General features: G+C 50.6%; 8 protein-coding genes across 9 annotated transcripts; 1 reads left to right on the top strand and 7 right to left on the bottom strand.

The window, feature by feature from the left end:
* Positions 1-2596: 2596 nt before the first annotated feature.
* LOC100902615 (alpha-tocopherol transfer protein-like) lies at positions 2597-5511 on the bottom strand. Its single transcript, XM_003737034.2, has 4 exons — positions 5337-5511; positions 4108-4289; positions 3450-3857; positions 2597-3361 (listed from the first exon to the last, which is right to left on the bottom strand). The coding sequence occupies exons 2-4, from the start codon at positions 4273-4275 to the stop codon at positions 3053-3055; spliced, it is 885 nt and encodes a 294-aa protein (XP_003737082.1). The 5' UTR covers positions 4276-4289; positions 5337-5511; the 3' UTR covers positions 2597-3052.
* A 5960-nt stretch (positions 5512-11471) lies between these two features.
* Positions 11472-12664, bottom strand: LOC100908105 (clavesin-2-like). The gene is made up of 3 exons (XM_003737069.1): positions 12497-12664; positions 11968-12375; positions 11472-11777 (listed from the first exon to the last, which is right to left on the bottom strand). Exons 1-3 carry the CDS (start codon positions 12662-12664, stop codon positions 11472-11474), a joined length of 882 nt encoding a protein of 293 aa, XP_003737117.1.
* A 2064-nt stretch (positions 12665-14728) lies between these two features.
* Positions 14729-16592, bottom strand: LOC100907966 (clavesin-1). Its single transcript, XM_003737068.1, has 3 exons — positions 16422-16592; positions 15891-16298; positions 14729-15808 (listed from the first exon to the last, which is right to left on the bottom strand). The coding sequence occupies exons 1-3, from the start codon at positions 16590-16592 to the stop codon at positions 15503-15505; spliced, it is 885 nt and encodes a 294-aa protein (XP_003737116.1). The 3' UTR covers positions 14729-15502.
* A 5667-nt stretch (positions 16593-22259) lies between these two features.
* On the bottom strand, positions 22260-23923 carry LOC100902474 (alpha-tocopherol transfer protein-like). Its single transcript, XM_003737033.2, has 5 exons — positions 23779-23923; positions 23443-23665; positions 23123-23352; positions 22842-23019; positions 22260-22730 (listed from the first exon to the last, which is right to left on the bottom strand). The coding sequence occupies exons 2-5, from the start codon at positions 23662-23664 to the stop codon at positions 22413-22415; spliced, it is 948 nt and encodes a 315-aa protein (XP_003737081.1). The 5' UTR covers position 23665; positions 23779-23923; the 3' UTR covers positions 22260-22412.
* A 635-nt stretch (positions 23924-24558) lies between these two features.
* On the bottom strand, positions 24559-26453 carry Eaf6 (chromatin modification-related protein EAF6/MEAF6). The gene is made up of 4 exons (XM_018641542.1): positions 26354-26453; positions 25805-26008; positions 25435-25666; positions 24559-24897 (listed from the first exon to the last, which is right to left on the bottom strand). Exons 1-4 carry the CDS (start codon positions 26429-26431, stop codon positions 24845-24847), a joined length of 567 nt encoding a protein of 188 aa, XP_018497058.1. The 5' UTR covers positions 26432-26453; the 3' UTR covers positions 24559-24844.
* A 2629-nt stretch (positions 26454-29082) lies between these two features.
* Positions 29083-30525, top strand: LOC100902331 (bromodomain-containing protein 4A). 2 transcript variants are annotated; one of them, XM_003737032.2, is made up of 3 exons: positions 29083-29226; positions 29446-29787; positions 29887-30525. In XM_003737032.2, exons 1-3 carry the CDS (start codon positions 29115-29117, stop codon positions 30396-30398), a joined length of 966 nt encoding a protein of 321 aa, XP_003737080.1. In that variant the 5' UTR covers positions 29083-29114; the 3' UTR covers positions 30399-30525. The 2 variants fall into 2 exon arrangements, with proteins under 2 accessions (XP_003737080.1, XP_018497050.1); XM_018641534.1 differs by having other exon boundaries at positions 29086-29787.
* An 18857-nt stretch (positions 30526-49382) lies between these two features.
* LOC100902189 (elongation of very long chain fatty acids protein AAEL008004) lies at positions 49383-50837 on the bottom strand. Its single transcript, XM_003737031.2, has one exon. It carries the CDS (start codon positions 50676-50678, stop codon positions 49839-49841), a length of 840 nt encoding a protein of 279 aa, XP_003737079.1. The 5' UTR covers positions 50679-50837; the 3' UTR covers positions 49383-49838.
* Positions 50838-57052: 6215 nt separating this feature from the next.
* Positions 57053-58748, bottom strand: LOC100907687 (elongation of very long chain fatty acids protein AAEL008004). The gene has a single exon (XM_003737066.2). The coding sequence runs from the start codon at positions 58600-58602 to the stop codon at positions 57760-57762; it is 843 nt and encodes a 280-aa protein (XP_003737114.1). The 5' UTR covers positions 58603-58748; the 3' UTR covers positions 57053-57759.
* Positions 58749-66480: the final 7732 nt, after the last annotated feature.

Here is a 66480-nt window from a genome sequence, read left to right as displayed (position 1 = left end):
ACACCGATCCGGAAGATCGATCCCTGTCGGAAGCCTTCCAATTCCATCGTGGAGCCGGTCGAATCGTATTGAGCGCAGACGGGTTCCTGCGAGCGCTCGCTGAGAACGCAGGAGTGGTGATCCGTGAAAAATGCTCAAAAAATCACGCAGTGGAGTCAATCCGACGCAATGGAAACGTGTCGGCTCATTTTCACTCTCTCGGCAATCTCAATCTGGTCCTCACGTTTCCGTGATGACTGATGACTGATGAAAATCTCCCGACGGTATAACATGCTCGAAAAACAACACCGGAAGTTTCTTCCTTGTTATGTAACGCGCATGCGGCGGTCCTCTGTGTGAGATACACAGCATCACATTACGCAAACTGGGGCGCGATTGGTCTCCATACGTTCCAAGAGACTCCCATGGCCAAGCGACGGCGATGCAACATCCAAAAAAGCTTCCTTCGCGATCGCGGACAGCCACTTCCCCGGTTCCCCGCCAGAATAAGGAGTCTGCTAACGTGACCCCACTACACGAGATATCGAGCGTTGCTTAATCCTTGAGAAATAGTGTTGGGTCCCATCCGAATTATCTACGGAAGCTCTTATCTCCCTTCAAATAAGTCGAGGCTGTGACGACACGAGCTTTCAAACGCGCGCGAAAAAAATTCTGGCGGACCAGTTCCTACCACCACTCAATACGAGGATTGCATAACGACGTGTCCGACGCGTCGTTCCGTCGGAAATACGGTCCTCCCGCTTTAATATTCTAATTCATGCTGATTTCAAACATCGCCACACGAGCTATCATTGTACGGATCTGCGATTGAATGATCCACGTGGCTTCAACGAGCTGTTTTCGGCTCCCGAAAGGCTTCCCGAAGACTTCGTCATTTTGATTTTTCTCGCGTAGGACCGAACGCTCACCCGCATTGAGGCTGAGAACAGAAGTTTTGAGTGATGAGCATGCCCGGGCATTCATAGTGATAATCCGACACAGTGTCAGAAATTCGGGCACACTGATTGAGGTTTTCGGGAATTCTACGACGTAGAATCCACGTCGCTGGTGCTTTCATATGTACCTCTGAGTGAGAGAGTGGTAGAGTTCGAGCCGATGGAAGCTATCGTCTCGACACGTCAAGGTGGGAGCGTCTTCTCGTACAAGTCGTGCGCCCCCGCTGGCTGCGGAGCTCGCTAAGCATATAGCCGGGATCCGTACCGACCTCCCACGACCTTCCCATGCTCAGCTGGGCGTGCTCCGTTCCGGCGGCGTGGACTTGAACGATGCAAACTTTTTCCTCAGGCGCGAGGGATTAAGGTAAAGCAGAGTTTCCGTTCGGAAAAGCGTCACCGAAGCGTTCCGCCTAGCAGCCGTACGTTCCAGAAGTTTGCAGAAATGTTACGAGACTCGATGCCTGGACAACGGTTTCCAAAACCAAAGGTGGGAGTCGCGGCATTGACCTCGAAACCATCGCGTCGGGTCTCCCAGAAATCCCTCCGGAAAATCCGGGGATCATCCCCCAGAAGATCAAAGTCACGCGACCGTTGCTGATTCCTGAGGGACTCCGATCCGAATAAAACCATGATCGCGATATCTGCGATGACACAGTGATAGAATGTAATAAGAGCGAACGCTCTCCGATAACTGCGACTTCTAATCCACACCGATCGCATCGGTGCCCTGGAAATGAATCCATCGATTTGGTATCTCGAATTGTATAATCGATTCTCGAGTGGGTAACGATTACGTCTGGGGAATTCCAGACTTCGTTCCGGCTGTGAACATACTCTGGGGGGAATCGCGGATGTCTGATCGATCAGCGCGGATCTCGGAACCATTGTCGAGCTCATCGATTAAGCGGAATGACGGCAGATTATCCGCTACAGAAAGTCATTCGTCTCGCAGCCTGCTCGTCTCGTTGAGTTGTCTGAGATATCCCTTCGAGAATCGTTCACCGGTCGGAGCTCCGAGCGGAACGAGGAGCGAAAGTGATGGATATATACACAGTGTCGGAAGATACTTTTGCTTCGCTCCTCCATCATCCGGATTAATGTTGTGATCACCCCATAGTCCCTGAACGTCGTCGCGGCATTACATTTCAATGTATGCAAGTCGTTCGCCCAGTCGTTCCGGCGAAGACAATAATAGCTCCAGCGGGTCAAGTTTAGGCCAGCACGGGGTTAGAATTTGCAATTATCATCCCCCGGTCGAGCACTTTACCGCAAGGGCTGATCAGGTATCGGAAAATCGTGGGAGCTAATTAGCATACAGTTGATTCTTCGCTCGGCGTTTCCGATGCCGAAATACATTTTTGAATATTTCAAGGCCCGCGATGCACACGACATAATCTCACGCGATGAAAGAGCGGGGCTTCAGACTTGAAGAACGAATGGAGAGAACGAGAGCGGCGCAGATTATATTCATTATTATCCCCTGCTTTATTCTTCGCTGCGAGGACAACACAATGAGTGGATGAAAGCTCTTCAGGAGTGAGCTCTCTTGTTCAAACGTTCAACAAAATTAAATTCCGAGAGAAGCGTTCAGCGGAGCGAATGAGCAGATTTGTTCCGGAGCTATGACCTCGCGCGGAAAGTAAGGAACAGTTTCCTACTTAGCTATCGATGCATTCAAGAAGTTGAAAAACATGTGTCGAGACGTCTTGAGCATCAACTTTCATTTTTCATCCATTTCGTTTCACTGGCGTCCAGCGATCCATCTACTTCAGATCTCAAATGAGTTTATACACTTATGAAGAACTATTCTAGAGATGACACATCCATCGTACAAGTTGCGTTCTCAGCTTTCATGCACACGTACACACACACACTTCTCCATGAGATGAAGCGATCATGGGTGATTCATACGCTTTGCCGTATTACTTGGAGGTAATTCCATGTCCATCAGAAAATTACCCTTTCATGACTCAGACGACGTTCAGGGCTTTCAAAGAATGAATCAGCGTCTGAGTTTCACATTCGCGAACCAGTATCACAGCTTCCTAACGAACGCTGCACTCCTCGGAATCTCCGAAGTCTCGCTTCCGGAGAGCTCCCCATCGGGGGAAAGTGCTCTAGAAGTCCAAGAAACCATAATAGCTGTCCTCTACCATCTCGGCGTGGTGTTCGACGATCAGCTTCTCGAACCATGCGAACTCGACTCCTTGTGGAGACCCTTCCAAACTGTGTGGGAGAATTTCCGGGGAAATGGAAGCGTGCAACTCGCTGTATTTGGAGCCGTGCAGATGAATGCGCTTCCGGATCTTCGTCGATAGGAAAGGCCACAACAGGTTGTAAATATGCTTGACCATGCCGTAGTACTCGTTCATCACGTGCACTCCTTTGATTCGAGCCGGGAAACAGCCCTGGGCAATGATGAGTGCCTGGAAATTCGGTGATTTGCAATCAGAATATCATGGATCGATTCGAGTTTCTCGTCCCGTGCAGACTCAATGCGGAGTTCGTATTTACCTTCAAATTGTAGAAGCGACGCAGAAGCGTGGTGAAGAAAGCCATCGAGACGCCGTCGATGTCGATAATGAGTCTCACCCCGAGAGTCTGGAAAGCCACGCTCCGCACAACGACGCGTGATAGATAGTAGATGATGTTGATAACATGGGAGATGTCTTCGTCTTCGAATCTGAACTTGTTCAGAGAGACGATGATGACGACCGAGCCGTCGACGGGATTACGAGCCGAAGGAACCAAGACGATTCCCTTGCGAATGATGTGCAGGTAGTCGCGAGGACCCTTGCCCCGCGGAATGAGCATTTCTGGATTGGGCGAACGTATGCAGTGATAATTCACTAGAGCGTCGAAAGCTTTCTTGACGTTAAATTTCCTCGTTCGCAGGAACGCTAGCAGAAAGCCATCATCCGCCTGGAAATCGATTTCGTCTGATCATTCCTTGCACTCGTTGACCCTATTTCAAGGTATACATATGTAGATTGCTAAGCGAATGTGGAATCGAGTTCGAAAGAATCCCCGCAGCCGGGCTCGCGCTGCAAATTGAATTGACGATGAATCGAGCGCGAAGTACTTCTCGGCTCTCGGAAGAGGAAATCCGTGAAGTCATCGACGAGGAAAATATTTTCGATTACAGAACGAATTGAGTGAAATCAGAGATTACCCGGGGTTGGAATTTCGGATGCTTCTCTTGATAGGACTCGAGTCTTTGACGCATATCGGACAGCTTCATCTCCCATTTTGCAGGATCGTCATCGAGCTCTTCCGCGGCCATCTTCCTCCACGGAAAATCGTCGTCCTTGAGTATTCTTGCGATTTTTGCGGCGGTCATCGCGGTGGATTAGGCTGCGAGAATAAGGAGAATATTTGTGGGTTGGACTATGGAGGGCTATGCGAGGGTTCGCTGAGTGCTTTCTCTCGGGCGCACTCCGCACTTTCTCCTACTACTCGCGTTTTCAGATTGCGGAATACGCCACGGGGATGGAACCTCCCCGGAGAAATGTAGGGCAATGATAGCTGAGTTTCCGGTGAACAGTTTTGTCATCTGAATAATCTCCCGCGCAGCTTAGAGATTCCCGGCGTATTTTCATCTCCTGGCTCGCTATTCGAGAGCATACTCCAAAGCTCAGGGCCTTCTATTTCGAATTCGAAAATTGGTGTCAGTATTTGTAGTCGTCCGCTCGCCGTCTGCGCCACAACTCTCCAACAACCGACGACGTGTAAAGTTTCAACTTGAGCTGGCTCGGATCCGGAAAGGAAGTCGATTAAGGTAAACGGGTCAGTTTGAACTTGAGATTCAGCTCCCGTGAGCCTCGGAGCATCGATGTCTGCTGTTCCGAACGGTGATCCGGATATGATATTGAATGCGGCCACAAATACATCCGACCCGGTATTGCATTGCCCAAACAGAGACAGAAAATGTGCTAGCAGTCCGGGCCTACTTTAAATAGATTCTATTCCATCACCGCCGACTAAATCATGACTAGCGAGGCACAGCTGTCGAAACTCTGTTACGCGCTTGACCCTTGGACTTTCGACACGAAGAGGCTTATAATCAGCGACTTGTCAACGTCACTGTTCCTCAATGTGATCCATGTACATACGGTCCGCATAGAAACTAGACCGAGAGTCTCGGCGAATCAAATGTCCCACGGAGCATGAGCCAGTACTATCTTAATCATCCAAAAACCTATTCGATATCAATCTCACCGCAGCTTGAGATAGGTCTGTCGCGAGGCGGGGATAGCGAATGCGAGCGAAGATTCGGACTCGGCGCGGGGGCCCCAACTCATACCAAAATCACGAATCCGGGAGCGCTTATGAACATGTTCTCAGAAACGCGGATGTTAGACGAGGACTTTCAGTCTACTTGAACGACAGGAACTTACTCACGGAATCGTGGGGAACCACACGAACTGAATCAGAACACAATTCGACTCCGACTGCGTTGACAGGAGCGGACGGAGCGGTGGATCTCACGAGGAAGTCACGAACGATCTCAGTTGGAAGTGGGAGCTCGACCAGAGTTTTAAAGCACGCCTCATAGGGTTGGGTCCCAAAGTGAGCCAACGGGCAAGCGAGCTGATGCCGCTCTCACGAGAGAGTTGGAAAGCGCGCGAGCGGGCATTAGAGAGGAAAGTAGTTGTCAGTGATCACCAATACGTACCGCGAAGACTAACGCTCACGGTATCGTCACCACCGCCGCCGTCAAATCAGTAGCAGCAGCCGCAGCAGCAGCGAGCACCTCAGCTTTGGGCAACGGAAACGTATCGCCAGATCCGACCGGAGGCTTGGTGAACGGTGTTTCTTCTCTGTTGTTCTCTCCTCTGACGCCGGTGAGCGTTGCTCGGGATGCTCGCTCGGACTTCTGGTGCAGCGATTTGTAACCGTACGTCGGGTCCGTCACCGCCAAGCCGCCTTTGGCAGCCGCTCGGGTTTTCAAGGGCAAACACAGACAAAACGCAACGTTTTCGTCAGCAACGTCGTCTCAGTCTTCTGACGGAGCTCGACTCGTCATGGGGTGTCATGAAACGGGAGTGTGAGGTCGTCATTTCGGCGTATGCATCGAAAAAATTCCTCGTTTACCGAAGTAGAATGTTTATCTTTAGCAAATCATGAACGCAAGAGATATCCCGTCAATTGGCGGATTTGCTGCGGAGGCGGTTTTTGACAACGAACTCTGATGATGGTATCATCGGAAACTACCCGACGATCCCTTCCTGGTGAGTCGAAACTCTGAATGATGTCAGGGGTTCAAGCCGAGAACCCCAGAAGACCGAGTGTGGGAGGATTCACTTGAGCGGAGCTTATTTCTGTCCCGCATCGAATCAATCAATAGAAAAAGAGCCCCGCCGCCAGTATATCAACATCCGACCTTTCTGTGCAGAATTAACGGTGATATAAACGCGCTGGAAGATACCGGTTCACCTTATCGGCTAATTCTGGCGGTGAACATTCTTTTTTCACACCGACGTTTTCCCATAGCCTAAGGGTCTTTGAGGGCCGAAAGGGCTCATTTCAAAGCCCGGGGTGTCCTCGCCGATTCCTCGGGTATTTCCATCTTGTGAGCGTGTGGAAACCCTTACTGTGAATAATGTCCAGTTTATGGGGAACCCAGCGAAACGTCCACATTCTGAGCTGAGATCCTTGGGGAAGACACCCATGCTGCAGAGCGGGATGTGAATTGTGACTTTTGAGAAAGTTCCATCGAGCTCCACTGTTCTCAAAGGTTGCCCCCCCTGGTGATAGAATACGCCGTTTGCACCTTCATAAGTGCTTAAATCCTAGAATTCCTTCGGAGGTGATGTCAAAAAACAGCTGGATACATTTATCTTCCCAAAACGTCTCGCAAAAGTCCAAAAAGTTAGACTACCCGTCTCGATAAGCCAACGAGTCTGCTCCACGCAGTTCTTCTTGTGAGTTAGAAGCGGTGTCGGGTGCAGATGCACAGAATTCCCCCCCGAGGGGGATTCGACGTATCACGAACACATTCGGCGCACTTTTCCCGGACTCCATCTAAATGACGACCATTCTCATGTCCCGACATCGACTCAACTTCTCGGCCCCCGATCTCCTCTTCCCGAATCCGCTATCGGTTTCGAGGTTGCACTTGACTGATACCGCTCGATTACGTGTTGGATCTCTCGTCCCGTCGCTTCCGTGAATACTTGTCATTTGATACAGCGAGCAAGTTATTGTTTGGGACACGTAGCGAGTACGGGCACTGAAAGATCGATTCTCTCGTCTCTCAATAATTTACGGTCGCAGCAATAGTATTTGTACATCGCTCGCATCATCACCAGTTTCCCCCGATTCCTCTTCCAGCTCCGTTCCACAGTAACATGCCGGTTTAAGCATCGAATTGACAAACTTCACGCGCTTGAAGACTGATCTCGAAAGACTGAGACCTCAGGGAGCTGTCGGTTCACGGAGGCAGCTCCGACCCCATATCTAGTCAGTGAAAGCGTGAAGATCAATCCGAGGAAGAATTCTTCGATCGACTCATGGAAGTCAGAAAGTCCTCTTAAACAGAGCGAGATTTAATCCCGCGGATTCCCGATGATACGGTGTCGATCATGGTGATCGAGCTCGAAAAGGATTGCATTCCTGAAGACCAACGGCAATGTCTGCCCGGAAACGATAGTTGATTAGGGAAGTCTCCTACGTAAGACAATCTCCCACGCGAATGGTATCGAGGTAAAGAGTAGACGTTGAATACCCGGACCGAGTGGTATCGGTGTCTTCTTGGTCATGGCTCCGAGATCCTCGCATTATCATCATCCAGATAGATCGTAGTTTTTTCTTGCAAATCTCCGATTCTAACAAATCGGATGACTCGATGTCACTAAAAGCAGATTCGCAGGGGCACGGCCGCGTATTGATGAGAATCGAGTGGTATAATTTCTCCGGGCGAGTAGCGAGGGGGGACTGATTCTCGAGGGCCGAGATTCAAATGATGGCTTCCGGAGGGTAAGAGCTCTGACGAAATCTGGCAATCTCCGGTGGAGATTGTGCGGGCGGGCATCGCACACGCTCAGCCGCGAATTCTGCGGAATGTTGGCATAACGAGGCGCTGCCGCCGATGGAAATAGTGTAAGAGAGACGGATTTCGAGGTATTCGGGATGATGAAATGCGAAATGGGAAGCAATCTATAGCCAGACGGATTGAGCAATTCTCCATCACTCGAAAGTCTCGACCGCTATCAGGGTCTGAAACTGACAATGACCCGTAATCTCCACGTTTGGGTGAAAGATGGACGCCAGAACCCTTCTGGCTCTTCCGGCGTGAGTTCTCCTTGACACCCGGGATCTGAATGCGTGTAGAACAAGGGATCAAGCAGGACGCATCCCCAGAAGATTTCATTCCGCTCTGGCCGCTCATTGTTAGTTGCATTGCTTGACCTGCGTGGACCGAATTTCACTCCCCCTCGGACAACTCACAGCGCCAACCGATCTACTGAGGCAATTCAATGGGGTGAAAGGGATGGTATGGATGTTCAGTAAGCGACACTCACGACTCACGAGGGCTGCGCGGATCTCCACGCCTAGAAACTCGGACGCAGGAAAGAGCATACTTCAGTCCGGATCACATGAGCTTCCCGGACCGTGACCTGCCCAAGAGAATCCGACAGGCAGGATCTCTGCCGGCAGAGTGGAATGATCGAGGAAAGGGTTGGGCTTCTCTGGCAAATCAGGTATTTTCCCTCCCGTGGAAGAGGCGAGTGAGCTGCGATCATATTCTTCTATCTCGAGCGGTCCTGACTGTCATCATGTGGGGGAGTCGGAATCTTCCTACTTACACAAGGAGACCCATCGGGGGAGGCTCGCCACGGGCTCTGGTTCCCGAAAAACGTCCCAATGACCTCAGTGATCCCGATGGAGTGAGATGGGACGTGTCCCATGATGGAATGTGCTGTAGGCAATCGTCGTTTCGGCATGACCTCTGATACTCCGACGGAAAAAAACGTGGTCGATCAGGAATCAAGCATCGAGACTGGCTTCGAGGTGCGTATAACGAGTCCCCATGCCGCACGCCTCAACTATTTTGACCGCATATCTACTCCCATCCCAAAGCATATTTCCAGCGTGTTCGGTGCACGGTCCGCGCTGTGCTGATGGAATTGATAGGGATCTCGGTCGTCTACTTATTGAAGTGACCTCTGATTCTTTCTTACGAAGCGTTCCCTATTGCTATTATAGATTGAGATGATGAACATCAGCGAGGCTTCATTTTCTCAACGCAACGAACCGTACCCGATGCCTCCATAGCCGTAATGGCGACCGGCTGACGCACTCCGACACCGACCATCGGCAGTAGGAAGTTTGCGTCAGATTCTTGCATCTGCTGGGAGCTAATCGAACTCTCATCGGATACCCAAATATTTTCTCGCACATGATACGCGGGTGATTTCTGTGATCCGGATGGATCGACCCCAGATGATTCTGATGATCCTGATCGCTCTTGACCCGGTTCGGCAGAAATCTCGAGATCAGCGTTACGCATAATTCAAAGAGATAAGGAGGCTTCTGCCGATAACGGCCATTGAACGTGCATCACGCAGCCTGCACCCCCATAATTCAGGGAGAGATACTGGTCAGGACCCGGAGCGGACGCTGAGAGATGTCGCATGTCCCAAAACGCTATCTTCCCATGAATAGGGTGATCTCCTGATTCGATGGTGGTTGCCCGGCTCCTACGTGAGCTCATTCAAGAGACTCTTCTCGAGTTCGGTAGCTATTCGTGCTCCCAAACACCTTGAAAGGAGATGCTCTCCGAGGGAGTACACAGTACACGATAACGAGTCGGTCTGAATCCACTTGCTCTCGGAATCATCAAGGCAGATGTGATGGCGGATGTGATGGCCGTCCGTGATGTCATGTTTTGAGCTACACATGAATACTGCTCGTCACTGCTGCTGACGCATGAGGACCTACGATATTGACCTTATTATTCTCAACCTCGGAAACGTCCTTTGTTAGTACGAGCGTTGATTGCAGAGGCCTTTGACTGCCGCCTTCAAGCTTTGTGACGTTTCGCGAAAAATCTCGGTGTCGAGTTTCGGTGGGAAGCGCGGAAGAAAACAACAACAAGAAACGACAACGCTTATCGTTTCGAACGACAGATTACATTTTATTCATAGAAAGATATGCTCGTAGCTTAAGCAAAGGCGTAGAGCATGGTGAAGGCCCTCCGTCGACATGGCTCGGCCCTTGAAATTCGTGGAGAGCGCGACATTGACCTTGTGCACGAGACGACCGACGATCGTAATCATTCGAAACAATTCGCTCGAAAATAGGTCAATCATGACGTTTCGGCAGGTTCGAGGACAGTACAGGGCCTTCGCTTGGCGATCTCGCGAGATTTGCCTTGAACCAGCATGGCGGTCTGATTAAGAGCAAGCTTGAGTGCGGCTCGAGGTCGAACCTCGTTCCCAAATAATGTCGACTCAACGGCTCAATGCCAGCGCGTAGCTGCTCGCATCTCAAGGGGAAGTTCCTCCAATCAATCCAGTACAGGTACGGATCTCTCCCATCGATCGACGAATAATAATCGGTCTGTGTCATTGAAAAATCTTCCTCGACTTTAGATCGATGAGACATCTTGGTGGCTGGTGTGCAAACAGATTCGTCTTTCCTCCATTCCACAGATTCATCTCATTTAGGCAACTCCGTGGAGAGCCGGATCGGGAAAGTCCCCTGGGGAATTCCTGCGAATTCCCGATCCCAATGGATCGGCGATCATATCCCCCGGATTAGAACGGAACATTCTTGCCGTGCAGACTCATGGCGCGCGCACACGTGACAAAAATTCCGCTCACACTCCGGAGGAGCCCATACCGTAAATATTCTGATGATAGAGGGGTAGTCACTACTACAGGGGCAGTCTTCAATAGGTGGACCCTTCTAGGGAAGGAATCCAGGTACCCGAGTCGCGAAGATCGCAAATCTCACCTCACGGGTGCTTTGTGTAAACTCCTGGCCTGCCCGCGGTGAATATTTTACCGATTCAATATAGTCTATCAATATGAGTGACAGAACTCAATTCACTCGTTGCAGGACGGAAGGAATAGACGGACAGTCTTTGATAAACGGCCATGTTCAGGGTGGTCAAAAAATAGACGGGACTGGTCTCCAATTGAAATATTTACGGTATTTCACATTCTCGAAGCCTCGTGCATCGGAAGAGCTGTTTTGGCTACCGGTAGGCAAGTGAATCCATGCGCCTAATCGGCTCTACGGAGATCAAGGAATGAGATTCCTCGTCTCTTGAGATTGAACCTGGTGGACACGAGAACGTGAGATGCTCAATCTCTCCAGACAAACAGCGTGTGACGGACAGCAACGGACGATCGTCCATTGATCCCCCGAGGTCTCCCAACATGTAGGTACTTCTAATGAACATTTGTAGGTACATATTCGAGCGGACCTTCGCCTGCCACCCACGACTCGGCTCGCCGCGATGAGTAGATACGCCGGCATCGAGAGCAACTTGATTCCCTCTTCCGTCGGAAATTCTCGACCTCACAATCAGCTCTCGACGAAACCGTAGTGGCTCTTCTTGACGACCCCATCGTGGATTTTTTCTACGGCTTCCTTCATCCACGAGCCTTCCCACTTCCCTGCAGAGCCGCCTAGAATATCAGGGAGGATACTTGGTGACACAAAGTCGTGTAATTCAGCGAGTCTTCCATGGAAATGCATGACGTCACGTTGCTCCCTTGGGAGAAACGCTAGTTGCAAGATGCGAGCCATCCCGAGTATCCACTTAGGTGTTTCCAGAGCGTGAAAACCTTTGACGTGCCAAGGACAAGAGGTCTGAGCTAATTGAGACGCCTGGGAAAGAATTCCTGGTTAGGCCCCACGGATCAAGACATTCCAGCAAAAGGAAAATGAATGATTCTTGTAGAGTGTCTTGGTGCGAGCAGATCCGGAGTGATTCTTTGAGTTCTAAGAATCTTCGACCTCATCTCCTGGTCCTCACCGGACCCCATCTCATCCTACTCCGGCGAGGGTTGGAAATTACCTTGTGGTAGTACATCTTGGCCATTACCGACTTAACGGCGGCGAAGCTCACTCCAGTGAAGTCAATTATGATCCTGATACCATGTGTTTGGACGGACGGGTCGACTACGACTTCCATGATAATGAGGAAGATGGCGTTGAATACATCGATCATGGAATTTTCTCCAATATTGAAATTTCGGAAGCTATAGATGAAGACGAGGGAACCATCCAATGGATTCCTCTGCTTCAGGAGAGAAACGATTGGCTTGTCATAATACTTCGAGTAGAATTTCGGTCCTCTGCCGACAACGAAGAGCTTTCCAGGATTGCACAAACGAACTCTGTAGAAGTTCTTGTATGATTTGAACGCCAGTCGCTCATCGAATTTGCGAGTGCGAAGGAAGGCCATGAGGAAGCTATCATCCAGCTGGGGGAGGAAAAAATATTGAGCGCCTGGGAGAACGCGGAGGAAAGAAGATCGCTGGATGTACAGATTGATGTCCTCAAACAGTCTCTGATTGATAATCCGAGAATGAGCGGTCACGAACCTGAGGTCGCAGTTTTGGCTGCGTGGCCGACCACGCTTTGATCTTGTCTTTTAGAGCAGATAGTTTCTGCTCGTAGGTCTCCGGATCGTCATTCAGCTGTTCGCGAGCTTTCTCTTCCCAAGGCCATTCTCCATCGTTCTGCATACTTTCCAGAAACAGGTTCGCCATCGCTAGAATCCCATTCGTGTCAAAGATATTCCACGGACTCTGAGCAACACCCTATGCGGTCCCTCGGAGGAGGCGATTGAGTTTCTAGCTCGCACCGGAAGAATTCTTCATCGCCCTGTATCCTGCTCCGAGACCGGAACAGGAGAGTGAACGTTTTCGATCGATTGAGTCTATTGAATCTGGATTCGAAAACCTCACTGGCCAAAAAAGAATCTGGCGACTGGATCACCTTGGCGTAGAGGGTACAGACTCACCACGGAAAGTATTTGCGCACGGAGCAGCTCCCGATGAACCGACTTTCCTGTCGCTCCGAACGATCGCTCGGTCGATGGCGATGACTTTGGCTCCTCCGAGTCTTTCGGAAGGCCATGGAAAGGCCTTGGTTTCCCTCTCGCGGAATCAAATATTGACTGCCGACAAAAGCGGCAGCTGACTTTCCCTCTCCCCGTGTTGGTGTAAATGGAGGTGAATTTAGGGTTTCCATGAACTAATGGGCTAGCGAGTGAACGTGTCCGTTCAGCGTTTCCACGGCGCGTCCATCTCGTTGTTTGAGGGAAAGATTGAATCTGGCGCTCGTCAGAGAGCTGCCAACACGCTGAACACAGCGTACTCCACCGTTACACAAGCCGGTTCAGGGGCATCCGCTCGGAGCAAACGGAATTCATCATTTAGTTCGGTAGCTTGGAGGCAAACATTGGATGGAATTCCTGGTTCAGTTGAGCCACTCCATGCTTCCGAGGCAATCTCCGTCTGGGTGCCGATTTGCCTCCTAGTCCCCGACGAATTGCGCCCGAGGTAGGCTCTTTTTTGAAGCTCAATCTCTCGGAAAGTATGATATATGCCATGCATCAAACTCTCTTTGTCTTCTGCCGAGCTTAGTGCGTGGCATGACCCGTCTGAGTGTTTTTGTTACTTTACTTGTCACCAAACACGCTCCGCGGCGCATTGTACCGCGAATGTCCGATTTGTTGATGACTCACCAAGGTCATTCTACTAAGAGAGCGTGTTCTTCCCGTCACGTGCGAAATGTGGGGTTTTAGGATCAGTGCTTGGGAATATATAGAGCCTCCGATGTCGTTCCAAATATCAAGATCCTCGTCTACTTTACCCTCGATATCTTCTCGGGATTCACTGGGCTCATGTACGAGATGATCTCGTGGCAAGCGTCCAGGTAGAAGCTTGTCACACATGTAGAAGCTTGACTGGCCGCGATGGAGCTCAGGGAACCTCGTCGGGGAAGAGGTTGAGTGCTCCGGAATCGCGGGGATCGATGCGCGAGGGCGACACTCTAGGTGTACGGCATCAGAGCGACAAGCATCTCATGGAAATTCCTCTCGACCGTCCGCGAGAATCTCCAGCATTCTGACTCCCTGAGAATAAAATTCTACCGAGAATATTGGCGGATCATGGATGTCTCGCTTTCAAACGATCCCTCTGATTTCTTCATCATCATTCCTTCTAACGGCAATCATCGGTGAGGGCTCCTCGGACGCCTTATTTCTTCTGATTGGAGGACGCTCTCTAATGAAGCATCTTCCTGTAGTTTACGATCATCGCTTTGAAGCTCAAAAATATCGACGAGCAAGCTGACTAATCAGTATAAGATCCGCCACGGACCTGATCTCTTCCGCAAAAGCTGACCCTTCAGGTTTTCGAAAACAGGTTTCTAGGTGAAGGCGCAAGCGGAATCAAATTCGCTACCCTACTGGAGGAGGAGCGAGCAAGCCCTACAATCTGAGAGGCAGCCGGGACAGCGTGACATGCCTCGCCGAATCTCTACAAGCGGGAAAATTCGGGATCGGATCAATGAAGTGATGTCATTACTCTAACTGATATGATCCGTCTCTTCGAATATCGTGTCGTCCTCAGCAAAGCATACGATCACTCAATTTTCGAGAACCTCGGACAAGCATGTATCGAAGGTTCGGTTAGGTTAGGTTATGCCTCCGGAGAGTGTTCTTTGTTTCGATTCTTTTCTCCCCCGGCTCGCTTAGGTAATTCAATATTCAGTTCGGGGTCGAAATGGATATAGGAGAGGAAGTCCACAAGGAAAACTCCGAATTCAGAACTCGATGAGATACTCATCAACAATGTTTTATGAGAATAGTCCTACATCGTCGAGTAATTTCGTTCCTAATCGTAATCTTTGCTTCGCCAGTAAGGACAGCTCCGAGAAAATGCGGGGCAGACACGCGCATCACATACAGCGGACAAGACGACTAATTAAGGGATTGGCGACTCCAAACAATAAATAATTTCTTCCTTGTTATAAAGTGCAACTCGCAAAGCGAATTGAGCAAGGAACGCGAATTTGATCGCGCTCGAGACCGACTGGGAATCCCTCCACAGGAGGCATGAAGCTGACGACGATGACCGGCCCCGCGCTCAGAGCGGAGAGCTTTGGTTGACCGCTCTCGCACATTCGAAAGCTGGTTCCCCGGCTGAACGAACTCTCCGCTTCGGGCTTGACTTCTTCCCGGCTCCGCTGAGGAGCTTCGAGCATCACAATCGTTACCTTCTCATCGGTAGAGAACTTTCCACGCTGAGATGGAAGACAAGCTGTTCTCGAAATATGCGCCGCACTGGATGCGCCTCCCAAAATCAGGCCCGACTCACGGGGATGAACAGGAAAAAATCCGCCATTGACAGAAGGAGAACTTCCTAGCGTAATGGAAACTGTGCCTCCCGGTCTACGAATCATATTCCTGAAGCGTCACGATACAAGTCGTTGCGATCGCGGCTGAATCATTGCAGCGTTATCCGCGGATGCAGGCGGATTCGGAATGTTTCTTGTTTCATAGAATATTTCTCTTCAACTAGGCTTTCCCCGAGGTAATATCACAGACTTATGAATCCGAAATACGTTTGCTGGACTATCTTGTCGTTCAGCTGGTCCATGGCCTCTTTTAGGCGTAAGCCACTCCACGGACCAGTCTCGCCACCTAGTGTATCAGGTAGGATACTCGGCGAAACGAACGCGTGCAGCTGTTCACAGCTGTCATGGAAATGCACACGCTCGAGCATTTTCTTCGGCAGAAGTGGTCGGAACGCTTGAAACACCATCCTCGTTGCCCGTGCGGGCCCGTTGATCACGTGGAATCCTTTGAAGCGCATCGGGGATGAGCCCTGGGCCATGAGTATCGCCTGAGGATTAAGAAATGTAAATGCGTCGCATCTGCCGTCTCCGATCCGGGTGATCCAGCCGGCAGCTACAGACACTACAGACCTTGTTCAAGTAGAATCTGCTGAGCAGAGCTGCAACGATCCAATAATTCAGTCCTGTGAGATCGAACACGAAACGGAAGCCGTACGTCTGGATTGACGGATCGAGGATGAGCTCTGTGATGACTTGATACGATGCATTGAAGACATCTTCGTATTCATCTTTGCTCGCGTCGAAATTCCGAAAGCTCCAGATGAAAACTGTGGTCCCGTCGAGCGGATTCCGTCGATCCGCAATCGTCCCGATCGGATTCGTATAAACTCTGCTGTAGTGTTTAGGCCCTCTACCCACCGGGAAGATTTTCTGCGGGTTGCAGAGCCGAATTTTGTGGAACTTGCAGTAGCCATTAAAAGTTTTCTGCAGATCGAACTTGCGACTCCGGAGAAACGCCATCAGAAACTCATCGTCTGTCTGCGGAGACAAGGAACGAGCTCAGCGTGTGTCGGAGACTCCCGAGGAAGCAACCCGGAATCAAATCTCGGAAGCGAATAAATTGATAGAGACGTGATATTGGAACGGCGCCGGCGTACGAACTCGAGGTCTGAAATTCTTCATCTCGATGGAATATTCTTTGATTTTCTCCTTCAGATCGAGCAGCAGTCCATCGGTTGCGTCGGGATTTTCGTTGAGTTCCTGTCGAGCTTTTTCTTCCCAAGGCCACAGTTTGTGTTCTTCGCGGAGACCGTTCAGGATGTTCACGGTCATAGTCCTGCGGATTCCACGGAGATGTGAGACCGATTCACACTTCTGATCTCAATCCGGTAGCATACGTGTAACTCGGAACCTCGAAAGAAGCAACAACTTTCAAGAACTTCTCACCTCAAATGTTGGGCTCTTCCGGGATGCGAAATGGCAGAGGCCCGTCGGCGTCGTTACTACTCCAAACCGTCATCTGAACGGTTTGCGGCTCATCGCTACTGCCGACTAATCAAAAAGTGATTGTATATCGCTAGTTAAGAGCGGAGTACTTGAGCCACGGAGCTGGAAAGTGGAATTCTTATTGTAACCCGCGCGCTGGAATAACGAAAGGGAAGCGAGCTGGAATGACCTCGAGAACGCTCTCGCCCTCTTAGAATGACATAATAATTTACTGAGTGATATTGAAGTGAATATAAGAAGCGTGATTGTGAAGCTCGTCCTCTGAGCCTCTGAGTACAAATGTACGCAAAGGCGGTGGATTGCCATTGGAGGAGGGTCGAACTCTCACACAATCACGATCGAACACACTCATGGAGTGCGGTTGGATTGCGAACGAAATAGCGAGTAGCCCGGGCTGTGAATATAGAGCTTTCCCGCTGTCCAAATGTCACGGGAGTCCGCGGACGGTGAGTGCCGGGCGGCGTTAGTCTATCAAGGCGAATTCTCGACGAATTATCGATAAACTTAACACGAAGCATCAGCTGATTCGAGTCACTTGGAACTAACCTCCAGTACACAGATCGCTCCCCATATCTCGGAAGTAAGTAGTATCAATTAAGGACTTTTCCAGATCCTACATCAGAACAGCGTGATTAATTAGCTCAACGCTTGAGAGCAGACAGCAATATACGGCCCGACGACAATGTGCCATCACTGACGGGAGACTGCTTTGGAGCAAACTTTTGCCGAAACAGGGCGAGGGAGCTCTCTCCTGTTTGCGTCGTCGGAGTCAATGGATACCCGCAGAGCGCTGCGCAATGATCTTCAAGCTCGAGAGTTTCACGAGGCGACCTGAGGAGCACAATGCTCCCTTCGCGGTTCTGGAAAGCGAGCGAGTTGTTTTTGGAGGGGGAATATATTCATTCTGATAATAATCCGATATCGCGCGCTTTGTTCGGCGATCGATGGCTCTGAAATGATTTGCAATAAGCTCGTCCTGACGCTCTGCTGCGCCATATTCCGCCGAGAAATCCCTCCGAATCATCTCCTGGCTCAGACTCGAAGCCAGAATCGCATTAGCCAGAATTCTCATGAGCCAGGATCGTGAAGCCAGGATCGATCGGCGCCTTCCCATGCGCAATGGAGCACCTGTAAAACATGTATCGATCATCGCGATGAGGCCTATGGTTTTTGGAATTGGGATGATATCGCGCGCGCGTGTCAACTGTTGCACGAGTTATATTCTGGGGTCTCACTTACACGGACAGAAGAGACAGAACATCGCATAGAGAGCGGACGCTGCTAGCCGCAGCTGATAGGCAGGGCTGTGTGGTTTTCTGGGCTGTGGTATTATTATGTGAATAATATGAGCATGAGCTCGGTCATGTTTTCCAAGAGCAGAAGAGCAGAACAAAGAGTAGTCGGTGAATCAGGTTTTGCGAAGTCATTCCTGAATCTTGGTAGTCTTCCCGGACAGTTGTTGATCTCAGTTGCGATTGCGGCTTCCAGTCCCTTTCTCGATTTCCTTCGACTGCTCGCTGATCATGATTGTTGCAGTCTGGAACTCACGACCTCGAGCAAACGTGGAGTATCCAGCTGAGTAAAGAAAATGGCCGGGAGCTACCAAACAAGAGCCCTCTTCGTGAGTCCTCGTCCGAGGCGTCCGCGAGAAATTCCTCTCTCCCAAGGCTTAAAAGTCGCTCTAGAGCACCGACATCTTATCTCCTCAGAGCATATCTGGTACAAGAAGATCTCAGCGATTTTTATAAATGTCAGTGAGGACTGAATTAATTTCGAGTTATCTCCTTGATCGATGGAGCTCCCGTCATTGAGTGAGGGAGGTTTTTCTAACAGCTTACTTCCACCGGGGACCGTAATTAGAGTGATGCAGCAGAAACATTGTTTCCTCGGTCGCCCAAAAAAGTAATCCTCCCAAAGCCCATGGAGATACGTCCGTTGCCACGTCTTGCGTCCGGCCTACGAGGATGTCTGTTTGTGCGTTGGTATACGTGACGTATATTCGGTAATCCCAGCACTGCTCCTGCTCACTCGCGTCCAGTTCAACAAACGACACATGTCCGAGTGGGCTCCATGGCCAGCCCTCGATGGAGTCCTGAAGGCCGCGGTACAACACAGATTGGGAGCTCAGTTCGGGATCGCTTCTCGCTTCCGACTGAGACATAGGAGGCATTGGGTGATGAGGGATCGAGGATTGAGAATGGAACTCGGGAAGCTGATTGACGACTGTCGAACCGCTCCATGAAGTCTCATCGATTTCGGAATGAATGGAGGATGCCAGTTAGGGATTGATTCCCAGCCTGACCACGGGCGACCTCCAGAGACGGGAAACCCATGGCAGTTGCTCACAGCGAGGAATTTAAGCGAGTTCGAGCAGTCGCACCCGCTAGGGCCGCGTCTTGTGTGCGGTCTCTATACCGCGAGGAGCGTTAGGGTAAAAGCCGCTTATCGAGATTCCCCAATACGAGCGGCATCCTAGGGAGCGACATCTTGGCCTTCTTCGGTATTACACGAGACAAACGCGGCTCGTGGAGGCGGCTACTGGGGTTCGCTCCCGATGAGAGACACCCGTGGCGGAACATCCGCGAAATTACATCAGAGCGAGAAGTTATTCAAAAGAGAGAGAGACAGGTCTGGTTTCACTAAATCATTGATTGAAAGAATCCATGTATCAAAGGGCGATGGGGCAGTTTATCAGTCTAATAGTCTGGGGGATCGGGACGCGTCTGAGGATGGTGAGGGATGGCGAATCCCGGAATACATTAATCGTTTTTCGTTTTCTCGTAAATTAGAAATCGTGCGGAGCCGAGTTATGCGGGGGATGACGATTCAGTACAAAGGACGGCATTTGGCATGAGTCGACGTCGCGGAAGCATTCGGCCGGGAGCCAAAGCTTTGCGATTGAATGATATCAGTCTCCGATAATGGTCAAGCGGATCAATGAGACCACCGACTCCGTCGGGCCCCTATGGAGGGACCTGCGCACTTGTGGACCGCTTCCGCTTTCCCTGCTAACGTTGCATTTTCACAAGAAGTGGTAAGAATAGTCCCGAAGGGATCCTTGTGCTTCACTCGCTTGTCGCTTCTGTAGAGCTCATCCAAACGCCAGTGAGTCGAGGGATAGACGTCTGCCTCGCTAGCTCTTCGTTTGAGCGTTTCTGGAGGACCGCATGCCTCGTAGGGAACCGCAGGGAGGGGAAACTCTCAGGAGCGGGATAACGAGACTCGCTCACACCGACCAATAATAGATAATCACAACGCATGCTATACACGGCGTCGTTCCACCCATGGAGAGGAAAAGAGGACTTCATCGCGCACCCCGCTCTCGAGTCCATTTTATTTCGCTCATGGCGGACCTTAGGAGCCTCACCTTATTCTTCGGAGAACTCATTCCCAGTCATTTGTTTACCGGTTCTCGACATGGTCCGAAATTTCGAAAGAACGGGGTCTGAGCGAGCCGCATTGATTACCGCTGGCTGGGGTTTGCATCCATCAGAATCGAGTACGAAGCGGTAATTGCCCACAGCGGTTCCATTTTCTCGAAGAGACCGCGGCCTCTCTTGAGTTTGGTTGCCGCTTGTTTTTGTAATCATCGTCCCCGTTCTACCCTCTCGTCCCCGCGAGGGCGAATCGATTCAGGGGACGGACCATGATCAGAAAAGTTTCAGGGAGGGCCTTCCGTGATCGAGGTTCTGCAATTACTTCGATTTGATTTTGAGCCTCAAAGCGCGGTGGCCCGCAGGCCATCAGCGGATAGATTGGATTCACGGGAACTCGGCGCATTCCTGTCGCAGCGGAGACATTGCATATCAACGCCCATCAGACGCATATCAATTGACTTCATGCTCGGTGGCCTCTTTGAGAATGGTTCAATCGCGAGTCCGTCCAACGATTGAGCCATCCGACGGATTCTCATTCGGAGTCAATGAGTTCCTCGCCCAAGGCACTATCTGTTTACCGATCGATCGGATTTCTGGGAAGAGACCCGCCGTTTTCCTCCGGAGAGGGAGTTCACTGAGGAGCGGAGAGTCTGGCATATTGAGCTTGGATAAGCTCGGCTGGATTATTCCTCCATAGAAGCGGAATATTCTCCTTGTCGAGGGGATTTGGCGAAGCTTAGAGCTAGATGCTAGCTCCTCTTGAACGCGTCGACGCAACGCCGCAATCGAGAGAGAAGGAGCGTTTAGGTCTGAACTCCGGAAGCGTAAAGAACGCTTGGTACAAAGTATGAGTCTAGGGATATGACGAGTGCCCAGTATGGAAGAGAGAGAATCATCGCTCACAGCGGATATCTCTCGGAACGAGCCCTCCATTCGAGCGATAGGTCTGCCGCTTACGGTTTCGTCTCATCCCAGGGTGTTGTTCAAGAAGATCTTGATAGGCGGGACACCTCCGTGTGTTCGTCCGTTATATTTCATTGAGAGGATCTATCCAAGGATGGAGGAATCAGCTCCCGAGTCTGCGCGGAGTTTACCGGAGTGAATTGAGGTTACGAGCGACGCACCCTGGAATGAGTGGAGCTGATTCGTAATATGAAGCCTCTGCTGGAGACTTGATATGACGAATGCGTCTCCCTGACCTCCTGCGCGAATTCCAGCGCTCGATCACGAAGCATGGGATTCTTGTCCTTTCGGCTCATTCATAAGTGATTGTTGTGGAGAGAACCTGAGTGCGTTCAGGTAGAAAATGACAAGACGATTTTCACGTTGACAGTACAGGTTCAATGATTATACATTGATCGATCTATGACATAGCATCGAGTCTCCGCCCGTAGCGGAGGAGATCGTGGTCAGAGTGCCACCCTGTCCCCTTCTGTAGTACTGACGTCGTCCCTTCTTGATGAGCGGGTCTCATGAGACACCTATGTGCTCCTCAGCGCTTGATGTCTCCACGGCTAAGGCGGTATCGCCTCGAGGGAGTATTCTGCGTGGACCTTGGATTTATTGAATGAAATTCTGAAACTATGTGACGCCAGTGGGTTGACTCATGAAGAAGGAAAGCTGGGAATCAGGAGTAGTCTTGAAGCTCCGTATTTTCACATGGAGTCGCCCGAGAGACGTATCCGATGTTCCGATCCGATATTGATATATCTGACGATTCAGTGCATGCAGAGGAGGAAACAGCGGGATTAGGCGGGGGAAAAATTATCTTGAAGCAGAAAATCAGCGCCTTTCAACTCGAAAGGATTCGAACTTTTTATCGACGGCTTCCCGCGACTCCTCGCATGGATTTCTCGGGCGAATGAGATCCGCGTTCAAGGAAGGAATAACTAACGGCGTCAGTCGAGATTATTTTCGGTGAACCCCGACATGTCGGATCAGAACTCATGTCTCGTACTACAAGTTCCACCACGCGATAGCTCGGAGAGTGCTGGATCCTGGCTCGGACCATGGGGAGCGACGATATAATGCGTATCAGATAAGCTCGGAGCGAGTCCGATCACACTCCATGGATAATCGTGCACTTTACTGGGGCTCGAGATGATCAATTATATCATAACCGGAATCCGCTCCAAGATGGATCTTTATTCAGCCTATCCGATTCTCCTCGACGCAAAGTTCCGCGATGGATATTCCATATCGTTCCTCGAATATCGCATCACCGGCAGTCGAGAATTCGAAGACGGATCTCCGCGACATTCTGGTCGACTTATCGGTTGTCCTCCGCAACGTAACCAAAACGACTCTTCTCAACGATAATCTCGTGGTCTCGAAACAGAGCTTCCCGGTACCAATCGGCATTGAAGGGTCCGCCGCTGCCTCCGATTTCGTCAGGAAGAATCTCCGGAGAAACGTAACTGAACAGCTCCTCGAGATTCTTCCCGTGGAAATGAAATCGCTCCCTCATTTTCTTCGACAGCACCGGTCGTATAATTCTGTAGACGTATTGAGTCAGACTGTACGGATCGTTGATGTAATGCATTCCTTTGAAGCGAGCTGGAACTCCGTTTTGGGCTTTCATGATTGCCTGAAGAAAATCTCGTCGATTATTATTATTATTGGCAAGTGGAAGGAGGTGCCCAGCTTTTCGGCTGATCGAAACGCAGACTTCATCTCCGCTTCCCTCTCGTGGACTCACCTTCAGATAGTAGAATCGAGTAACCATCATGGTTACGTGAGCTATTCCCATCCCAGTGAGATCGAAAACGTATCGAACACCGAACGTCTGTACGGACGGATGCGAGAGAGCTTCCAAGACTCCGAAGATGGAAACGTTCAGCATGTCCGATATGTCACCCTCATCGGTGTTGTAGTTCCTGAAAGGGATTTGATTGCTCTCAATTTGGTTCACCCTGCATGGGAGCTGGTATATTCAAGAGATGGATCGTTCAATGGCTCTCAACAGTTTTCGACTTTCACCTAAATGACCAGAACACGACGACGCAGCCGTCGATGGGATTGCGTGGCTTCAACATAGACACCAGCGGTCCGTCAAAAACATGCGGGTAGTCCTTCGGTCCTTTGCCAACTGGAGTTATGATATCGGGCTTGCACAGTCGTATCTGGTGGAACCTCTCGAAACAGAGCAGAGCCTTGTCGAGGTCGAACTTGCGGGTGCGGAGGAACATCAACAGGAATTCATCGTCGGTCTTCATGGAAACGTTGGATTCAGTGTCTGAGCAGGACTACCATATGAGATGGACTCCGCCGACTTTCGACTTAGATTTTTCACCACAGACCTGAGGTTTGAAATTTCGTTTCCCTTTCTGGTACTCCTGGATCATGCCTCGGAATTTGATGATAGCCTCAGCTCTATTCTCCGGATCATCATTCAACTCATCTTGAGCAACGTTTTCCCACGGCCACTCGTCGATGTCGAGGTTCTCGAGTATAGAATTCCTTGGCGCTATATCCCCAAGGGAAGAGTCTCCTTTCGCTACTCCTTTCGCTTTCAACTGCATTCTGGAATGAGCGAGCTGGTCCGTTTCTCCCACCGGTGACACATCTACCATTGACTCGAAGATAAGGCGACCGAGACGTACGCTCTTTGTCGGCAGTACGAAAAGAAAACTGACCTTTCGAGTTTTCCTGATTCACACTTCGACGTCTATCGCTCACTAGCCTACTACTAGAGTCGCGTGCTCTTGAACTCTCGGGGGCTCTATTTGACAGCGTCGAAACCTGCTCTTCGAATGCGCGGCATCAGCTGCTCTTGTTGTTGTGTTCGGGATGAGAGGATTCGCTGCCTCGTAGGAGAGGGGGCAATCGTCTTATTGTTCGGTGCGCCGTTCGAGAGTGTGTCGAGATACTCAAGACCAAGTATTCAACTTGAGGCCAAAACGGATTATCAAGCGTGAATTGCGCAGTCATCTTCGATGCATCCTTTCGTTCATCTCCAATCAATGCAGATGCCCGGCTGCCTGCTGGCGTTGCGCAGGTGCTACATGGATAGAGCATGAGACCGAATGAGATGCGAGAGTTTGAAAGGTGATTGATTCCGAGCTCCACTCCGACGTCATGTTCAGAGTTCGGGTGGAGACTGTGGCCAGAGGGTGGCGGAAGGAGCAGCGGAGACACCTACTTGCCACGAGCATTCCACCTGCGGATATTCTGCATTTTGTCGATGCCGAATACAAACAGCCGATCAGAAGCTCGGGTACATTTGGAGATCTCGCCAACAAGGAAAGGGGCAGAACTCAGAAGCCAGAACACTACACGGAGAAAGACGTGGAATCTTGAGATTCTCTCGATGTCAGGCCAGTAAGCATCCTTCCCCACTGTCGGACCCTGAGCCCGAAGAGTTAAGGCTGCCCCAGAACCCAGAACTGCTTTCGGATAGAAGCACGCCGTTACAGATAATGACCATCGGGGTTTTATTTGGTGAGGGGATTCGTCGTCATACGATCAGCGGTTTCGAATGAACAGAGGTGTCTACAGGAATATACAGTTTCTTCGAACATTTCCTTCAATGAGCTTCAGGTGATATAATAATTAAAACACGAATCACCTCAAATAGCTCATTTCGGCGTTTTTTGAGACAAGACAGAACGGAACCAGGAACAGATGAAACCTGTCTGCCACTCGACCTGGGTAGGAATCGGGGTATCGACCTCTTGGGGATGAGCTCTATGTACAAGTTGCTCACGAGTATATCACATCACGGAATTGGGGATAGCTAGCCCTCCACTGAACGCCTGCTGAGGAAATAAATGCTTTAGGCTTCAGTTCAACGGAGACCAAACCAAGGATATCTATTGGATCGGTCCGCAGATTTCAGAACTACCGGTCGAAATCGTGGAAGAGTAAGAATTGGTACAAGTTAGTGCTGTGCCTATCCTCGGGCGCTGAGCGGAATTGATGGGAGGCTGGTTTTTCGAACAAAGTATTTTATTTCGGAGTTCGGAATAAAACCAGCACCTTAACAGGCAGAAATTCCTGCCACCTTGGTACATCTGTTCACTGAACAGAACGATGATGGAGTGAGAAGCGCCAAGAGAAAAAGAATACAGATTCACTTTTCTAAGCTTGACGCGGTGATCGATGAATGTTGCTGTGATTTCTCCCCGTTTAATACAGATTGATGGATGATAGAGATTGAGGTAGCGACATACACTTTTTACACAAGGGCCGGGTCATCTACTCCGGATATGTACAAATTCGATCAATCCACATCTCGATCAGAGTTTCCGTGAGATCACATCCTAGAAAACCTTAGCCGATCCTAAACCAACCTCTTGAGTTTTTTGTGGCTGCTTTTCTGCCTTTTGAAAGGGGTGGGGGTTGACTTTTGTGAGGGGGGGAATGACCGCCATTCACTCCACTGCAGTTGCTTGAGGTGGACGACGCAGAGCTGACAATGGGTCCAGGTACTAGAGCTCCGTTTTCTTCGCCTTCACTGTGAGCAGGTTCGTAGTCGTGATCGACTCCGTCTTCACCTCCGCCATCAACCATTCCGGATACGGCCTAGAAAGTTCTCAACAAACTCAAGAACTCGCTTCCACTCACTCGGGAGCTTCTCGAGATGATCCGGTGGTCGGAAGCCCCGGCTGGGCTTCCAGGACAGCATGGAATTCGAGCGTCTGTCGTTCATCGTGAACTTACCGCGCCAGAGGTGATGGAAGACTTAGAGAACAATCGCTCGGCATCTTTGAACTTTCGGTTTCGCTTTTCCGACTTTGAATTGGTGCTTCGCTGTTGACCCAGATATCTATCCCAACCCCGGATAATGTTCCCGTACAGTTGCGTGTCTTCCAGGTAACTTCCCTCAAATGCATAGATTTGACGTTCTAGATTCGCCAATGTCTCCTGTCAAGGTTCGCTCGATTAGCAAGAAGGGGGTCCATCCAGCACGCAGCGACTGATCGCCATCAGGATGAGCTTCGCATGGAGAGAGCCCTGCAGCTTATATCGGACATATACGTTCCATATATCGTGTTTCCCACCCCACATAGGAGATGAGCTCGTCTAAAAAATATCTGGATGCGCGCCTTTCTAGCGACCGCAGCGCCGCTCTCAAAATGGCCGCCTGCTCGCTAAAGAAGTAGGCTTAGCTATCGCAAGGAGAAGCACGGATTTGTGGAGGAAATAGGTAACCCTAGGCAGTTTCCTCGCTCCCAAATCGACTAAGTGCGACGCCTAGCAAACACTTACCGCGATTTCAGCTTTCCTCTTCACGAGTTCAGCTAATTCAGCCCGCGAATCGGGAAGTGAGCTGAGTCTGTTCGCCATGCTGGAGGCTCCGATGCCACTGGCCGCCGAAAGGCGACCCGGGAGCCCATGAGATCCCGCCGAGTCACTCTCTGGAAACACCCGTGGATCGTCCGACAAAACTAGCAGGGATCGTCTCGCTTTTTCGGTCACCCGAATCTGGGAAATGTACAGCGAAACGATCCCGCGAACTCGAAACTACGCATTACACTCCGAAGCGAAAAATCGAGGCGCCAAATTTGAAACTGTTCACTTTATTGTCTCTTCTGAAGTCGCGGAAAAATCTTTCAATCTAAAGGAATGATCACTCACATAGCTTGTGTGCGTCCGATAATTTCAATGAGATCTTGTCGCCTAGCTACCAGTCGATGCGGTGCCGATTTAACATCGTTGCCAACCCTGACTGTGAAATCCGTAGTATCGAGATTCACGATCTGGGCCCGATACGTACAACGGGGTACCACCTGTTAAACAATCATCAGCAAACCCGACGCATTCGGTCCCTCCGACGTCCAGGAGACACCTTGTTCCTTGCACGTCCCAATGAGGTCAGTGCGCGGTGCCGCTGTCGAGCCCTGAGGCATTTCGGACAAGATGGTGGCAGATAAATCGAGCGTTCCGATGCAGAGCTCGCGTCAATGTTCACCAGTGCGTTTTTTCAATCCGACAGCTTCGCAGATATCTTTGACCCGCGTTGTGTCCTTCGGTTCCTCCTTCACTATGCGCCGAGCTTCCAGATCCTTTTTCAGGCTCTGGAATTCTTCCATGTCCTCCGTCTTCATCTCGATACGAGTCGGATTCCTTCGGAACATTTTTGTGATTGGAGCGTTCTGCAATCCTAGCTGACACTTGTTCACTAACCGGGTACGGGGGTAGGAATCAGCCGGAGCTGCCCCTGAGAATGTTTCAACGGGTAGCCGCGTCGCTGAAGGTAAAACGAGAACAACATAGAGGTGTCGTGGTCAGCCCACCCGCACGACGTACATAGCGGTGGTGGTGGCACTGTGGTAGCGACCAGATGATTGGGCGGGGCTTGAAGGACGCGCCGAAATTTAAAATCGATCATATGATCGTATCATATGGTCGTATAGGATACATGGAACGAAAATTCCAGAAACTTCCGTCTCGGGAATCGGATTAAACGTCTCCGCGAGATTGAACCTACATAATAACTATCTTGGACCTCTCACGCCTGGAAGCGATCTGAATTGGGATAGCTCCAGGAGCGTGGAGTTCCTCGTGGTGAAGTAAAGCTTGTCTCGTGCCGCATGTCCGGCTCCCGGCAGCATCCCCAATAGCCATAGGGGATCAGGAGCAAAACTCTTAGAAATCATCCCGACGAGTATGAACATTTCTTCCCGGGGCATCTCTGGAGCTGACCGTATACTCTCGGAATCGAGCCATCCAGCTGGAGATGCCAATTCAAGGAGGATTGCTTCCCCAGATCGCTCCGCCGGACTCAATAACCGCGGGCTCTACCATTCGAGGAGAACACGGAGCCGCATCGCAGACTCCGTTGAGAGAAAGGATTATACAAGAGCGGAATGGAGTTCTCGAGCTGATTGTCCTCGGGAATGAGTCCCTGCTCGATGGAAGATATACTTCTCCTCAGTACTCAGAGTAGACCGGAACGGAATGCCGGACCATCTTGGGCGTAGGTCACTTAGTCGAGACAGGGAGTGATCGGGAAGTCAGTGAACCAAGCGTCAGCTGTAGGATCAGAGGTACGGCCTTCCCCTGTTTATTCCGACAAGCAGAGCTCTTCTTTGTTTCGTCTCCGAAGTACCGACGACGACCAACCGGATATTCCCTCCATCCGGATGGTCCTTTTCCCGAGTTCGTAGGAAGCGTAGCAATGCATTGATTGTCAATGAGGAGCATTCAACACTCAACTCGATCATTATCTGTCGACTGCTCATTATTCCAGAAGCCTCGTCATGAATTTCTATGTTCGTCGGAATTCTCCAATTCCAACACCCCGTGGGATTTCAGAACGCGCGCCCTCGGTAATAGAACTCCCTGGTGAGGAGGATTCCTATCCATCGCGGATTGGAAGAGTGGATCGGAAGACTCATCTCCGGTTATCGATCCCGGAAAAACAGATAGGAGTCGCGTGTACGACCGTTCCCGTCTGAGAGTTCACGGCCGTTTTTGGGCGACACGTTCGCTGCTGATCCCGACGTAGCCTTGGCCGTCGGCGGACTCAAGTCGAAGCGGCTCTTGCGGTTCAACACTTACGGAAGGAGTCGAATCAAAGTGCTCCATGCGAAGAAATAGATATAGCACGGGAGCATATGAGCGGATCGAGAGCGAAGAACCCGATCTTGAGATTTTGAGATCATGACGCCCTCGCTTTCTATTTCGTTTTGGTAGATTGTTGTGAAATTTCGATTCTCCCATCCGTTTGGAGTTCCGCTCCTCATTCTGTACTCTCGTGAGAGCGATAGCTGCTCCGGGGACAGAGGCGTCGCTCACGGATCACCGGAAATCCAGCTCGAATGCAGTCTTCATAGGCTCGACGCACATCGGAGCAGTTATCGCCCGGTTGAGGAGCGTGATTGCACGAATTGTCCCTCTCAAGCACGATCACATACACGAACGTCTCAGTATCAGATGACGTGCATCTGCTTCGTTGAATATGAGTATTACCGTGGGCGCGAATCACCATCAGTGTTGCGATCGACGTCGTGACGAGCGGTTCAAGATGGCGAAAGTGTTTTTTGTCTTAGCGTGGCTCGTTATTCTGGCTGAGGCCGCCCCGGTGGCGGAAAAATCTCAACAGACTTTTTTGGAAGATGCGAGCTCGGTCGTCGATGGTCAGTATAAACCCCGGAACTTTGATTCTACCGCTTGATTATCGGAGATGGAGCTCTTTTGTTATCTCCAGCTCGGAGATTACGGGGTTGCGCTCCGCGGGTGGGGCTCTTCTCGAATCGATGCTCCCCGCTCTGAAATTCAAATATCCTCTTTCGGAGCTCGCGATCATTTCGTTGCACCATCGAGGAACTTACTTCATTCCGGTGCGAAATTTCCAGAGGACTTGAAGACCCTTGTCGCTCCCATAAAGAAAAAGGTTGACATATCGATTACGAAAGACATCGTCAAGAAGCCCTTGGTGGCGCCTCCGTTGCCCGCGGTTGTACCCCCTTTGCCCGCAGTTGTACCCCCGTTGCCCGCGGTTGTACCTGCGACCCCTGCGCCGCCTCATGCCCACGGACACCATCATCATGCAGCCCCAGCTCCCGCCAAATTGGTTCTAGATGACAGCCCAGTTCTGATCGGCAATGAAACGGTGACTGGACTCCTGCAGCAACTTCTCCTCGGCAACATCAAGAACGTGCAAGCCCACGGGCTACCGCTGAAGGTGCCCCCCGCCGGTCAGTAGGGATCTGCCACTCTCAACAAGGATCCGATTGCTTTTGCTTAAAAAATAACGTCACTATATGTGGGAAATTAATTTCCCTCTCGATCCCCAGGCAAACCGGTAGCTGTCATCTTCTCTTCTGCAATGCACGTCGTTGATCTGGGGACCCTGCAAGCCGCCGTGAAGACCCACCTCGTGACCGCAGCCGCTGCGCACAAGCATCCGCTTCACAAGCACCCCGCGCATCCGCCAATCAACCACACGTCGATCTTGGAGAGCATCCTGCAACCTCTAATCTCACTCGCTCACAAGAAAGGACACAGTGTTGCAACTGTTCCGGTTGCGGGTCAGATACAGCCCTACATCGTGATGCTACCCGTCGCAAAACCCGGCCTCCCGCCTCCCGCGGACCCCGCTGCTCAACTCGAGGGACTCATTCAGGGCCTGTTGAAAGCAAAAAAGCAAATTCTCGCGCATCAACATGCTCATCACGCTCTCGCAGCTACGACCGCTCCACCTCCGAAAGTTGTTTTGGATGCGGTCGCAGCTCCTCCGCCGGTTCCTGTCGTGCCGGTCCAGAAAGTCAAGAAAATTCACATCAGCCTGACAAAGAATGTCGGTTGAGGAAATCTTCATTGTCAAGCGTTTTAATTCCTAAGGACCTAAGATTGTTAATAAATTGTAATGGTGCGACGATTCGATGAACGGTGATCGAAAGAAAACTGAATAAACTTTCAGTTGAGATTTCTCACTTGACATGGCTAATTTTTCCTCCCGATGAATGAGAGGTCATCGTGTCGGAATTGAACGAGTTTTTGTGATTATGTCGCGTAAGAAGAAGAATTGTGAGTTGTCGGGGGCACTTTCCCATCACGCATTTGCAGCCCAATCGCGGGCAATCCGGACGAGTTAAAAACATCGGGGGAGTTTCGAAGAAATCCGTGGCTCGAACGTCTTCTTTGGTTCAGGAAAAGTCGTCCTCAGCGAGCGGAACTCGATCCCGGGACCTGTCTTCGCATCCATCAGTCAAAGCGGACGTCAAATTTCTCGCAATTCAAGAAAATCAAGTTGAGCCAGAACCGGATCTTCGAAATTTCTATGCAATGTTGTTTTCTGGGCCTTCGACCTCGAAAGTAGACTTCAGAGTCTGGAACGAGACGATCGTGGGATTGCCCGTTGAGTCCTCTGTACGTGATGTAGGCTTATCGCAGGAGTCCCCTTGGCCGGATCATTGGATGCACCGGCGAGCGCCGCGACATAAGGCTATCATTTTATCGAGACGACTGAGGCTCAAGTGAAATCATCGTTGGATCGGCTATCTCGCGTTGAAACCGTATTCCGTGTATATCGATCGGCACACAAATCATACATGACTCGGAAGGAGCCGTCATTGAGCCAATTATCGCTCTGTCTTGGTCGGAGAATGGACTAACATCTATGGAGCAAAGTACGTGATTTCGATGTCTTCGAGCTAATACACTGACTTCATTACTTAAATCTCCAGAATGTCGGAGGCAGCACGAAGTCCATTCGAGCAGTTCGGGAGCAAGGGGCCACCATGTCAGATCTCCATCGAGATTTTTCCTTGGTACGCCTGTGCTCTCAGTACATCCCTTCCACGCGTTGCATGAGAGAGAGAGAGAGGGTCTCTCATCACCGGTTCCTCCCCAGCTGAGGCTCCGCTGGTCCTGCCAACTCGACTCCTGTGAAGAGAAGCCTCGCTCATCCTTCCTCGCGGGGTGACTTCGCGGTGCACCGCTCAAAACATGACGAGTCTGGAAAGAACGATGCGAAAACGCTCGGATACGATGTCGGCCTCGATCCCCGATCTCTCGACTGTTCTGGAAACGGTGCGCGTTTCGTGAGTCTAGCCAGAAAAATCAAGCGCTCGGCTTGGCCAGAAACATCCCGGATAGGGAGCAATGTCCAAAATGAATGTCTCAAGGGAACGTACTCCGCGGAAAGAGCGTTGGACCTACGGAACGGGATCCTCGCTTCGCTTCATGCGATTCAGTGACGCGCCAGACGAGAGCGAGTCGGACCCGGGAAAATTGAGAATATCATCCAGTGCATTTCTGGGAGATCGTTGCGAATCCTCCTCGTAGAGCTCCGACGGAGCTGTCTCGGGCGGCGGTGCTTACGACTCTACCCGGTGTTCACGGCTCAGGAGTCACGGAAGCAAACGTGAGAAAATTCACATCGATTCTCGAAGGGAAGAGCTGTCAGACACGACGACTAGCTCTAATGCGAAGCTTCCCGATGACCTTCAAGCCGCGAGCCCCGTGGACGCCCTCCAATAGACTCCGACTCGAACCTGAGAACGAGGAACGAGTGCCAGAGAACCTCCCTATGTGCGGGATATTTGCGGGAGTTCGACCTTGGATTCTCCAATACACGGTCGCTCACCCACAGAGCGAATGTGGCGATGATGAAGGCATCTATGATTTAAACTCTGGTCTCCGGGCGATACTGCGATCTATGTGAAGGAGCTCCGAAGCATCCGCGGACGTGCAGTCCGGGAACCAGAGATTCGGTAATCAGACTCTCGCTGATGGAGCGAAACTGAGTCATTCGGTCCCAGATCAAGCATTATCGGAACATTATCAGCTGATAATGAAGTTGTAGAACGGGGAGCTTCCGCTGCTGACAATACCGGAGCCTGAGGGGCACTAGACACACAGCGCACAGCTCTCGGATTCCTGACGAAAAGGCAACTGAGCCGTGGTGGGGAAAGGCTAGACTCAAGAACAAATACACATAAAAATCACGCGTCACCCTTGGGCGATAGGCATTGCAAACGAGGTTTCATAACCCTTCTCAGAAGCGTGGGGTGACGCTCATCGGACTTGAATGTAGTCGGCAAAAACGCCGAATCGGATAAGTTTTCCTTTTTTCCATTGAATCCTGTGGCAGTCTTCAGCGTAATACGCCTGCTCGACTCTCTCCCGAAATCACCGTTCATCCCCGCCCGAATAAACGACTTTCGGTTTCACAGCTCATTGCCACTATGATCGATCTCATCGCAGAAGCACGGAATGAAGAAACTCGAGCTCTGACTCCCGTTGTCATCCTCATCGGGAATGGATTAGGAATTCAAGACTCCTGCAGGCATTTAACCAAAATCCATACCGCAATCCCGCCTCCCCCTCCGCGGGAAATTGATTGCTCAGCGACATTATGGTAATTAAGTCTAACGTGAGGCTTGGATACATCGACAACTTTTTTCCATTATTAATCGCTATGATTGCATTTTCTACATTCTGAAGACTCGGATCCGCTAATCGTATCCGGAAAAAGCGAATGAAATTCTATGGAGCTCTTCACAAGTATAAGCAATTCACATCCGATAGTTCAGGGCTGTTCGCGGGCGACTTGCTGTTTTGGCGTTCCCGGAGTAGACATCGATGATCTTGAACTTGCCTTGGCCGCCGACTGGCCAAAGTCAAACGAGCATTGTCGTACAGTCTACACCGAGGCCTCCGTCGCGGAAGACGATCGTACGAACTTCTAAGAGCGTTGGGATTGAGGAATCAAAAGGGCTCCTTTTCGGATCAAAGCCGGGAACGCTACAGCCATCGAGACAGAGAGGAATTATTCAGCAGATCGGAGTCTTTCATCTGCTTCTTCGCATAAACTTAGGCATAGGCAGGCGAACAAAAGCCCCATTCGTCGAAATGATTTCATGTGGCTCCATGAGTGGGTTATCCCCGTTTAAATGTATCTGGATCCGAAAGGATTGAAAGCATGCTCATCGCGCTCGCCGCAAGCGTCCCGCCCCGGATGCGGAACAAGACCGCGATCCTCTTGCGGCGAATTTCCTCCATCCCGTCCACATCGGGGAGTCTTGAGGGTCGGCCCGACAAGATGTGTCGGCGGAGATTCGATCGCCCAATCAAAAGTCTCCCTCATTATTTTCCGTCTGTCAGCGAGCGACCAGCAGCGGCGCGAGCCTTTTTGCAGTGATATAAGGAGCCGAATGGCGGGTCGTCGACGGAGCTCGACCAACATTCTCCTGTGTGTGTACACCGAACAACCACGATCCGTACGAGCTCGAATAGTGAGGCGGAGCCTCGGAAAAAGCACGGCACGAACCCGACCATATTGCTTGAGAGAACTTGAACTCAGCGAGCGGAACTCGACAACGAAACGCTTCTACAAGTGAGTGGAACTGCCATAATTCGCGCGTTCCAGCATCGTCGACTCAGGCTAGAGCCGGATGCCTCAATTCACAGGCCGATGCTTCCTTCTGGCTTCCGCAGCTCAAGAATCGAGGATGGAGTCCAGAGTCTCGAGGGAGGGAGGAACTGCCATCATCGGTGGCGTCCCGCTGTTTCAGGGAACCTTCCTTATTGACCCGATCTTCGAATGCACCGGCGAGTGTCGCGATATAGGTCTTTGAATGTATCGATATGGCTTGCAGAAAATTCTTGAAGATCCTTCAAGTGCTATGAGACAGGAGGAGATTGAGCCGTCGAGATTGGCGCCCTCCTATGGGACTAGTAGCTACATCCTGTACGTCGCTCGATGCAGGTTGCGACACAAACGAGCCAGTGTTCGACTACTAGTCGTATCGATCGTGAACTGAAGACTTAGTGATACGTTCCGAGAACAGATAATTCCTAGATCCGCATCTCAAGTCTCAAGTGCAGTGAAAATCACTCTCTTATCGCTCGTTTCACGCATTACATAAAACAGAGTTTGGAGCTTCATAACCCGAAATTTCTCGTGAGGAATGATGCGCTTCGCTGGTTACCAGCCAACTCAGCTGTGAAGAGAAGCCCCGTCTCTCTCTCGCTCAGTCTTCGCCGCGTCGCGTGGGACGTCAAATGCCCAGTAGGAGAGACGGTAGCACCGGAATCCGGCGCCTACTTCAGCGCTCAATTCATTAATTCTTCTGAAAGCGGTGGACGCTTTCTTTGTCTGACCAGAAAACTCCCCCACTCGGCTCGGCCAGAAACTTCGCTCCGAGCACGGAGTCATGTCCAAATTGTATTAAGAAGAAAATATATTTTCGTATTCCACAGAATGGAAGCTGTACTCCCAGGACGGAGTTGTTTTTCTTTCTTTAATCAGAGCGATCCGGAGTTTCGCCGAATGAGAGACCGCCGGCTGGGATGTATTCTGGAGCACACTTCGACGAGGTCGAGACGAATAAATTTTCCTCGTAAATAAACATGATTCCCAACAAAAGTCTCCCGGGAACCTTAGATCGCTCACTTGTGGAAAACATTCCCGTGGACTCTGAAGTAGCTCAGAAGTCATGATGGCAAACGAGAGACGATCCAACTCGATTTGTTTGATGAAAAAAAATGCCTTAGACCTCTACGAGGTCTGATGGCCTCTGATTCCTCCACAGAGGTCTAGCGATTCGGAATCCATCCCGAAAGGAGAAAACAGGGATTGCGAAGATTGAACTTCGTACCTTCTGGCCGTCGATAGAAGCTAAGGTTTGAGAAAAGCGTGCGCAGGAGATTGTTATCTCTCCTCTGTCGCCCAGCTCCCGTCGACTACAGGATTCTGCTACGTATCGGCGCAAGGCAGCGAGCGAAATACACTTCCAATAATTACGACTCGAAATGCAAAGTACGGGGCCGATTTATCGCGCAAATTATCATGGAGTGAAACTCGGTCCACCACGACGCGTACCCACTCGCCGTACGGAGCTTCTGTGATACCAGACGCGAAACAATGTTTCTTGGCCACCGGATCAGCCATGTTCAGAAGATTATCGTCACCGAAATAGTGAACTTGTTCACAAGAGAGTTCCCTTCACTAAGGGTGCAAGAGCACGACAGACACACGGGGTAGCGCTTGCGTGCTACTCGAATCTACCGTCATATTATCGGCGGGAGGGCTGGCGTGAGGGTTCTGTTGACATTGATGAAGCTTTGCGCTTGTTGTTCACGGCAATCGAAACTTCAAAGTCTTCCCCGTGGACAAATGTGATAACTTATGAGTAGGAAGATGCGACATCCGAGTATAGATACGGGATTATCTCCTTCCTGCATTGAGCACTCTGACTGTTTTTGCGACGTTGGTACCAATGCCGTACATTTATTGTTTTGGATATCTTGCTCGCATTCATCCGTATATACTCGATGGACGTATCGGACTCGATCGTGCATATCAGGGTTCAGTTTAGCAGTGACTCCCTAACTTCTCCGGTCCTGTACCTGGAACTCCACTCCTCGTTTCCGTCGCGTGGGGATCGAAGAATCATGCAAGGGAATTCTTCTCTTTTCCCGTGCGTCGCAAGTATCTGGTATAATTTCCGCCGGAGAGGTCCGTGATTGACGGGGGTATCTGCGGATCACCTGAGCTTCAGACGTACTGGGAAGAGGGACGCCGGAATCGCGGGAATTCGTTTTTCGCGTAATAACGCGGAAACGTCAATCGCGGAAAACGGGTGTCCACAGCATCAAAGCAACGATATTCTACTCGGCAAACGAGAATTCTCTTCGTTTCTCCGAGGGTCCATGTAAATGAATCTTTGAGGCGCGATACTGCCCAAAAGTAAAGAACGATCATCTGTCATAATCGCGACACGCTTGACCCATCGGAATAATATTATATGTAACAAGTGTCAATTGAGGATTTACCTCGATTATATATTACAGAATGGAGTCCCGGGAGTAGTCGGCGCTAAGTTTTCTGTCGACCATCGGCATGGTTCCTCGTAGATGTCAGGAAGGGGCAGTGCGGCACCTTCAATTTCATGGGTCGACATGACATCAGAACTGTCCATGCTTCCCTCGATCCGATCACTCCAAGACTTATATCCAATAATCGATAATTACTCCATTGCCGGTTCGACTTGACAGGTTTGCCCGGGCTGAGCTCCAACTTTTTTATGTTTCGGGTTTTGAAATCCGGATGACATCCGTCGCGATTGGTCCAAGGCTCCGAATTCCAAGGGAATTTATTTCTAAAATCTTGAAGTCCCGGGAAGAAAATAACTTCGGCCAAACTTGCGCAGAGTTCTCCCAGTTCTATCACGCACTCCGTACCACTCAATTCGTAGATTGGAAGCAGCCCGTGTTCTATCTGCTTCTAGTTTCAGCGTTACGGATGCTTTGTTACAAATGTGTCTGATGCCGCAGCAGATGAACCACACGGAGCATCGATGACAGATGAGCACTGTTCCTTGATGCTCGAACAGATCCTCCGCTTTTTTTCTGGGGCTCATCAGATGTTTTACAGAAATGCATGGGGAACGGCAGTTGGCGTGAACCTAAGCCAAACTGAGTGAGTGCATTCTTTACGTCAGATGGATTGCGCAGAGGAAGAGAGCAGCAATGATGTTGTGCGGCTCTGATTTCTCGAGAGTTCTCTTGCGAGAAAGAGCGGAGAGTCAGGATCGAAGGACAAAACGCGCCAAAACTTTCGCAATTCCAATGGCAGGCATCATTGATGACGTGGTAGGAACACAAGCTAATCATTTCGGATGATCGTAGCTCCTGAAATTGGTCCCCGATTGCTCCTAGACATGAATAATGATCGGAGGAAGAGCCCGGGAAAGTGTCTGACAATCATGAAACCTTCTGAAAGGCGATCCGATTCGGCAGGGAGCCGCGACTCTTTTCCAGAGGTACAGGGTAAGGTATCGACATCGTTGGTACAAACAACAGCCTTTGCTAGCGGCTACAAGAGAGTCTCGGACGGGGAAGCGGGAAATCCACAGATGATCGAGTATCAAGTCGCTTACAGTTCAACTCGAATATAAAGAAGAATTTCGATGGGATTCGATCCCTGTAACCTGCTACGGAGTAGAAGCGGCAAAGGTGCTCACACGTCGCTCATGATCGGGGATTCCGGCGTGAAGTATTTCCGAGTTCGCCTGAGCGCTGTTTTTCTCATTTCCAACGAATATTTCCGGTCTAAAGGACCCACAGGAGCTCCGAGACACTCCGAAGATTGCCATGACAGCTCTCTTCGGGAGACCGAAGGTGGACTTCACTTAAAGAGTGACTATTTCTGACTGGGTACAGTCAATTGAGTGATCCGACCCACCTGAGGTGCCGTAGGGGTCCGCTTCATTACCCTTCGTAAGATGAACGATCGGAGAATATGCGACGGAGCAGAAAATTCGGGGAACAGCCCCGAGTAGTGCGTCGGAGCAAAGTATAGGCAACCCAGACTTTCTGCCATCGGCTATCTCGAGGAGCGAGCGTCCGAATGGTCGCGTCGAGACGCCATATCTCAACTGTAATCTATCAATGCCGGAATCTATCCAAGGAGAACGATACGTTCTTCCTCTACAATAAAGATCGCTAAGACCAATCGTTACTCACAGCTATGACATAAGACTACGGCGCGGCGGCGAGAGTCCAAAGTGCGCCCTCGACTTACGCGGGCCTACCCTGTGTTTTGATTCTCCGGTCGTCCTTCGGTGCAGAATGCAAATGACACCGAAGACAGACCCTTGTGGGGGAGGCCCGAGCAGCCTACACCTGCACGGCTCTCGTACCTGATCCGAAGATCGAGACATGATATCGGCGATTGAAATCCGGTAGCGGTATCAATGAAAGAAAAATTAGAAAGTAAGATCCTTATCAGTCGTTTACCGCGAGATCTGATCATGCCGTTAATCAGATGGGCCATACAGACTGTCAGCCAGTCGATCAATCAATCGGTCGAGTTAGTGGTCAGTCGATGGATAGATAACGAAATCGATAAGCTGACCAGGGAAACGAACAAAAGTGAAATTTTCGAATCGTTTATAGGTCGATTCTCCGGAGGAAAATCTCGGTGAAAGCCATCCGGATTGATGAACTGCTCATGGACTGGTCACGATCGGATGCTCCTCCTGTCTCATGCTCATGAAAATCCATTCTGAACCCCCTGTGAGAGACGGGAGCCCAGCAGTCCGCGGAACGAAGGGGCTCCTTGAGTAAACGACAGCATTACATCATTGAAGTTTCTCTTCCGTAATAGAAAGACGCTCAGCAATCCCATCAGCACACTGATGCTTACTGTTTGTATAGGACTCGCAAGATTGCATGCAGTCGAGCGAGTGCAGTCGAGTCGTGAGAGCAATATAACATTTCCAAGTAAAACATGAGACCGGTTTTGATGAGTGCAAGATCAAACTCGAATCGCAGAGGCAGATCCGAACTCTACGATCTCGTGCCCCTGCATCCCTGTGAAGAGTTCCATCGTGAGAAGGAGTCCTTGCGACGCAAATCGACAGGTTTCGATGCCAGAATCACTTCCTTCGATCGGACTCGATGGCTCATCGGGACGGCTTCGATGGCCTGGTATTCCCGGGTAAGGATCAACTTGTCGAAACCCAACTGAGTTTGAGCTCGGACGAGACAGTGATGACTGTTCCCAGAGCCGACTCCGAAGACCTCAATCTGTGCTCCGCCTTCCATGGATCTCCAGAGGGGACGATAGGATCTGAGGAAACGCTCGAAGCCTGGCGGAATTCTTCTGTGATTCGACTGCTGGCGATCGAACTTCGCATCGATCGGCCCCGTCGTTCTCATGCAGAAAGAGCTGCCCTATGAAGTGCGACAAGCCCATAGAAGTTTCTTAGGTGTTTGTCCCCGAAGGAAACCGCGCATCCGAGCGCATCAAAACTGTCGGCCGGTGGATTCTGGAACCTTCGAGTGACTTACAAACATAGGTATATCGACTCCATCTTGCAGTGACGGTAGGAGCTTCTTCTGGACAGACTCCGAGAAAGTTCGAGAAATCGTCGTATAGTCGCAGTTTCTGGTGACCTTGCAGTTTTGCCTTGGCACTTTCGGCCGGCTACATATATGGACTCCCGCGTCTGGTGTATCTTGAGGTAAGGAGGACGGATGCTTGAGACTCACTCGATTCGTCCCATGGATCTTCATCTCGGGATGAGTTCGATCCCCCGGATCCGAATCCTGTAGCAGAGGGTCCGGTCGTGGACATCGTGATGCCCGGAGCCGCGGGCAAAGAAAGCGGACGGAAGGAGCTTTTGAACGAAGAACGATATTTTCGTAAGCATAATTAGCTCTGGCTGGTCCGTGAAATGTCTTGCGCCCAGAAAAGCAACGTCCGTTTCAATATGGCCAGCATCCAGATCCGTTCACTGTTGGACGCGTCCTGGAGGCCCTCGATGCTGACAATGAGCACTCGATTTCGGAATCATCGGTCGGTAAGAGATTGATCGAGGCCTTCAGTAAGCCGTCGCCGAAATTATAGATTATAGTTCGTCATCATCCACGAACACCGAGAATATCGATCGATGGTGTTCGAGTGTTCATTGCAAATTTAAATCTACTTGGAAAAATTCACCTTCCCGCAGATGTCCGAGCAACGCTGGCCCACGAATGCTGTCACTTCACCCCGAAAGATTCAACGAGCGAGCATAGGGAAAAACGTTCGCAACTGCAGTCACCGAAGCCTCTCTGATACCAAAAGGAGCTGGTGGAGGAATTTGAGTTTCTGAGTCTCCCAGAGATATCAGAACAACTGTTATTTCAAGCTTTCCGTAATTTCCGACGGTGTTCGCGAACAAGGTAGCGAGGAGATCCGAGCAAAGCGTGAAGATCGACGGGAAAGATCTTATCAACGGTCGGTCTGCAGATCGGAATATTCTGGGGACAGGGGGTGAAGGAACCTTCTCGATTGTGCATACTCCGAGCGGGTTTGACCCGATCAGAGGCTGCGCTTCGATATTCTCAAGCTTCCGTACATGTTTTCATCGGTGTGATATCAGCTGTTACACCAGAAAGTGTTAAATCGAGGGTATGCGGCGCGTGTTCTTTCTTCCATTCGGATAATGATGTATTGATGGTCAGGGGGAAGAAAGTGTTCTGCCACCGGAGTCGATCATTGGATAATGTTTTTTCTGATGTTGTTTATCAAGAATCGGATAATTCGAAAGCTCCCTGACGTGCTCCGTTTGCTTGTTCACACAGCTCCGCGCCGACGAGAAAGACAGCGAGCTCTGACGCGCCAGTGAATAATTATGAGTAACCGTCCTTCACTCCAACTCGGCCCGCACTCTGGTGAGCGTTCGACGACGGACAGACGATTACAGCTGAGATGACGCAACTGGATCGACACAGTTCTCGGTGAATCGCCGAATAGTCGTGAACGCTGGCACCTGGCGCGTGTCGAGTTTTCCTCTCTAATTGTAAGATAGAGCGCTCTTCTCGTTCAGCACCATCCGGAACTTCGATCTCATTTGCACGTGTGAGACCTGATTTGCCCAAAACTTGCCCTCAGATTTTACATGCATCATCACCGACGGTAATAATGCGAGCCGAGTTCTCTGTCGAAACGTGTCGCTTTGTTATATGGCCGTATACCGGTCGATTGAGCGGCTCTTTCAACCCAAACCCCTAAGCGAACCTGCCCCAGAACATCCTACGGTACGTTCTCGAGGGGATTCCAATGGTCACCACGATCGATGGTCGAGCTGTCATTGAGAAGGTCCAATGCTCCCTGAGCTATCGGAGACGTTTGGCGGAAACACTTTCTTCACACCATCGATGTCTTATCTCCAAACCTGTTCCCTTATCACCGAAAGACGGTGCTCCGGAACGCACGGGTTTTCCTGGCTTAGAGACGCGCTTCGGCTATTCATGTAAGTGAAGACGTGAACTCCCTATGAGCGCACTGAAAATCAATTCTCTGAGTGATCAAAAATGGAAGTGGCTTCGAGAAACGAGCTCAGACGCATCAATGCATACGAGGCATAGAGGATCATTTGTCCCTAATCGGGTAGGTGGGGACACCGGGAATTCCGAGAGTACTCGCTCGGGCACCTATGGATTGCTTGCATTCGTTTCATCCCCGGCTCTATCGTTCCTCGACGTCTCGGAGCTCCAATTCGGAATCTCGCTCGAGCAGGATCCACGAGTGAATCGGAGCAACATTCTGAAACGGTGAATCCCGCGTCCATTTACCAGAAGAAGAACATCGATTGATGATAATCCCGTTTTCGACTGAAGCGGCATTACGAAATCGATTTTCGTCGTCCTTTCCGGTCCCGCGTCCCGACGAGCGCTATTCTGGGTTCAGATCTTCTAACTAGGCAACCTTGGGACCACCTTCTTGAAAGCAATTGATCCGCAGCCCTGAACAAGAGCAAGCCGAAAGTGATTCGCGCCATGCGCGGAGCAACGGCGCCGAGCTTCAACGTCGCCGACGGATCTTTCCCTGCGCTGGTGATCGGCAATCATCGACTTGGATCCCGGCGCTTCGCCAGAGGACAGAAGATTTTTACGCTCTGGGCGGAATCTTCGCCCGAGAGATGTCATCCATCTAATGTTTCCTGTGATCGAAACGGAAATTTCTATCTGGAGGAATTTTTCGATCGATGCTTCTGAGCTGTAAGGGACCCTTGAGCTGTGATCAGTCCCCCACGTGATAAACATTGACAAAAGCCGAAACGACCCTGCAATGCGCTTCCGTCGGTGGATGACGCCGGACAGCTCTCGGGGAGAAGCGAGCAGAAAAACGATCGAAAAACTCGAACGATTCGTTTTATGATCGCTTCCCGCGTTGCTTTAGCGTACTCCAGCAAAGATCATTATGAGTTCTCTTGGTGTTTCGACAGAAGTGGATGTCGTGTTTTCTCCATGGCAACTTTTGAAACTGTGGAGCCAAGTCTCTTTCGTTCCATGCAGGAAAAAAACCGACCTTTCGCCAGGCAAGGGACTATCAATCCACGAGGACTCAAGAGAGTTCGTTGTTGTCTCCCTGCTCTGAAACCAGAGACGGGATTCTGAAATATAGATCCTTATCTCCGCAACAATGCGTCGGAAGATGCACGGGCGCTCTGTTTGGGGTAACGTGAAATGGGGAAAAGTATAGTCGGGCGAAGTGCGCTTCAAGCCGGACAATTCTCCAATAAGGGGGCGTAGAATTGCGTCCCAGACGTAATCCTTGAACGCAGCTGACTTCAGACAGCTGACTCCAGACAGCCGTCGATAAGAGATAAAATGAGAGAGAAAATAACCTGATCCAACTGCGATCAGAATCAGTCTGAATATCATATCTTGATCTACGAAATTCGTCACACGAATATGGACTTCACGTCTCGTCACAGGACTTATAATGAGCCAAGTTGAGTTTTCCCGCAACGAGGTGCCATCCCCGCCTACGGGATGTTTGGAGTCTAAGCGACGATTACTTGGATGTTCCCGCGACTTCACTCACCGTCTCTTAGTGAAATAATGGCATTGCGTAAGCTGAGGGTCAGCGGGTCAATTGTAATGACAGAGCCGCTCCAAGAGCACTTTCGTCCGAGAACATCGAGAAAGCGAGAGTTCTCCTTCTTTCGGAAGACGGGCAATAACAGCCCTAGGACCGGGTAAAACTCCGCTTCCTGGTATCCCTGCCGCACCTCTGGAACACCGAAATCTGCTGAGTTCGGACCGAATCGGAACTCTGATTCGATGAGCGCGTTCTCCTTCGGGAACTCGCCTGATAGGTGTATCATGGAAATATCTTTCTCAGAAGAGAAATCTTCATCGAGCCACGGCGATAGAAAATGCCGCCGTCGGACGCAGGACGCTAGAAATTTCGGACGTACGCAGATAAATCTCGCGAGAATATCATTGCTGCACATACACTCGCGCTGGTATATGCACTTACAAATGAGACTGTCTCTGACGGAGAACGGCGAGCGTAAGTGAGGGATTTATCTCCCGATGCGCTAAGCCGAATGGATGTATGTATATGTTTTACATTCTGAGCATTGAGGCGTGAACGACTCCGACAAGACTACTTGACGCCCGCCAGATGGGTCCGTCACCAGAGAAGCCCCTCGCCGATATCTTCCAGGTACCTAGCTGAGCGTTCGCCGAAGACGACTCCCGTCACAAAAACTCGAATTCTGCCGTCAGGAGTCGAGCACCGATTTAGGTGTCGGGAGATCATAATTAGATTTACCGCTCCGACGGTATACAGTCTCCTTTCAAGTCAGATACTATGTTATTTGTTTACGATAAGCAAGATAACCTTGGCTGATACCCTCCAGTCAGAGATCCGCGGCGCGAAAGGCTTTCTGTGGTATACCATGGCGACGCGACGGTCCGAAAACTTCTCTGGCACAGAGAGGTGTATTCATGGGTCGAAGTCCTCATTATCGGCTTCAGGGTACGCTTAGACGAGACACCGGATAAGAAACGGAGAACGATCAGGAAAATGATCATGACAATAGATTGAGCCTATTCCCAGACTGGGAATATTACCTACTTAAAGGAATTCGCAAGTGTCGAGACGGAAACCACAATGAAGTGCCAGAGATAAGGAATTTTCGTCGATCCACTGAATACGCTCACCGAGATCCTCGCGAATTCGGAGCGACCACTCGGCGACTTCGCATGCAAATACTCTCTTACGTATCCTATCGGTGGAAACCCGCAGAAAATCTAGCTCGAATCAGCGTGATTTATGATGCCCCACCACTTTCTACGTTTACTACCGATCCAACGCTCGTCCCGAAGGCTCCCGGTTCTCGCTCTGAATCGAGGAGAAGAAAATGACTCCGGCGTCGTCGGGTCTTAATGGAGCCGAGATCAGCGAACAGTGAAAGGAAGCGGAGGAGAGCTGAATTCTCCCGGATACATCGTCGGGTCGGCTACGACGCGAACCGCGGAAATTCAAATGCAGCCAGAAAAAAACGTCCCCCGTATACAAAAGAGACATCTGCGCCACATACCACATACGATACCCCTCGTCGACAGGATCGCTTATCACGTAAACAGCGAATCGACAAACAAGATCCGAAGACAGTGCCAACTGGTGAGGAGGAAACTGTTATCAGTTATCGATTTGATCGACATGTACTTACATATGTGGTGAACGTCTTATGCTAGCATGAGAAAAAAATACGGATTGTTGTTGCCAGGACAATCCACCGAGTTGAGGATTGTCTGGCAGAGCGCACGTCCTTGTCCCCGTCCATGTCGGGAGTCGCAAAAGTTCGCTCTGCGCAACACTCAGACGGTGCTCTGAATTTCATTTTGCAAAAATGTCTGAGGATATTCCCCAAACGATAGCCCGGACTTGGGAAATGATCGGGCTGTTCGCGACTCAGACTCCAGTCAACTTCTCAAACTTCTGGACGAGAGGCAACACTGCAGACAAACATTCGGAGCGGCGGCGCGAGCCGCCACAGAAGCACCAATACACGATGACCTGAAGACCCACAAATTCTTGGGGCCGGGATCCGTCGACCCACAGAATAAGACCGTGCTTTTGCTTGTGACGGTGCCGGTGTGGCTGTTGTCGATGGCGACGGCGTCGACCGCAGAAATCGCCAGAGCGGCGATGGTCAGCCCGGACCGACGTCAAGGCGTCTACCGGTGATAGCGGATTCTCTAGTATACGAGAGGCTTTCGGTCCCGTAGACAGAAAACGGAAAGGAGCGTAGGGAGCCGAGCGGCCCATTGAAATAGCCGGATCCGGCGGCGACGGACGGCAAACTCTCACTCACGACCAGAACAAAACATTGCTATCCGGGGGCTCCTGATCAGACAGCTTTGCTCTATATTTGGCGTCTGATAAGTCTGTTTCTTTCCAGTGGTTCGCGAACTTCTGTACAAACCAATACGCTCCCGCCGTGTTAAGTCACCCGTCAGAAGTTCGTTACCGCATCGGGCATTACAGAATTCGAGACGCGGACGTCTAGTCGTTAGCGGCGCTTCAATCAATGACACGAGCATAGATCCAGAAGACTTGATTCTGGGACGTCCTATCGCGGAGCTTGCATCGCAGCACGACCCGAAGTCTGCGAATCCCGTTATTCGCCCCTCAGATTGATCATTTTGAATTGCCGTGAAACCGAGGCATGAGATGGGAAAACTTTCACCGTGGCATCGCGCTCCTATTAGTCAGCAGCGTCAACAAAGGTTCCCTTTTTGTGATTCTTATCGGTGCGTTGGGAGACCGGGCAAAACGAAGAATCCCAAGATTCATAAAAACCTTATTATGTAGCTAAGAGCGGCAAGGGAATTGTAGTGCGCAAACGTCAAAGAAGGGACACGAATCGTCTGAGCGCTTTTTTTTGTATGCGCGCCCGCACGCCGCTGCTCGTGAAGCCAAAACTCATGCGACTCACTGCTTGACTGAGGAATTGAGCGCGCACCTTTTGCTTACGCCGAGCCTCCGGCATTCGCAACGAAGCTGAAGTCCAGATCTGGTCTTCGGGGCCAACGAGGGCGACGGCCTCCGGTAACCGACATTTCGGCTCTTCACCGACATCGGGTAGAAAAAGCTCCGTTACATTGGCAAAGGACCCGCCTGCAGTTTCGCTGCTTTTGCCGTTGTCCGACCGACCGTCCGTCCTTCCGCCCGGCCGTCCGCCGATCGAAGGAATGAACGAACAAGCGGACGAACGACTGTTTTCCAGCCGAAGGCTCACGTGTCGGCACAGACCGCATCGATTTCACTTTGCCGAATTCCAGTCGGATAATTCTTCTTGTTCCCGGTTCACTGGAGTCCGGAGTTTGTCATCGGGCGAGACTCTGTCTCGATAAACCCCTTCCCGCTAATGTAGATAACGATCGATTTTAATTGGGCTGGCCGCTGGAATTCTCGGTCTGTCCAGGGGATGCATCGAGCGGACTACATTCAATCTGATTCAGTCGCACATCAATGCGGCCGGATGACTCCATTATTTCTTCGCGTCCTTCCGAGAAAGTCATTGGGTGCTCAGAACTCGGATGTGAAATATTGACGAAAGACAAAACGAATCGGATGTCGCCATGCATCTCCTTCCATAGTGTCATAATCCGTGGTGATGGAGATCGTCTGAACTTTCCTCAATCAGATCTGTGCTCGAGAGCGGTAACAACTTCTTCGAAAAGAGCGATTGATCGCATGGTAATTCTCGCGGGACAAGCCACGGGAAAATCAGCCGACCGGCTGATTCGGGATCGCACCGAACGAATGAGAGAGAAGTTCGAGAAGGAAAGTGCGAGAGGCGGCTTTAAGAGCTTTCAACGATTTGTTTCGCGTTCGGTGGGTCCCTGAGACAGAATACTTCAGACCGGAAGTAAAGTACTCTCCCGAGGGGAAATCGTGTCTATCAAATGAACCCGACGCCAAGCTCTCAAGTCCATGAGCCTGCCCCGGTGACGCAGGTTTCTCCCGTTCTCTCCCCGGAACAAGTATCTTCCGCTCATGGAAAAAATCTCCGCATTCGCTTTCATATCGGAAGTCATGCCTTACCAAGATCGTGGTGTCTTACTGAGCAATGGTCTGAGCAGGATGTGGGAACGCTTATCCCTATCCTCATGCGTTCTATCACAACAAAGGCCGTACGGCACTGGTGACCATACGACACGATCGACGGAGATGGGACGTCTAAGTGAGCTTATGTTTTTCTGATGTCTCTCAGGATGCACCGGAAATATAGCGCTTGGTTTTTATTGTTATTATCTTGCCAGCATCGATGAGAACTTCTATTGTAAGTAAGCACCTCTGCACTCATTACGAGATGCGGCTGCATAATATCTGACGCGCTGGTGCAGAGCTACATTCACAGAAAAGTCGCATCGTACACGGCTCAGAAGAGAGGAAACACGATTTGGTAGCTCAAATAATAATCTGCCTTCTTAGGGGTGCTCACTTGTGCTTACTTAGATGGGAGTCCTTCAGATCCGAGTCGCGAATTTCTGCTTTTTCACATGTTCCTCACGATGGCGATGGCCTTAAGCGAAGGTGTCTCATTGGCTTTTTTTCTAACGATTTCTCACTCGTCTTCGCCTATCTGCATTGTCAAGGATTCATCAGGAATCGGTGGAAACTCAGCAGACTTCTCTTGCACTGCGATCGCAGTTCAAGAAGTCGATAGCCGTTCCTCTTCCCGTCTTGTATGTCAAGTAACGACAAAACTCCAGTCTGTTTGACATCAGTTTTCTTGCCAAAACTTTCTCGTCACCTTCATTCCAATCCTCGTTGAGGTGAAGAGTCAAAATAAATGTTTTCAAACTTTTAGTGGGCTTCCTCTCGATTTTCGTCGAGTCCCTCCGAAGTGAAATAATTTCATGCCCTTGAACGGTCATCGAATAGTAGCTCAAGTAGCTCGTCTTGAACTTCGGATGCGAGGAAAAATAGATCGGGAAGGGTCATCGATTTCTTCGATTTCTAGTCTAATCCTTCGAGAAGCAAAGATGCCTCGCTGTCAGGTACTTCAAGGCAATCGGGAGGCTGTCCAAAACGGCAATGAATTCTCATGTTCCGGCAGCACAGAACCTGCGCCAGTGCGAATCATGTTTTGTGGTAAAGACGACATTCCCCGCGTAGCATTAGTCCACTCTCGGTCTTTTCTCGCTTTCTAGATTCTACAGTTTCACTTGCTCACGTCCAACGCGTGGCTCTGTGCGCCAGCCTCGCAATTATTGAGGAGTTCTTGATTCATGACTTTTCTTGGGGAGGCGAAGATTAATGAGGAGTTATTTAGGATAAAATTGGAATCGAACGGGACAGAACGCTTGCCCGGAGCCTTGAGCAATGGAGCGGCTTGCAGAAGCAGGAACGAACTTCGCCGACGAGAGCGAAACCCAAAAGGATGACCAGCAGTGCATAAGGATCACATTCAAGAGTATCTATAGCGTGACTTGACCTTGAACTTGACGAATGTGGCGCGTGAAGCGCGACGCCGAGCAAACAATTTGATCATTAGTCGACAGATTTTTGAGTCGTTAGCTCGCAACCGTGACGTATCTTTGCACCGTGTAGCGCGCGCATCTGCAGAATATGGAATAGGAGAAAGTGATCGGGTAATCGTCATCGGAAAACTGAATTCTCTCGGATCGTTCCATTTCGCTCGAATGTCATGAATGACCCGGAATGTCGGAAGCAACGGAGGGCCCTCGATCGATCTGATTCCTCCAACCTTACGGGGAACGCGAATATTCGAGATCGATTCGCTCCGGGGACTTGCTTGTCATTTCGCATTCACTTTTTACAGGTCGAAGATCTGACCCTTCCGGAAAAAACGAAAGTGGTTCTTGGGAGTGATCGGACTACACAGCATGAGGGCTATCGCGTAGGCTGCGGAAAGATCGATCATCATTGCGATAAGTTAGTTGATCGAGCTGAATCAGGTGTAAGACTGCGCGAGAAGAGCTTTCTCCTATAGCATCACAGACCGACTGAGATGTTCACGAAGTGGTTGTTGCCGGCTGAGAGAGTTCCGTTCATTTGCGCTGCAGTCTGGATCGCTGAACTTCTGGAGCAGTGGAGAAGAGCTTCAGTTGAGAGAAGAAGATCGTTTGGTTGCGATGAAATAGTGACCGATTTTTGTCTGGCGGTGAAAGCGTCGGCTGGGCCGCTGAACTTCGCTGCGTAAGTCGTGTGTGATCTAATTCCCGTCCGAACTGATAGTTCTAACGACTAGATGTAAGAAGGAGATGGAGGCAAAGACGATCGACTGTGACGGGCTGTCGAGATCCCTCAACAGAATTTCACACTTCAAGAATATCTCGTTGTTCGCTGCAAGCATCGAGCCATTTGGCGAAACTCTTCTTCTCCTGTTTTGACGCATGCTCGGCAGAAATCTGCTTCTTTGCTCGTTGGCCCACTGACTGAACGGCTTGACCTCATTGGTTGCCAACGAGCGCAAATATTCGTAGAGATGAAAATGAGAACACATTGAATACGAATCTATCGACAGCTGTTTATTCACAAGTCGACCCCGAGTCGACGCCGTCAAATGCGTGTACGTGTGCAGCAACGAACGGAGTACGCCGGGTCGCACGGATACACTTCTTTCTAAACAGGAACTTCCGTATGCGGAAACAGATCTGTCATCTCTTACGAGTTTAACAAGGCGGCCAAGAGATGAGTGTTCACAAACAATCATTGGATACATATTTCTTCCTCCATACACTGATTACTCTCAACACAAGAGATACAAACTTCCTCCCTCACTTCCTTCCTTCCGTTTCCAGAACTCGTATTCTAGAATTCTTCCACAGAGCTCGTATTCTAGATTTTTTTCTCAATTCACAATTATACGGAAGCTCTACGATTACAACGAGATGACCGAAGAGCCGCGACTCAAGCCCTCGAGAATTCGGAAACCCTCCGAATCCTTCCGGGGATCGCTCGGCGACCGGGTTCTCAATGCGCCTTGATAGTTTTCGCGGCGACATCCACGCCCCCTTCATTTCTCAGGACAGCCGGCTTCTTCTTGTAAGTGTTCATGTAGAAGTTGAAGAAGAGACCGAAGAACAGTGCAGCCTCGAAGATCGTCAGGTATCCGAAGTAGGGTGGGAAGCCACAGTCGTAGAACACAGGGATCGATCCGTGGATGATGAGCGAGATGAACTGCGACATCTGCATCAAGGTGAGATAGCGTTTCCACCAGAGGTACCTTTGGAGACCCAATGCTGCCATCGCGTAATAAGCATACATGACACAGTGGATTACGCAGTTGACCAATGGGAAGAACGCGTTCTGACCAGTCGCACCGAAGTTCACACCAAACCAGACAGAACTAGCCACCAAAGAATGGTGGATAACGTGGAGAAGCGTGATGTGGGAGAACTTCTTCGTCAGCACGAAGAATACGGTATCCATCAACTCGACGATCTTCAGCAGCATATACCACCATCCGATCGAGATGATGGTCATCTGTTTCGGGTCCGTACCGTAGTTGGCAGGCTCGCAAAACCACGAGTATCCTCCGCCGAGATACGTGTAGCTACCCCCGTAGAGGAAGAACCACGCGTTGGCGAGCACCATGAACACATTGTAGGCGATGATCAGGTTCTTCACCCGGTAGGCTTTCCGTTCCTTCATGTGGTTGGGACCGAGAATCTTCACGAAGTAAACGTAGCAGGCTACTATCATCAGAATGGAGGCAGGATTCCCCATGAGCGGCCAGTCGGCTACTCGAGGGTCCGTGTTCTCCATGACTCCACGATGGAACCATTGCAGCTGATCCACGATGATGGTCATGTTTGCCCGACTCAGCGAGATTGAGGCAGGAACAGGATACTCCGTGCAACACAGCAGCTCCGAAACAGATTCTGGCGCTACGCTCGAACTATAACTCCGGAGCTTGCTCCATGGGCACCGGTCAAGCTACACAAGTCGCTAATCCGCGGGCTCTTCGGTGGGACCTCCTAAACGTCCTCGATGTGGAGAGCTGAAGTGCCCCGTCGTCTCCCATTATCGCGGAGCTCGCCACCCTCAACCCATTGTTTTTCTCCGAATCCCTCGGCGTTCTCGCTAACGATCGCCATGTGTGTTCAAGGGGCTCGGTCGTTCGACTTCTTTGCTTATCCGGGTCCTGCGGTCTGAAACCTCCACCGAGAACTCGGGTCATCAACCTAGGAGCCGAAAAATCTTCAGCTATCGCCATCAGGATCTGCGGCATTTCCAGACTCGGCATCGGATTCCCCTGACTCACGCCTTCGTTGAGAGACGAAGTCTGATTTCCCGAATGTGACCGAAGAGATATCGTTTCAGTGAACTGATTCACGACGCCGATGCATCCGGGCAGATCGAGAGGGCGACCTGCCTGACTGTCCTATCTTGGAAACCGAAATGGAAGACCACAGCCCCGGGTCCGGCCTCGAGAGGATCCTGCAAATCCCTCGAATGCGATGCATGCCGGTAGGACATTCCTCGAATGAGCGAGAGATGCAAGAGTTCGATTGTGCGGGGAACTGGACGCCGGATTTCCTTGCACTAGCGACTCCGACACTCATCTCTAGCTCTTCCGTCGACGAACAACATTGTCTGTGAGCGCGTCATTGCGCTCTCGGAAGACTTCACTCGGCTCAGGGCCGAGTCGAATGAACACGTATTTGCTGGTCGAGCATTTTCAAGTCCCTCGAAACGGCGAGACATCCATTCATTCTGACCCCTGTAGCTGAGCGGTACCTGACCTTCAATGCTGTGTGAATGTTGTCGGCGCTGTCGGAACACCCTGAGTACCTTGAGATCATAGCGCTGATCGCTGATCACCTCGATATAATTATGAACCCTAAGTGAGAGCGCTCGAATCTCCTTTGAAGTGCAGAAGACCCGCTGAGCAAAGCATCATCATCGATAGCGGGGCGCCCGGTCTTGAAAGATTCCGAGAACGCTTCGCTCAGGTCCCCCCCATCCATGGGTTCATGAGAAGCTGTTATTCGAAACGATGCAGACTCCTGCCCGAAATCATCAATTACTTCAGTCATCCACATAGGATGTTGTCAGCTTCGCGGAAGTTTGAGCTCTGTCTTCGATTTTGCGAATCCAATGCACAGGATGAGCTGAACTTGGCTAGGAATTAAGTTGGACTCGTATTTCTGGTCGTGCCCGTTCCGCTCGCATACCACCGGATGGCACTCGGAGCTCGTACCGGATCGCATTAGGTCCAATCGAGTGTCGGACGCTTCCGGAGATGGGAGAATTTCCCAGGGGAAACCTTCTCGGTGGTATTCGCGGGTGAGTCGACGCTATGGAAACCTAGGGGAGAGCGAAGATTCGAATCCGCGCTAGACCAGCAACTTCGTCGACTCCAGAGAGCGAAGCGCCATGGAGACTAACGCCGATCGAACGACCGAAGGATATCCGCAGGCATCGCTTCGACTCATGTACCTATATCCGAACTCAAATCATTGCCCTCCTGGACAGTTTCGCGATATTTCTGGTTGATAAGGGTGGAAATCCCAGGGTTTTGAGTAGGGAGCACTGTCATGCGCCGCGCCGCTTCTCGTCGGCGGTTTTTTCCGTTGTTCCGCCAGCACTATGATGCAGCTGTGCGTCTCAGCTGCATTCAACTCAGCATTTTTTTTGCCGATGCTCTGAAATGATGCGCTGTCGTTTTCACTCCTACAAATCTTCGAGCTGCTAGCCTCTTTGTGTGCTCTAGTCTTCCAGTCGAGGCGTGGGTCCGGAGAAGTCGACACATGCTCGTTGGGAGATCTTCGCTGAAGTGCTCGCGTGAAGTCCCTGCGAAATGTTCCGTCAACTCGTCATAGTCGGTCGATTCTTCTGGCACCTTTTCCTCGGAAGGACCGCTACACTTGAAAACTGGATCAAATCCGATCTGCTCAGCGGAGTTAGACGAGCAGTGCCCTGACAGACAAGTTTTGCTCCTCGTCCTGACGCAGTTCGAGAAGAACCTTTCTTGGGCATGCTCACCGATACATTCCTCGGGTACCTTCCCGAATATGGAATCCCCTTCAATTTACTGAAGCCGATCTGCTTCTAGAGTGGCTCAGAAAAAATCAATCGAGAAAGAGTACATCCACCAATCGCAGCAGCTGGTGCCAAATATCTCAGTTAGCACGAAACGTCGCGAATCACAAATGTAACTTCCTCCTTTGTCTACTTCATCCTTGAAATCGAATCTCCCTGATTCGAATGCGTAAGCGAGTTTTCCGACACCCTCGCTAGCATTACCAGATACGATTCGAATCGGATCCCATCGATTCTGGCTGGTCCTTATGCATGCACCACGGTAGCGGTCAGCCTGTACTCAGAGAAGCGATGTTTTCCGGAATCACCCTTCCGCTTCCGGTGACTTATTCATGGTTCTGGGGAACTCGAGGGAATTCTCGATTGCGATCCTTTCCGGAATTCAGATTTCCATCCTCGTTCGAGATGCAGAAGGATCAGAGGTCGCTTTTCGAGCTCTTCCTCCGCTTAAGGGTTTACGGGTGCCTGGTCGGGGCATTTTAATCTGTCACGGCTCCGTTCCTACAACACGCATCGCATCTCATGATCCTCATTGTTCCGGTGTCTCGATTCATGAGTTTCCTTCTGTTCGCTCCAGAATCGCAGGTCAACCTTGATTCTCTAGCTCTTACGGTCATCGTCGATTTTTTATTGCTCATCTATACTGTCTCACACTTGGTCGGATCGGGATCGCTAAGGAAGTACTTGGGAGTGCCCTATAGAATAAGGGGAGGGAGCTCAGAGTCACTATTCGAATCAGGGCGAGCCATGGAACTCCGAGAGTGCAGGATGTTGAGTCTATGGAATCGCCGATTGAGAATCGGGGAAGCTATGTTGTAGCAACGAGCGATGGACCACAGGGCAGAAGAGAGAGGATGTCGGTACTGTGAATATGCCTCCATAAGGACTGAGCGAACTTGGCCAATCAGCCTATTGGATGGGTTCACACACCGTTTATGGGGATGATTTGACTCCCATATTTCCTCACGCCGTGACTCCCCGAGAAACCCCGCGAGGGACCTTGATAGCTTCGGAGTTCATTTCGTCTCACACAGTCATTATGCTCCAAATCGCAGTCACTCCGAGTATAGATCGGCTCAGTCCCGCTTGCGATAGGAGAAGTATTCGACTAGATGAGCGTTGCACGGCCCAAGGTACAGATATGTACAGCTGTGGATGTGCGCAGCCACATGTGTCGGAGCTTCCGGAGTGCGTGAGAACGCTTCGGACCACTCAGAATATGGTCCACGAATTTATGCCGTCTCAGCCATCCTTCGAACGAGATTCTGGTGACATCCCGGCCCTACGCTTAATAAAATAAATTATTCGCTTATTTTTGGCTACACTGCCAAGGTCCTCCCAAGACTGCTGAATTGAGACAGCTTTCATCTTGGTTGTAGTACCTGCTTGCCATCGGGACCTTCTTCAACAGCTTCCCTCCTTGTATGACAAGAGACGACAACACTGCTCTTTGCTTGACATCAATATTTTCCCCCAGCCGCCCACGCCTGTCGGATCGTTCTACCAGAAGAATGATGACTGTCCTCCCGTTGGGCCCGAAAATTCCTTATCGCGAGATTTTCTCCTGCCCTTTCTCTGCTGACGCAACGAATGCTGACGGATCGCGATAAAATAACAGGGGAAATAATTCCGAGCGGAGCTGATAGTTGAGATCTCAAGAGTTTGCGCAGTCGTCGCCGTTGGTAAAAGACCGAGTCTCCCCAAACGTGGGGAAATATGATGAAACGCGGGGCCATTTGCGTTACTAGCGAGGACCGGAGGTCGAGGGGATCAGTCAGAGATTTCGACGAAGAACGGGCATAGGTTCCCGCAGTTGGCGGCGGGAATTTGTTACTATACTTTCTACCAATCCAACTAAGATGCTTCTACCTCCGCGAGCGTGGCGAACGAAAACCATCGACTGACTAGTGTCGGTAGAAGCGAAAATCTTCATAGATAAAAGTCGGGGATCTTTCGTGGCGTCGCTCGACCTTGAACTTGAAGCACAAGGAGCATCTCGCGCAGATGATGCGCGAAGCTCAGCGATCGGATCATCAGGTAGAAATCATGCTCGCGATCGGTCAGCTCACGGTCAACTCGTCACAACGGAAGGCTCTCGCACCGAGGCGTAACTGTAAACGGAACGTTTACACCTGCGCTTTCTCCCGATACCGGTCCGGGGAGCGATTATGGAAAATCGACGAGAGGTAGCTCGGTCGGAATCGGAGCGCTGCGACGTCTCAATCCGCCGAAGCGCGACTCACGGTCCGGATCCGCGTGAAGAGCGAGCGCTTCTTGAATATCACGAAATCGATGTGTGAATGCTGTCTGTTTTACGGACGGATTCTGCTATCAGACGCAGCTAGACTCTCACAGCGCTGGATTTTCCATCATTATCCGAACGAGTTCAATCGCGCCTCATCAGGAAAGCTTGGCTCCTCTGGAGTCCGACAAAGTTCGTTTGAATTTCTCGAATATCCTTTCGGATTCAGACAGCGGCGGATAATGTGGGGAATAGAAAACTCCATTCATTCGGACTGTGGCGTGGATCGCCGGATTTCTGGAGCAGCGGATAGCTCGGAAAGAGGGGAGAAGATTGCCGGGCGGCTCTCATGACCGATATTCGTCTCGCGACTAAAGCGCCGAAGAGCTGAAAATCGACGGAAGCCTTTACCTCGAGTCGCGCGTATGTAATGACGGGGCATCGGCATCCCTCGACTACCATAAGCTACCTCCGAACCCTCGGATGCCCCCATCGCCCACGAATTGAATTTCCGCATTTCGGCAGATCGCATTGGGTATCAGCTCCCGATCCCACTTCTGACTGTCTGACTGATTGGCTCTACGACATACGATCGGTCAGTCGGTCGCTCGGACTACTTGGATGGCTTGACCTCTTTCGCCACCGGAACCCGAAATTAATCGGTACGTTGCGAGAGGTTCCTCCGACCGCGAATGTACATAGATGTTTGCTTTCACTTACATCGGTGGATATCCTAGCAGGGGCAACGCGTCGAGAGACGCCCATCCCCACGGCCGGCGTCGTTCTCGAGCGTCGAGTGTGTGGTGAGCTTCGCTCTGATCATCAACTGGAAGCGGAGCGTCGTACAAAATGCCAGGGCGGAGGGCAGTCACGAAATCCAAGTCACTCAATAATGGTCCGGAGGGGAATATTAGGCTCGAGTTCGCGACTGATTCTCCATGCACATGCATCCGGAAGACATCAGCGCGCTTGACAGAGCGGAAAACTGCGCTAAGGACAGTGAGGAATGTCGAGTTTAGGTCGCTCCGACAAGGCGAGCAACCTGCCGCGAGAGAATCCAGAAAAATGATACACATCGATTAGTTTCCACTCTTACGCCATTACGCCACGGTAGTGACAGATTCCGATTGACGATTTGGAGTCGTCTTGAGTTGCGACGATCGTCTCGACATTTAAAGCGTGAGAACGCTCTGCACAGCAAGGCTTCTCTTTTCCACAATACATACCTGTTTCCGGAAGTACTCTCGGATGCAACACGATCCATCATAGCTTGGGGGGCTCACGAACTCGAAGGATGTGCAACAGCTTCCTCGTTTTTCCGTGGTTCACTCACTGAAATACGCGTATCCGAGCTCTTCGTCTTGACCCGAATACGGCTAGCGATTCACAAGAAGGTTAACCCCGCTTTGCGAAAGCACAGAAAAACCGCCGAACTGGCGACCGGATGCGATCGGGGAACACCGACTGGAATTCTGACGTCACCCATGAATGAAAGTGGAGAATTTACCGTTGAGCAGCTGAATTCGTCAATCCATCTACGGATTCGCAGCCTAGCGTATGATCAATCATCAGTCCAGAGACGGCGGAACGAATCCCCGTCCCCGGCGGGTCCCCAGATGGGTTTTGTCGGAGCCCCAGACGTAATGAAGTGAAAGTGAAGTCGGTGAATTTGCGCGAAAGCCTCCTTATGTAGGTCGGCTCCCGCGGAGAACTTTCGGGGGAATCTCATCGCTTTCCATGAAATGATCAGCTGACTGGAATATCTGACCCTATTAGCTGCGATGCAGCGGAACTGTTCAGAAGAGTAGTGAAAATCAACGAACAGTGGGTTCTTCGATCGCATCAATGAATATTTATTAACAAAAGAGGCTGCGATTGGAATCCAGCGCCGCGCCTTCTTCTACAGTATTCGCTTGCAACATGTTTTCGGGTCGGAGAAGTAACAGAGCTTCCCACGATCGAATTCGCTGGCCGTCCTCCGCATAATATATTTCTATATCATCATCGTATTGACTGCAGTCGTTCTTCTTGAAAATCGATCTCGGATTCGATCGCTCTGGTTCGGACTACCTATAACTTCCGGCACGGACTTCTTTCAGTATAACCAACAGAGCGTTCTTTCGGGTCCGGGTCATCTCACTGCCGGGATCGATTGAAGAAGCGATGGTGGCACTGAGGAACGATCGGAGCTCGTTGCCACATATGAGAGATTCTAGGAGGAGCTCCAGATTCCAAAAGCATATGTTTTGGTTTTGCCATCAACAGCTTTTTGGCAGTCGGTGCATAAATGCACCAGTTCCACATGTATCAGACAAACAGTGTAGGGGTCTTCTGGATTTATGAGCACGACTCGTGGTACCGACGATGAATTCAAAAAATGAAACAGAGAGATACAAACAACACAACACTTAGAACTACACCAAGTGCGAGAGATGTCTCCTCAATCCAGGCGGCGACGTAAATGCGCAAGTTGAGCACTGAGTTGAAGACGGACGTTGAATTCCATTAGGGGGTTGAGCCATCTTCATAAATTATTTACAGTTGTCCTAAATTGGTCCTAAATGAGCGGCAACGACGACAATGACGTCGGCGGATCTTGAGCATTTACTGGGCCTTGATTGTTTTCGCGGCGAAATGCACTCCGTTGTCGGCGTTTTTCACGGCAGCCGGAGTCTTCTTATACGTCTTCATGTAGAAGTTGAAGAAGAGAACGAAAAACAGAGACGCCTCAAATATGGTGATGTATCCGAAATATGGCGGGAATCCACAGTCGTAGAACACAGGAATTGATCCGTGGATGATGAGCGAGATGAACTGAGACATCTGCATCTGGGTGAGGTATCGTTTCCACCAGAGGTACTTCTGGAGACCCAGAGCAGCCATCGCGTAATACGCATACATGATACAGTGGATCACGCAATTGATGAGGGGGAAGAAAGCGTTCTGACCAGTTGCACCGAAGTTAACTCCGAGCCAGACGGAACAAGCAACCAATGAATGATGGATCACGTGAAGAACCGAGATGTGCGAGAACTTTTTCGTAAAAACGAAGAACACCGTATCCAGCAACTCTGTGATTTTCAGAAGCATGTACCACCAACCGATCGAGATGATGGTCATCTGTTTTGGGTCCGAACCGTAGTTGGCAGCTTCGCAAAACCACGAGTATCCACCTCCGAGATACGTGTAACTACCTCCGTAGAAGAAGAACCACGCATTCGCGAGCACCATGAACACATTATAGACGATTATGAAATTCTTGATCGGGTACGGTTTCCGGTCCCGCATAAGTTTCGGACCGTAGATCTTGACGAAGTACACGTAGCAGGCCACAATCGAGATGATTGACATGGGGTTCCCCATGAGAGGCCACTTGGCCACTCGGGGGTCCGTGTTCTCCATGATCCCATGGTAAGCCCATTGCAATTGGTCCACGATGATTGGCATTTCGGTCGGGTTCTGGTGAAATTTACACAACACACTCTAGAGCTTCACGAGTACTCCACAGTGCGCTCGTCCACGATGCGAGTTCTTATCCAGTCAACTCGACAGCAAACTTTCCGTACCGCTAACTTCCCCTTGCGACGATTCTTCTGATGGTCGTGACCCAGATACGGCGCCGCTTAAGTACTGCTGGTAAGGGAAGTATGGCAAGGGTAAGACCGGCGCTTGGAAGTCGCAGAAAACCGCCGGACCCACAGCCGGATGCGCCGAATGAGCGTTGACTGAAGCTCTGACGTCACCGCGCGAAGTCAACTCTGAGGAAAAGCCGCGACATACAGGTTCGAGCAGCACGAGATCTTCGGAAATCATTCTCAAAGTTCATCGCACGGGGGATAAGCGCCTGTGACGTTCGAGAATGAAGAGCGCGCCCGAAATTTATTTCGCTTGTCACAATGGACGCCTATCGACGGCATTTAGGAGATATTTCGAATCGATAATCCGTTGAGGACTTCAGCAACAGAGTTTCGCTAAGTCCAAGCCCATGAGGGGGATGAAGTGATGATGAGTCCGCCAGAAGATCGGGGGAATTACGGATCGCTCCGACGATATCCTTCTTTTTCGCGGTGTTTGGAATTGAAACAGCTTCCGTTCTGGCCTAAATTGGAATTAGACTCTAGCACGAAATTTCGCCGGAAACGTGTTCGAGACGTGTATCGGATCGACGCATGAACTCCCACCCTAGATCAGAGGATATGATAATTTCCTTTGGTGGCGTAAAAAGTCCGAGAAGGTCGCTCCTGCATTGTCTGGTGTGTCTCTTGAGTGGAAAACCGGACGAAAGGATTTTCACAATGATCAAACGTTCGCGGTCGATAATAATGCTCAGGAACGCCCTCTGACTCTATGTCCGACATTCTGCGGTACCTCTGATCAAGAATCACCGATTCAAACCTGTCAGCGCGCAATCCACTGAGGTCTAGGTCCAACCAATTTCGGGGAACCCCAAGATCGTCCAGCGATGGAATCGCGCATTTTCTTCGAGAAACTGTCACGAGAGACGGACTCCTTGGCTGACAGCACCCTAATCTCCTCTGGGCCGAGACCCCGAATCGTGAGAGAGCTCGAGTCAGAGGACGAAGCGGAATGAAATTCGCTGAAAGATGGAAATCGTGAAGTTCTTTATTCCTCTCTCCCAAAATTTTCCAGGGGGTGTCTTTCTCAAGGTAATTCTCTCCTCGTCAGTGTGAGCTCTTACGAGACAACCCGACTGTCTGGCTCAGAACTTCCGAGTCAAAGGGTTCGCTCCGGGAATTTCCTCGTAAGAAGTATCCCACGACTTTCGGATATCAGAAGATGAATTAGACGGATCCCTGTTTTCAACTTTCCGCGGGCATCGATCAACTTTGCAGTTTCCGTGATTAACACCTCCACTTCCCGCAGACATCGATCAAGCTCGCGATTCCTGAGATTAACACCTTCGCTTTCCGCGAGTTTCGCCACATGCTGCGGTTTTCCGCGAATTCCACGATTTCTAGAGCGAAATCGTGATCATTGTGTATGCAGCGACGCTCTCATCACGATCCTTGTGGCCCAACTTCTGTCGCGGCGTCTCCACCGGGGGATTCCGGCTCCTGAACAATATAGTGAACGGCATAGACATAGACCACCTATGACTATTCGCCTCGCTATGCCGTGGTACGTTGCGGATTCCGTTCCGCCAGCGCGGGACGTCGGTCTCCGACCATACTGTATGATTGCCTATTGAAGCCCCCGAGATATCATTCGATCGCATAGATCGTCGGGCTCTTGGTCGGACTTCCGCGAAAAACTTCCATAATTTCGAATCCTTCCACTTCTGAGGTTCCATGATCAGTTTTTCTTATACGCGGATCAAAATCCGCGTCATGTTGGACCGACATCGGAAGTCAGACTGCTCGTCCTAGTCGCGAAAAGTGGCACTGCCGGAATCACATAAGAGGATCTCCTCCGTGGGAGCAGAATGACTCTCCACACGCGAGTCTATATGCTACATGGAAGAAGACATACAGTATGAGCTCCCGACATGGTTCGCTGAACGAATTTCCGCCGTAGCGAAATCATTCGACCATTAGGTCCACGTGGAGCCGACAGAAATATCGGAGGAAAAATATGCACGTTGTTGCGACAATTCGTGCAACCGCGGTTCGTCGTGAGGATCACTCTCATCGCGGATGGAGCTCAATTTGAAGGGCCCCGTCGCTTGGAATTTGTTCACCTCGTGGTGGAATCTTGCCATCAATGCCGAAGTCCTACAATATACAGAGCGAGTTTCGATTCCGATCAAAATGATTGGAAGTTTCTATCTGGCAAGTGATCTGATCCGTCTCTCGCACCGCAATTCGATCTGACTCCCTCCTTGGACAGCGCGGCTCCGCTGATGATCTGTCTGCAGACCGGCTTCCGTAACTCCTGCAAGCTCCTTTTGGCAACCTGGGGAACACCTGCGAGATGGAAAGTGATTCGAGCTGTATCGTTGAATACTACCTGGGATCTAGATGATCTCAGAGGTCGAGGCCCGAATTTTCCTTGCTCCAGCGGGCGGAGCTCCAAGCTCTTCCCATCTGTTGACCGAACGGCTCTCGGAGAGATGTCAGCGATGTTTCGGGAATTCTATCAGCGCCAGCGCTGGGGTAGAAATTATGATCGCTCGGATTACGACTCGCAGGTCTCCTGAATATCTTCTCAATTATTGAAAAATGTGCTCCGGTGACTCGCGACGACACATTCTCCTATGCTAGGCAAGCTACGTCTCACATCTCTGACGACTCTGAGATATAGATACTTTAGAGAATTTTCTCAATTAGATTATTAGCCGGTTTCCATTGTGAGAGCGTCGGCACAACAAGTCAGGTATGAAACAAAGTCAATGACATCAATGCAATTTTCCGAAACTTCTGTTTACAGGTTAAGGTTGAAAGATCGACGTCTTTTATTTGACGAAATTCAGTCTTGAAAAAGGTCGCGTCGACAGCAACGCGGTCAACGGCTCCTTCCCAGCGTCGCTCGGAGCTTCGCCGAAGAACTTCGAGCAACTTCTCCATCTGAAGCGACTTCCTTGCCGGAATACTGGGGACCTCGGAAGAAAAAGCGTAAGATTCCTGGCTGAAAGGAAAAAGAGCCAGCTCTGATGAATACATGCCTGGAGCCATGGCTCCGGTGTTCAAAGACGGGTCCTGTGCTCCATTCCGGAATGATTTTTGATCACGGTCCGACGGAAGTTGCAGGGGGAGGCGATAAGAACTAAGAGAAGCTCAAACGTCCATTCGACGAAGTCGCCTCTCACGGCGTGAATTCATCATTGAGGGCCCGAAAAATATTTCTGGAGACTCTGGTTGAGATACCATCCCGGATAGTGACACTTTCTCTTGAAAAAACGTAGAGTTGAGCCCCGGATATCCTATCTACTATCTGATCGCTCCACGGCCGCGAAACTTTTGGCAGGATCCGCCTCGGTGTCTTAACTTTGAGACACCATGAGAATATAGTTCATTCGCGTGAGGTGAGAACACCGAGATGGCAAGGGAGGTGTTGTGTACCTCTGATGTCTCGAATATCTCGAGAAGACTACAGGTTTTCGCTACTCTTGTGCTACAAAACTTTGCTCCACGTGTTCGAGACGGCGAGAAACTTCGTAGCTAAGTGCGAAACCCACCGGATCCCGTGTTCTGGTTGGTTCCGATCACTGGTGTTTCCGACATGGCGCTGTGGATTCTTCATCATCCAATCAATCTTATCTTCTGTCGTCATTCTATGTCATTATCGTAATGGAATAGTCCGCGAACGACACAATATTGTGATCATACTGTCGTCGTGGATGTCGAACAACATCGAAAGCCATCGGCAAAGCGTGAGCGTGACGGCTCAGGAAACCATATGAACTCGTATCGTGGAACCCGAAGTGACATCGTCCTCCGGTATTGGAATCCTCCGAGCTTCAGCGAATTTAGTCTGATCGTTGTCCTCTCACCAGGATTCCGCCGTGTTCGGATCTTCTTGACGCACCGTAAAAACGGGTTCTGCACATGACGTTCACGGTGAGCGGGACACGTGAGTTATAACGGCAAAGAGAAAAAAACTTCCTTATTTTTTGCAGTCGAACTCCATCTTGATTGATGTCGCGTGATTCTGTCTCGAGCGAAGAATGAAACGGAATTCACTGGCAGTAGCGCTCAATTCTTTTCTCGCAGCGCCGCGAATGAGCGCCGTTTTTGCGTGGGAAAGCAGCAAATGATTCCTCATTGGGCCCATGCAGATGTCGCTCAAGTAATTCACTCTGCTCAGACGGAGAATTCACTCTTCATTTTTTTTCACAGTTTCAGATTTTTTCCCCCTCCGGGAAAGTTTCCCACCGTGGACCTCTCTGATATCGGGATCCAGGAATCAAGCCTTGATGTTCTCGTCCCGGAGCGATGAACACCCAATCCGGAATCTCAAGCGATTGCAGCCCAAAGCTCAATCGATCAATTTGCCGAAATCACGGAAAAACGACTCACATGAGTTCCTCGCTGGCAGGAAACTTGAATCGAAGACTATACATTCGTAATGGAACAAGGCGCGAAGTTCCCATTGCAGCATACCCAGGATGAGCATCGACTTTCGCTACAGAGAATGCGGATGCCGGTATATAGGGATTGAATATGGAGGAAACACCGACCAGACCGAAAGCGACTGCTTCAAATGAGGACCGTCTCGATTTTTCTCGAACCGCGCCCGATTTCGTTTCTCATCGATCGCTCTCCATCCTTCAGTTGAGCGGAGAGTTGATTACGTCGTCTTGTCCGGGGACACCGAACGACGAAAACACTCGACTTCTGGAAAGATCGTTGGACCAAGAACAACAATTTCGAATAATCTAGATGGGAACATGGTCCGTATTACTCTGGCCACGGAGTCCGCTCCGAATTTGCGTCATCACCGACTCTGTCCGCAGAGGAATAATTCTTATCGGGAGTTCCTCAGATCATTGTGAAAAAATCTTCCCCCGTCTGCTTGTTTGTTATCCATTTCTATTTTTTTCCCCTGAGCTCACCGTGCGCGTAGACGTCCGCGCAGATTTCTTTTTATTAGGCTGCAGGGCTTTCGTTTTGCGGAGTGTCTATACATCAATTATTTGGCGCAGATCGCAGAAGTTTTCTCCGTTTTCTGATGAATGTGAATCACAAAATAGGATAGGCTGTATTCGTGATAGCAATCGCTGGAGCCTCGGTCAGCAAGATTAGATCTCGCGGTTTTAGGACGGTGGAGCTTGCTGCCATGCGGCAGGACGTAATTCGAAGATTCCGGAGATTCGATTCCGCGCGACTTGTTAGCACGATGTCCTTCAATGGCAAGGCCGGAGTGTCTAGGGCCACTTGCCTCCCGATCCCCACGTAGCGCAGCCGATATCATTAGAAGCGAGCAACCACTAGAAGACGAGTAGGTATGTTTATTCGTTGAGGGGTGTTGTGGACTCTTTGAATACCATTCGTGACCGTGACTCTGTCAGGATTGCGCCAATGGGCTTCATCGGACCGATCCAAGATCTTGTTTTGGTCAGTAAAAGTCGACGGTGGACGCTCTCTTCGATTCTGGAGAGGCCATTAATTCGCGAACGAAATGAACGATTTCTCAGTGATAGGTTCACGGCAGAATTGGATGACGGCCAGCGGAGAATCCCTCCACGACTGGTGCCATGGCGCATTATCTTGGAAATATCAGCTGGGATCTGGGATCATGCGTCAGCAGATGTTCCTCGCCTCGAAACTGTATCTGCGATCCCTGCTGGCTGTCTAGAAGCTTCTCCGACTCAGAATGACGTGAGATCCCGCTCCCGCGCGGAGATCTTCCAAGAGAAACTTGCGCGCTTGATCCCGGTGCGATAGAATTAATTGCGGATCCTGATCTCCTGCGGATTTCGGATGTTCGAAGCCGTCCACATCGGATCCTCTTTGGAAACCAGGCGTTCCTCTAGAGCTGACGGAGGTCATTGACAAGTGGAACGGTGAACAACTGGTTCCTTAATGGACCCTCCTCGCTCGCCCGCTCGATTGCTCCGGACCCCTCACTCTGGCTCCGTCAGACTTTCATATGCGATCATTGGCGATCACAGAATGTGTAAGCATCGTTTTCGGCGTCTCAGAAACGTTTCTCTTTAATTCGCTTGGTCGATTTCTGCTTGTGGACAAGCAATCGACGAAGGTATGGCTCATTCAGAAAAGATACGGTTCTAGAAGAATCCTCGCAGAACAAGCTCTCGCCCTCACGCTTTCGGAAAGGAAGAACGTCGCCGACGTATGACGCCCGACTCGAGATCCCATGCGGCAAAGGTATATGGAACGTTCGGATCTTTGTACGGCTATACGATTCCGTCGAGCTACGTTAGGATTTTCCTCTATAGATTCATGACGAGTTGTCTCCTGTGCTATTCGAGACAGATCGCTTTCCGTGCAAGTATTCAAGCATCACCCAAGACCCAAGGGATCTGTTTGAGCCTGCCACATCCAGCGCTCTGGAAAAATTGAACTCGTCGACGAGGAAGGGGGCTGCACCTCCGGAAAAAGAACGTCCCCCTCAAGGCGAAGGTCCATTCAGTATCTGTCAGCGCGAATGTGTGAGTAGTTCTTAGTCTGTGACCGACGTGCGATGTATCCCTGAAGGGCCGGCTCCGGACGTCGAGCTCGATGCTTTCCCTCTGCTTCTGCCTTTCGGTGTTGCATTCCCCGCGGCGGGTGCTCGCTCCAATCCCGCGAAACTCCACTGCTCTTGAATTCTCCATCGTAGTTCTCCCGGAATGTCACATCTGCATTCAATAAGCCCCAAAAGGAATCCATAGCAGAAGTCGAGCAAAGATAAGAAGTTCGGCAATACCTATCAATAGGCGCTTGGAAGCGGTCGCCCGCTCCGATTATCGAGCACGGTACGAAGATGACTCTTTAGACTTCTCGCGTCATGCGCTAGGGCTCCCGCGAGCAACGCTCGGCGGATCGATTCCGTGGGTCCGAAAGGGAAGCAATCCGTTTTTCCCGAAACTTTTTTGTGTGAATGAGGACCCATCATTGTTGTGATGCGATAATAAGCACAAGAATGAAGCTTTTGAACGCTGACGGAATCCGAACCGGAGCTGGATAACCTCCATTGAAAGAGTTTTTGACTCCGCGGCCTTCCGATCGTGTTAAGCATGTTTTGGAAGCATCCCGTCCGTGGTTATAGTTATGAGCCAAGGCCGGCGTGCTTCGCAGGGTCTCTGAAGAAAAATAAGGGAATCTCTGGTAGAAACAGCCTGAGTTTTTGTTCTAGGCAACAGCTGTGCTTAGGGCCCTCATTCCGATGGCAGTCTCGAAATCCGCGGCCAAACATGATCGAGGTCATGGGGGCGTCGATGATGGTGTCCGAGAGGATGATGGATAAGCTGATCATGGCGAGTCATGGCCTTTGTCCCTCTAGGTGCTTGACGATTCCCGAGATTCTTGAGCCTACTCTTTTTCCCCGACCCGTTTAGGCAAAACTCTTGTGGGACCCATGACTTCTCCGATTATACCGACCGTCGTTGCCAACGATGGGGTGATAGGTCCCTCGTAAATAAGGCCGTCTCCGAAGATCGTCGGTCAAGGAATTTGACCGAACAAGCTCAACCCTTCACCCACCGATTGGGAACAAAAATTTTTACCTTTTTTTTAACCATCTTCCGCGACAAAGGATTCGCTCCAAGCCATGCTTCCAGCCTCAGAATCTGAATAGTCGTCAGAAGGAATCGCTGCGCGCGACCTTTGCCACTGTGACAAACAGATAGAACGCCTCAAATGGTGGAAGAAAAAGCCTGGTCGAGCTGTCGTATTGTCATTTTCGTATGCGTTCGATAAGCCG

This window comes from Galendromus occidentalis, unplaced genomic scaffold (assembly GCF_000255335.2).
Source record: "Galendromus occidentalis unplaced genomic scaffold, Mocc_1.1 scf7180000075389, whole genome shotgun sequence".
NCBI classification, from domain to species: domain Eukaryota; kingdom Metazoa; phylum Arthropoda; class Arachnida; order Mesostigmata; family Phytoseiidae; genus Galendromus; species Galendromus occidentalis.
The sequence above is the reverse complement of the archived record's forward strand: the minus strand, read 5'-3'. Positions and strand labels throughout refer to the sequence as shown.

Bases quoted from the DNA above. Each gene is read 5' to 3' on its own strand.
- LOC100902615 (XM_003737034.2), bottom strand. From the start codon at position 4,275: ATGACCGCCGCAAAAATCGCAAGAATACTCAAGGACGACGATTTTCCG. The intron at 3,858-4,107 runs GTAATCTCTGAT...ATCGATTTCCAG, and splicing joins ATCCGAAATTCCAACCCCGG to GCGGATGATGGCTTTCTGCT. The intron at 3,362-3,449 runs GTAAATACGAAC...CCGAATTTCCAG, and splicing joins GTCGCTTCTACAATTTGAAG to GCACTCATCATTGCCCAGGG.
- LOC100907966 (XM_003737068.1), bottom strand. From the start codon at position 16,592: ATGACCGTGAACATCCTGAACGGTCTCCGCGAAGAACACAAACTGTGG. The intron at 16,299-16,421 runs GTTCGTACGCCG...TTGTCTCCGCAG, and splicing joins TGAAGAATTTCAGACCTCGA to ACAGACGATGAGTTTCTGAT. The intron at 15,809-15,890 runs GTCTGTAGTGTC...CTTAATCCTCAG, and splicing joins GCAGATTCTACTTGAACAAG to GCGATACTCATGGCCCAGGG.
- LOC100902474 (XM_003737033.2), bottom strand. From the start codon at position 23,664: ATGCAGTTGAAAGCGAAAGGAGTAGCGAAAGGAGACTCTTCCCTTGGG. The intron at 23,353-23,442 runs GTCTGTGGTGAA...GTTTCCATGAAG, and splicing joins AACGAAATTTCAAACCTCAG to ACCGACGATGAATTCCTGTT. The intron at 22,731-22,841 runs GTGAGTCCACGA...GATTTTCTTCAG, and splicing joins CTCGATTCTACTATCTGAAG to GCAATCATGAAAGCCCAAAA.
- LOC100902189 (XM_003737031.2), bottom strand. From the start codon at position 50,678: ATGACCATCATCGTGGATCAGCTGCAATGGTTCCATCGTGGAGTCATG.
- LOC100907687 (XM_003737066.2), bottom strand. From the start codon at position 58,602: ATGCCAATCATCGTGGACCAATTGCAATGGGCTTACCATGGGATCATG.
- Eaf6 (XM_018641542.1), bottom strand. From the start codon at position 26,431: ATGGCGAACAGACTCAGCTCACTTCCCGATTCGCGGGCTGAATTAGCT. The intron at 26,009-26,353 runs GTAAGTGTTTGC...GAACCTTGACAG, and splicing joins AGAGGAAAGCTGAAATCGCG to GAGACATTGGCGAATCTAGA. The intron at 24,898-25,434 runs GTTGGTTTAGGA...TTTCCTCAGCAG, and splicing joins AGCCACAAAAAACTCAAGAG to GCGTTCAGTGGAGGGCTAGC.
- LOC100902331 (XM_018641534.1), top strand. From the start codon at position 29,274: ATGGAGCTCTTTTGTTATCTCCAGCTCGGAGATTACGGGGTTGCGCTC. The intron at 29,788-29,886 runs GTCAGTAGGGAT...CTCGATCCCCAG, and splicing joins GCTGAAGGTGCCCCCCGCCG to GCAAACCGGTAGCTGTCATC.
- LOC100908105 (XM_003737069.1), bottom strand. From the start codon at position 12,664: ATGGCGAACCTGTTTCTGGAAAGTATGCAGAACGATGGAGAATGGCCT. The intron at 12,376-12,496 runs GTTCGTGACCGC...TTCCTCCCCCAG, and splicing joins AGCCAAAACTGCGACCTCAG to CTGGATGATAGCTTCCTCAT. The intron at 11,778-11,967 runs GTAATTTCCAAC...ATTCTTTCCCAG, and splicing joins CCAAGATGTACTACCACAAG to GCGTCTCAATTAGCTCAGAC.